This window comes from Theobroma cacao, chromosome 3 (genome assembly GCF_053813885.1).
Source record: "Theobroma cacao isolate CCN51 chromosome 3, ASM5381388v1, whole genome shotgun sequence".
Taxonomy (NCBI): domain Eukaryota; kingdom Viridiplantae; phylum Streptophyta; class Magnoliopsida; order Malvales; family Malvaceae; genus Theobroma; species Theobroma cacao.
This window is the reverse complement of record NC_142641.1, coordinates 35590074-35655105: the sequence shown is the minus strand read 5'-3', so window position 1 is coordinate 35655105 and position 65032 is coordinate 35590074. Positions and strand designations below refer to the sequence as shown.

Sequence of the window (65032 nt, the reverse complement as noted above, 5' to 3'; positions counted from 1 at the left end):
GTTTTTCTTTTGCTGTTTCTTTTTATTTTCTCAACTTATTTATCTTTCAAACCAAATCTCCAATTTTTTTACTATATTTGTTATTTTTGTTTTCACTTTAAACTTTTTTGCATGTAACAAATTTATATGTGTGTGTGTATATATATATATATATATTTAATTTTTCAACTTATTTTGTTTTTAACAAGAGAAATAGCACCATTTGTGAATTTAGATCTATGTTTTCAATACAGTGGCAGCCTTCATGTTAACTCCACAAATAGCCATCAAATTATCTATTGATTTTTAGATGTTTATTTTTACAAATTATAACGTAATTTCATGTTTGTAAATGATACATTGGTTTACTATTTGTGTTTAGACAATTATCTTTATTATTAATGTAAGTTAATTTTATATTTTATTCATACATGAAATGATTGTGCTTGAACGCATAGCACAGGTTACACGCTAGTTTTATTTATTATCAAATTCCAAACTGTGTTATTTATAGGCATTATACTCTTGAAGGCACGCATACTTTTTACTTGTAAAACCATTTCAAGAGATGATAAAATAACTCATATCCTTATTAAATTTGGAAAAGCTGAAGGCCAATAAATAAAAAAGATGGAGAAAATTAAGAGAAATAGTCATTTTGATAAGTCCATTTTAGAAATAGCTTTTAATATAAAATTAATTGTTTTTAACCAATTTTTGTCATAAGATAACAAAAATACCTTTGAAACCATTTTAGACAAATTAAATGCTCCCAATTTTTTCCACCTGCCATTCATCTGCTGTGCTCCCCATTCTGCATGCTTCCCATTTTTCTCTCTCGCCATTCAGTTCTCTTTAATTTTACCATCATCACCATCTCTCTATCTATCTCTTGTCATCTTGTCATCTTGTCATATAGTCATTGATCTACGGACCATAAATCAATCAAAGAACATGATATGGAAAGTAACAACATATTTACATTCACAAAAACCTTTATTGTCGATTTACAGATCAAAAGATATAGCCTGGTGAGTAACAATAGGTTTTTGGGTTTATTGATGTTGAGTTTTTTCGTAATTCAAGTCTGGTAGAACATGTCTTGATGTGTAAAAAAGTGATTCATGCATTAGCGTGTAACATCAGTAAGAAGAAGGAAGTTTTGACATGTAATAGCTGGTGCTAAAGCTTGGCCTTGGTGTGTAATATCTGGTGCTAAAGCTTTGGTTTTATCGTGTAACATCTTTAGTTAAGGTGTGTAACATCTGCTTAGGCTTATAGTGTCATTTTGTTTTTCTTTTTTATTATTAAACATGACGTGTAACTTGCTCCCTTGTATTTCACTACAATATAAACTTTTAAAGTTAAAACGCATAACAACTTTTTTATCAACTACAAAAATATTTTTTTTAACATAACATATAATAACACAACATTTTGAGACATAGTGTGTAAAGCCCGACCTTATAAAATACTATTCATGACATACATGTGATGATAGCATGATTGCATGCTAGGAGAGTTCCGAAAAATTTACAAAAGTCGGTATTGTACCTAGAGGTACAACAAAGTTTATTTAATCCTCGAACTAGATCAAATAGGAATTTTAAGGTGAGATTAAGAGTTTCACAGTTCATGGATGACTTAAAATGGTAATTTGGAGTTTGAGGATCAATTTGGAGTCAAATCGGAATTTTCACTAATTAGGGGCAAAATGGTCATTTACCACCGGGGGACAAAATGGGAATTTTAGAAAAGATTTTTTTGACCCCATTTGACTTATTGGAGTATAATTTGACTTATTGGAGTATGATTTGAGGTTTAGAAGTGAAAAAATTTTAATTTCGGTATAATTTGGAGTATAGGGGTAAAATGGTAATTTTGCCACCTCATGGGCAAAATTGTAATTTTTCACCACCAGGATATTTTTCCAGCACATGGTCTTCCTTTGTCTTCATCTTTGACCCTTGACTAAACATGTGGTGGAGATAAAATGTTTAAATTTTTAAAATTTTAAAAACGGGCCAATGACATGATGCCATGTGTCATGCCTTTATTAATTTATTATTTTCCTTTTTAAAAGGCACAAAATCAGCCCATCTTCCACCCCATGGCCGGCCAAACCAGCAAGAAGAGAGAGAAAACAAAAACAAAACCCTAGAGAGAGAAAATCAAAGAAAAAGTGTGAATTTTCAAGGAAATTAAGTGAAAAAGGTGAGATTTTTTCTATTAAGCTTGAGTTTTCTTATTCCCAAGCATTTCTCTTTATTTTCCATGATTAAATTACATGTTTTCATGATGAATTCAATTCTGGAAAAATGGGTTAGGAGAGAGAAAGTTGTTGGATTTATTTGATTTTAATTTATGTTAGTGTTTTTAGTTAGTTTAGCATATTTAGAAACAAAACAATAAGAAAAGAATTTATTTTCTCCCCCAACCATTAATGGCTGAATTTACCATGTAGTGAGTGAGGATGAGTTTGATTTTATTCTAGGAGAATTGGTTAAGGAATAATGAATTATGAGCCTAGAAAAATAATGAGAATTTTCGGAGCAAAAATATGAATTTTTACCCACTAGGAGTATTTTCGTAATTTGCTATTGAGACTGATAATTTGCACCACACTGAGGGACATTAAGTTAATTTGGGTGCAATTGAGGTATAGAAACTGAAAAGAATTAAATTGGAGTTTAAACGGACCCGTTAGGAATTTAATCAGGTGATAAGATGAATTAGGTCAATACCGGGTTTAGATAGTTACCAGTGCATTTTTTGCATTCCATATCATGCATTGGTAGTCTAAATTAGTTTAATTTTGATTTAGTACCAACTTGGTAAAATTCTCGATTTTGTATTGTGTCAAGGTGGTGAGTCCTCCGATAAAGGCAAGGAAATTGCATCCGAGGACCAGTAGACAGAGTGCTTCGAAAGTCTGCATTCTAGACATTGTGAGTAAACTTACTGTCATTTTAATTATCTAGGGTGGTTTTTAGATGCTTTCATGAATTCTATGGAAAAAGAAATTTAAAAAGATAAATTTTCATGTTTTATGAATAAATGAGTTTCAACGAAATTAAATTATAAATTGTATTGAAATTAATAGTGATTTTGAAAAATAGAGTGCACGGAGACTGTTAATTGTGGCAATTTGATTGTTTAAATTAACTGGCTTATGATAAATCGAGCATGATTGGCTAGTTGGCAATTGTATTGAAATGCGAATTGTTTGGTTACCTTGAAAAACTATGAATTACAAAATTGCCATATCATGTTATTGAGTTTTATTATATGGTGGATTATATATTAATTAATCACTGCAGTAGGGGGTTTCTGTGGACCAGCCTTTTAGAGAGGCACGGTAAACCCCATTATATTCTTACCTCGAACGGAGAGGCGCGTAGGGTATCTCCTGGGGTAAAGTTTAGGGTTCACTTCACGCTAAACCACCACGTGAGGGGGAACTCAGCCAACGCCAAGGAACGGCTATGTTTTCAAAACAAAAACATGAGTTATGTGAAATGTGAATTTTAATAGCCTTGGCGGTCTCGGTAGGATGCCTCGGCCAAGGTGTCCCCGAGAATGGATTTATGGCACAAGCCTAGATTTTTATGAGATTCATAAGTCTTTTTACGTATTTTGAAAGAGATGTGTTCTAATTGTATAACTCAGTTTATGATGATTTACTTTATTATCTCCATGTACTCAACTCTAGATGTTTATGATGATGTCTGTTTACTCATTGAGATTTTATAATCTCACCACCTTCATTTCCACCCATTTCAGGTTCAGTATAGACTGTAGATAGCTGATCTCATCGAGTATTACAGTGGGATCTGCATTTTCCAAATCGTAGGTTCACAGTCCTCTTTACTTTTGTTTATTCGGGGGCACTCTTGTTATTGTAAATTAAATTAAATATTTTGGCTTACTGTATTTAAGTATGTATAAATTTATTTAGCTTTTACGCTATAAAAATTATTCACGTATAACTCTATAAATATTATTTTATAAGAAAATAAGATATTTTACTTAATATTTCTTTTATTTTCTTATTATATTCAAATAACCATAATTTCGTTTTAAATGAAGATTTTAGACTTTTAAACTCATTTTGAATATGAATTATGTGTTTTGTACTTGTATATTACGTTTTAGCCAGTTTCAAAATTTTTGAGAAAAATGACCAAAATACCCTTGTGAGACGAAAAATTAATATTTTATTTGTTTAAAGTTGGAAATAGCTTAAAATCTTTTAGAACACGATATTTGACAATGGTTGTTCACAAGGAAACAGAGAAACTGATAGTAAAGCCTTGCGAAGTTTCGGGTTGACATTTCGGGCAATAAGTGTCTACCGGGACACCGCGGCGGTTGCCACGGGCTCGAGGGGAGTACCGGGTCGTGACATAGTGTGTGATTTGTTCTCTATCTTTGTATTTCACAAAAATAAAAATTTTTAGAGTTAAAAATTTTCACGATAGAGATAAAAATTTAAAATCAAAAAAGAATTTGACAAGAAAGTGAAGATTTATTGAAAAATTATTCAACATCAATGTTATTGCTGAGATGAAATTGATTTGGATGAAAACATATTATCCAAAATCCTCTAATTTGAATAATTAGCTTTTAGGTTATTTTATTTGTTATATGTCCTGTAATCATGATAAGAAATGTATAGCATTTTTTTTTCAACATGACATGTAACAATATTTTTTTTTCAACACGTGAACTTGAATATGAAGAGGTTTCATTAAAAGTAATTTTGTTAAAAAATCTTTTCACTTGACTAAAATAGTTAAAATTAAAAAAAATTATTTTCAAAAACTCGAGTAAAAAAAAATATCGTCCCAAAAAGATATTAATTAAGACTACATTTATTATTGAGGTGAATAAGTCTAATTTGAGTATTTTAAGCTTGAATAAAAAATCAATTCTTGAATTATATCAATTTTTACGCAACTAAATTTTTATTTTTTTATTTTACTTCAACAAGTTTTTATATTTTTATTTATATTCATAAAAATTCTTGATCTTAACAAAAGTATAAAAGTCATTAACTAAAATCAATTGACATTTCTAATCCATGTGACATATAATATAATTGAAGTAATTAAAAATTTACAACTGAAATGATCCAACAAACCAATCATTATCTTTCTTGTTTTGATTAATTTGATGTCAATCAAATTTTGCTTAACTCTATGCATAATAATCTGCGGGCAAAATACTAATTTATTTAGTTTAAAACTACCATTTAGTGGAGGATACGATATGGTTCTCCTTCCAATTCGAAAGCTGGGACTCGACATATATTCAAAGTCTCAAAGCTTTCTCACTTCCTCATAATCTCTAAACACATGAAGAGTAGTTCTTGAATTTCTTCCCACTGGCATGGTTCTAACAGGTTTCAGAGTCATCTATTAATTCATTAACAGTGGCAGTGGGTTACATGTAGCGTTTGACAAGGTGCCTCCACAAAACTATCATCAAACCCAATAACAAGCATTCGTACTTTACTGCTAACACCTATCCTCCACCACATCCCAACCTCTAAAACCTTCCTAGCAGGTAGAATGCTACGGCACACACAAGAAGGGCATGCCCATGATTGCCCTGTCACACGGTGGATACACAAAATATATTTACCTGAAGAAGGAAAAGGAAATGACAAACATGTTTGTCTTGATAGTGGAATGTTTTGGTGATGCATTTGGCTATTCAAAATTGGAGATCGGTCAAAATAGCGTGATGAAATTCTTTAGAAAGGTAATGGATTGAATTCTTCCATACACTATTTCTAATACGAGGCAAAATGCCACATGTTGAATCCCCCAAGCCGTTCCGATTGTTAAATATTATCTCAATGGCGCTGCAGTATTCTGAAATCTCTCGAACAACTTTCTATTCAATCTTAAGGATTAAGCATTATAAAATTAAATAAATTACGCGTTCCTTGGTAAAGTAGGTTTGTGCTTTCTCACACGGATGACCGAAATTTGCTAAAACGCTCGTATCAAAGTATCGTCCGCGGACAACTGACGCCACGAATGCTATCCGTTCATCACTCGAGGAATCCAAAGGTCGTCAAACTTTGATCTTATCGGACGGTTCGAAAGTGAGAGTCAATCCGTGATTCAACCCATCTCCCTTCCTTTTTCTAGCGGCCCCCGCGTTAAGCTTTCCGTTTCCTCGTTAAACCTCATTTTAAAATCCTCTCTTGAAAATTTTCTACCTCGATTCGCTGTAGATCCAACTCTGCACCACCGACTCGAGCCATTCAACTCCTCGCGAGTTGGCGTCTCCGTTTCTTTTTCTCTTTTTTTTTTCCCCTTTACCGGTTTTCTTTCTTAATTTTTCAGTCTTCTATGTAAAAGCCTAGGGTTTTTTGTTTGAATTTCTATATTGGATTTGGAAGATTCTTGAGATTCCATGGCTAGGGTTTTTAGAAACTGGGAGAGACTGGTGCGAGCTACCTTGGACAGAGAGCAGCTCAGAAATGTGGGTCAAGGTCATGAGAGAACACCGAGTGGAATCGCCGGTGCGGTCCCACTCCCACCCTCTCTCGGTCGCGCCACTAACATCGACGCCATCCTTCAGGCTGCCGATGAGATTCAAGTGGAGGACCCTAACATTGCTAGGATACGTAAGTCTTTTCCTTTTTTTCCACCTCATTTTCTTGGCTTTAGTGCATCATTGAGGTTACTTAATCGTGTGTCTGATGGTAGTATAAGTTATATACTTATCGAGTGAAATGGCTTGAATGGGTTTTTGAGAATAAGCTTTTGGTGTTTGATTATGTTAAGTGCGGTAGATGTTTGAGAATGTTTGCTCGAGCTGTTAATTTGTTTGAATAGATAGTTAGGTACTGTACAAATGATCGAAACCTTCTTGACTTTCTTTAGCGGTTGTGTTGTTTCTTGCTTTGTGTGTTTGGTTAACGAAATACTAGTGAGCATAGACTATGTCTGGCCGAGCTAACTTCACGGGAACTTTTTTAATGGATGTTTTGTTGGTTCGAATGTTCTGATTGTACATGATTGCATATTTTGATTTAGAATCAGCAATAGCAGTACACTAGTACTACAGAACAAAAATAGTAGAAGCTTGCTTGTGATGGCAACTTCTGTGTCATAGAAATGGCTATTACAGGGCAATATGGTTCAGATTGAATGATCTTAGGGTCTTAGTAAGTTTTTATATATATTCAACACTGTGATATTTCTCCAGCTTTTTTTTTATAGAGTTTCTTATTTTCTTCCCCCTAAAAATGTTACTTAATAATTTTTCTCTTTATATTGGACTTTGGCTTATTTCATTTTCTAAGTGATAGGGATATTTGTGGCTACTCTGCACATTTGTTTTATTACATTTCTGAATCCAAATTTATTTTTGTATTGATGATATGTTTGTATTCTTTCAATTCCAGTTTGTGAGCAGGCATATGGTATGGCCCAAAATTTGGATCCAAACAGTGAAGGTAGAGGTGTACTTCAGTTCAAGACTGGTTTGATGTCTGTAATTAAGGTACTATTAAATAAGCTTTGGATGTTATGTGTATTTTCACATAGAATGGAGTTTTGTTTATAATTAATACATCTAGTTTACAATGATTTTCCACAATCAGTGGCTCTATCTTAGGCTTCTGAGCAGTGGTATTGTTATATGTTGGTATGAGTTATGTTTATCACTTATCAGTATAAGATCCTTCTTAGATAACATTTTTTTCAATTTGCCAATATGTTGACTTCCTTGGGGTTCTGAACCCCCCTCCTTTTTAACCTGAAGACTTTGCTTCTCATCAAAAGAGTAAAGTATCTTTGCCAAGTTGTTCTGATTCATTGCCATAATTCCATTTCTAATATCTATAGTAAATTGCATCTATCTTCATTTGGGGCAATTACTTGTTTGTCTAGAAATCATGAAAGGTCTAAAGTTGTTGAGATATAAGATTTTAACATTCTATGAAATAGGATCTAGGTGGTAAAACCTTATCATACGATATTCTCTAAAACTCTTCTCTGCTATTTTTACTCCATTTTATGTTTTGCAAATTGCTCTATCGTTGGTTCTTGTACATTAATTATTGTCTATTCTATTTGGGCTCTGATTATATCATATGTGATGTGCAATCATGTCTGAGTGTGAGTATGTCCGATTTGATGTTGATATGCATTTTCTTCATCTACAATTTAACAAATACTTCTAAATTTCTGAACCTTGGGTGTATTTCCAATCAATTTATTTTCAAATTCTTAATTCTGGTTCATATTCATTTTTCCTGCAGCAAAAACTGGCCAAAAGGGATGGTGGCCGAATAGATCGTAATCGTGATATTGAACATTTGTGGGAGTTCTACCAGCTCTATAAGAGACGGCATAGAGTGGATGATATCCAAAGAGAAGAACAAAGATGGCGGGAATCTGGAACCTTCTCCACTAGCGTGGGAGTATATGGGTAACTTATGCCACTCTATTAGTTTCCTTGTTATTTAATTTCCTCATGTCTGCATATATTTTTGGCAATATTTAAGTACTAGAATTGGGTACGGGATTCTCTTTTTTCAAACAACTGGTCATGAATTAGAATATCTTTGGTGTACCTTAATACTATTTTATGATTGTGTATCATATCTAATGATTGATCTCAGGGTTCAGTGTATGGAAACTATTGTCAATTAGTATTTAAACAAGGTCAGAGGGAAGGTTTAAAAACTGTGGAGTTGGTAATTCAACATATGCTATTAAATAGTTACCTCCTTGTTTAAATAGAGTACGGGAGCTCAGCTCCCACATTCTAGTTGGTCTTATGTAGCATCTATCTGTCCATTAAATTTTTGTCATGGCTAGGTTTCTGCTTTTTCTGTTGAAATCTTTTCATTTCATGATTTTTATTATTGTAAATTTTCTGTTGTGAAATCTCTAGCGCTTTAGGAATGAAGAAGGTCTTTGCTACTTTGAGGGCCTTGGTGGAGGTCATGGAGGCACTTAGCAAAGATGCAGAACCTGATGGGGTTGGAAGGCTTATTAAGGAGGAGGTACATGTGATTAACAACCACTGAATGTGGGCTTCTAGTGAGCATCTTGGATATTTTCATTAATTGTCATTATGCCTTGCAACTATATTATGCAATTGCAGTTTATGTTTTCAGGACTCTCTACATGCAGCTTATAACGTGTCAAATGGAACTTCCTAGGCTATTTGGTTTTTATTTATTAGATGTTTGCCAGGAAACTGTTACTAACAACATGGCACTGGTTCTTTGCATTGACCTCACGTTTTAGACAAATTTATTCTTAGAATAAGGCGTGGTCTGTCTTTATTTTGTTGAAAAGTATATTATATTTTCTGTGTTTTTTTCAGCTGCAAAGAATTAGAAATGCTGATGCAACTATGTCCGGTGAACTGATGCCCTACAACATTGTTCCCTTAGAAGCACCCTCATTCACAAATGCTATTGGAATTTTCCCTGAAGTAAGTCTAATCTTTAATCAGTTAAGCTACTTCCTTTTCCCCCAATGTTCATTAGAATTTCCTATTAAATTGGTGATCTAGAAGTTTTATAGTTACAAATTTGTTGTTGCTTTATTTATGGTCTGAACTATATTTACATTCAAATATGTTTCCTGTGCTAATCTGTATTCTTCTGTGTGTATTGTTTGGTTAAATCTACAAATGGATCAATTTCTTTATGCTAATCGTACCAGGTTAGAGGTGCAATATCTGCAATCAGATACACTGAACATTTTCCTAGGCTTCCTTCAAATTTTGAGATTTCTGTACAGCGTGATCCAGACATGTTTGATCTTCTGGAGTATGTGTTTGGTTTTCAGGTTTGTGTCTTTGTATACACAACACACAAAGTATTTCAATGCATATTGAATTGTGGGTGAAAATTGCAATATCTGTAGAATTATTCTTGCTCTTTCTATTATTTGCATTCCCACTGTGGCTCGTTAGCATGTTATGTATTGTTTTTTACTTGTCTTCGTTAGTGTATTTCCCCCTTTCCCCCATTGTGTTTTTAATTGTTCATGAAAATCTTGCATGTATGCAAGTTGTCATGTTATTCTAAAGCTCTCATAAATCAAGAGTTGTAAATTTTTTTTTTTGGGGACATGGCATTCTTTATTTGCTGGGCCTTTGCAACAGTTGTCTGGAAGCTTATTTCTGACTTCTGACTGCTATTGTGGAATTGGCTGGTGGGATGCCCTTTGACATGACCAGTCGTGTCGGCAGTGTTTGGGGCCTTTGGGCCACATATGTCTGAAGTGGAAGTAGAAGGTTAACGTGATTATCTAGCTGATAATGTTATCACTTAATGCGGAGGATTGGCATGGCCACTTGATCTAATAATCTGTGCAGTTTTCACATAGACTCCTATATTTGATCCTTTATACTGTGTATGTTAAATTAACCATTCCAACATATTATGTTCTTTTTTGGGTACAAATTTCAACTTATTTTATTTGTATGATAAATCATGGTGATGAAGTAGATGACCAAATCGGCTTTATGATTTATCATTGGATTGGTAGAATGCAATACAAACTTAGTCTGTCTTTTGTAGAAGGATGTTCATGTTCATTATAACCTGGACTGTTAAGAAATATTGAAGTATTGACTGATATGTATTTATTATGCTATGAATTTTAATGAAGTGTTTGATATTTCATCTATTCCACCATCAGTTGATCACCATCTTTCCAATTCTTCTTTGATGATTAACTTGAATGTTTCATTTTTTTTTCCGCAGAAAGATAATGTACGGAACCAGCGTGAGAATGTTGTTCTTACTATAGCAAATGCACAATCTCGACTTGGCATACCTGTCCAAGCTGATCCGGTAAGTTCTTTAGATAATCTATGTCACTATTTGATTAGGTATTTTTCTGTCCCCTTTTTCTTTCAAAAGAATATAAAAGAGGCTTTTGGTTCTGTGTTTTTCCTTTCTTTGTTGGTCATGTCTCTTGGTCAAATATTGATTCATACAATCAGAATAGCATTGCCTTTATAGCACACAACACTTGCTGTTATTGGATTCTTGAAGGATACTCCTGATGTAGCTGCCTTTGCTCTAAAGCATCAAATTCTATTTGCATGTTATGGGCAATGGGATGCTTAGCTTTTCAATATCCTTGAAAACTGAACCTTAATAGGTTGACTTTCTATGGAAAGCGTTTTAACTCTTACTGCCTAATTATTGGAGATTGTTGAGCTGATTACATGTAAGCATGCTAATTTTTATGCATTGCAAAGGTTCTTTTTTTTTTTAATCTGGATGGCTAGATTTATAGGGGTGTTATTTCACTGTTAATTGATCACTGTTGATTTTTTTTTAATGAAGTTATAGAATTTGTTAAATCCTTTTTTTGTGGATTGAGTGCCTTCGAAGCACTTAAGCTCACCCTAATTTACCAAAAAGCATCTTAAACAAGGGATTGGAAGAATTGGTTTAGATACTCTGTTAGGTTAGGTATTGCTTTACTCAGTTTGGATCTACTAATCTTGTTTGCGTTGTGTTCTTGCTATTGTTTTTAGTTGTGCATTTTAAAGAACCTGGAGTTAGCTGATGAAATCCTTTTTGTTATTAATTATGTTTCAATCTTTCCAGAAAATTGATGAGAAGGCAATTAATGAAGTTTTCTTGAAAGTGCTGGATAACTACATCAAATGGTGCAAATACTTGCGGATACGGCTGGCATGGAATAGGTTGCTGCTGCAACCTTGAAACAGTTCAATTTTTTGTGTACTGATACACTTGAGTACTTTTCATTTATGTTACTAGTTTGAATCTTACTTTGTGTCCTGCAGTTTGGAAGCAATTAATAGGGACAGGAAGCTCTTTCTGGTTTCATTATACTTTCTCATATGGGGTGAAGCTGCAAATGTCCGTTTTCTTCCTGAGTGCATTTGCTATATATTCCACCATGTGAGTTTGTTTTTCTTCCTGAGTGCATTTGCTATATATTCCACCATGTGAGTTTGTTCAGCCTCCATTGATGCTATTTAATTTGTATCTATCATGTGCTTTTTTTTGGCCATAATACAGAAAAAGATTTTATCTCCGCATGATAAACTAGAATTGCCATTTAATTAAGGAAGTTGTAATTTGCTATGCAGCTATTTATATTATTGTTTCTTACTGTACAAAATCACTGTTTCCATTTTTGGATTTGGAGTGGAACATCTCATGCATCAGTTTGTGATTCTGTCTACTTTCCTGAAAATTGAGTGGATTTGAATTCTGTTTACCTTCAGTTTGAAAATTTAGAAGAGTGCTTTGCTCTGTCTCTTTCTCTTGGTTCAAATGATATTAGAGAAAGTGAGGAGAATTTGTCAAAATTTTGAAGTAAATATTAATTTATGTATTCAAATTTTACTTTCTGATTGCTGATGGGGCAATGTTATTATTTTTGGTTTCCAGATGGCAAAAGAGTTGGATGCAATATTGGATCATGGAGAAGCTAATCCTGCTTCGAGCTGCACAGCTGAGGGTGGTTACGTGTCCTTCCTTGAGAAAATCATATGTCCTATATATGATACAATGGCAGCGGTCAGTTCTTTCTGTACTGTCTATCCATCCTCTTATTGTTATCGATCATGTTAATGTTTGCAGTGCATATATGCTAACCTGGTTCTGAAAGTTGTCTTTAGTGCTTCCATTGAGCCTGGCCAATGCTCTTTGCTTTTTACTATTTTCGTTTTCAATCATGTATGTGTGTTCTTTCTCTTTTATCTCTAGAATTAGTGCTGTTCCTGACTATGAATTATTCTGGGATTCTTGCTTGCTTAGAAAAATTCATCATGAGGTTACTCTTAACACTAGACCTGATTACAATCTGATTTTCCTTTTGATATACATGCTCTAAATGTTTTTGTTAGTAATATTTAATATGATTTTATTGTTATTTGTTCAGGAGGCAGTTAGAAACGGTAATGGGAAAGCTGCACATTCATCATGGCGGAATTATGATGATTTCAATGAATACTTTTGGTTTGTTACTGTGTCTCTTTAAGGATATGAATTTCTATGAAGTTTGGCACATTGATATGCAGTTTTTCTAATTTTGTTCTCATTTATATAATATGTGTATATGTATTTATATGTACAGGTCACCTGCTTGCTTTGAATTGAACTGGCCCATGAGAAGGGATTCTCCATTTCTGATGAAGCCTAAAAAGTGGAAAAGGGTAAGTTCTGCTGATGATTTCTGACCGAAACTACTCTCTATATGTTTTGTTCTTTTAAACCTTTTATTTTACTTAAAATCTCTTATAAGTCTACATACTGGAATTTTAAATCTTAATATGGAACAAAATGAATTCATGACAGTTGTAGAGAGTAGGAGATGCATTATATGGAAACTATAGAAATTATAGTTGTATTTCTGGTATATAGGCTTAAGCTACTTACTGATAGTACTCAGAATATGGTTCTAAATGGAGTATAATGGTGAAATATGATTGATGTAGATTACCCCATGCACTAGGAAAAGTTATTGTTGTTGTTTGCTAATCTGATGAGGGATTGAATTTCTGTATTGAATTTACATTTTAAGGGGATGAATCTGTGAAAGCTGTTGTTCTCTGCAAATTGAATTATTAAATTCAACTTGTTTTCTCAATTATGCTTGTAGGTTTAAAAAAATGAGATACTAATCTTTTAGTTGTAAACATTCTGATAATCCTTAGCATGCAGTAACTCTTTCTGCTCCTGCGGCTGCTTCATTGATTTATGTTGGATCTCGTATTGTCATCCTTTACTGTGACTATCCACTTATAATAGCCCTTTGCCTGTCATAGCATTTTGGTGCCGAATCCCCTTTGCTGTGCAAACAGAAGGTGAAGAAAAAACTAAAGAACTGCCAAAAACACTCTTTTTGTTTTCTAATCTTAGGGTTTTTTTTACCCCTACAGACCCATTATATCCGCATTGTGTACTGGATTATTGTCTCATTTGGCATTTTTTTCCCCCTTTACCATTTTATTACAAAATAGGCAATGCATGGGTGTTGGTTATATGATTTGTAAATGCTCTTTAATGGCTTTATAAATCTTTCTTGTTGGATGGTACGTATTTATGTTTTATTATCTTTTTATTTTTTTACATTGTATTTGGTGTGAGTTATGAGACTAAATTTAATTTTATATACATCTATTGTTTGTACTTTTGGTTCATTCTGATATATTGTGAACAATGCATATTTTAGCAATCAGATAGTTAATGTGCCTTTAGTTACCAACAATTATTTGACTAGATATTGATATTGTTGTTTCTTCTATTTTTCTTACTTTGAGTTTGCAGACCGGTAAAAGCACCTTTGTTGAGCATCGAACATTCCTTCACTTGTATCGAAGTTTCCATCGTCTTTGGATCTTTCTGGTTTTGATGTTCCAGGTAGGTTTTCTGCTTGCTTATATAACTTCTTGTTGATGTTGCATGTAGTTTGTTCATCTTGAGTAGAAAATTTTATTGGTTGCTTATTGCTGCAGGCATTGACAATTATAGCATTCAGAAGAGGGCATATTAATTTGGATACCTTTAAGATATTACTTAGTGTTGGACCTACATTTGCTATTATGAACTTCATAGAGAGTAAGTTGTTGGCTCTTATTGACGTGCATCCTGCAATTATTAGAAAATATCGGTGTTTGGTACCTCTTTTTTTTTTGTATAAATTCTCTTTTAATTTGGATTGTTTGCATGACCTGCTTATGTTTGGGCTTAACCATGTGTTCATTTGGTTATTTTTCTGCTTGATTAGGTTGTTTAGATGTCCTGCTCATGTTTGGGGCTTACACCACTGCAAGAGGCATGGCTATTTCCAGGCTGGTTATACGATTTTTTTGGTGTGGCTTGGCCTCTGTGTTTGTAACCTATGTTTATGTGTAAGTCCGTGATATCAATTCTTGATTGAAATGATCTCTCTTGTTGCTAGTATCAGTTATACGTTTGCATCCTACTTATATCTTCTTTTATTTACGTACATGCAGGAAAGTTTTGGAGGAAAGAAATGATCGAAACTCTAATTCATTCTATTTTCGGATATATATACTTGTATTGGGTGTGTACGCAGCCTTGCGTGTGGTTCTTGGCTTGTTACTGAAGTTTCCTGCATGTCATGCCCTCTCTGAAATGTCGGATCAATCATTCTTCCAGTTTTTTAAATGGATTTATCAGGTTTGTTCACTGTTTCTTACCTAGTTGAGATGATCAAATGATTATGGAATGGATGACTTATTTTATTTTATACAATAATTTTCACATTTCAGGAGCGATATTATGTTGGGCGTGGACTTTATGAAAGGATGTCTGACTATTTCAGGTTTATTTTTATGCTTTATTAAAATCAGGAGTTTTTTGCGTAATGTGATCATTTAACATGCTTGCTCTGTTAATTTTATCTATTACATCATCAGTTTGTTTTGTTTTGGGAACAAAAGATTTCATACAGCTCCTTGTCTTGATTTTTTGTGGGAGGTTTTTTACTTTTTGTTTTCTGTGGTGCCTCTAACAATGTAAATTTATCATTACTTTGGCTGAAACTGATGCGATGAATTTGTTTGCCCTGTTCATTTGGAGTTTATACTGATCACTATATGGCTGTGGTTGTCCTTAGTAGATTGCTGGTCAACAAAATTTTCGTCATTTATATATACTTTTTGCAATGTATGATGTTGGCCATGTTTTTTTGTCAATTTTTGATGTTGCTTTGATGACTTAAAGAAGGCCTCTAATAATTGTCTGTGTGAGTGCTTTCCCCCCCTTAATTTTGTTCTTCATTGCTGCAGATATGTCCTATTCTGGTTGGTAATATTTCTTTGTAAATTCACATTTGCTTACTTTCTCCAGGCAAGTAATTTAGTTGCTATCTCACCTTCTTTTGCAATAGAGTTTGTATAGTGTATGGTGGACAGCTTTCAAGTCTGTAGATCTGAATATCTGACACTAGTTATGTTTGATCTTTACTGAATTACAGATTAGGCCACTTGTCTCACCAACAAATACCATTCTCGATCTTCCAGATTTGCCGTACTCTTGGCATGATTTAGTCTCAAAGAGTATGTTCGTCATCCATTTGTTTTTTGGTGGCTTGGTTTTCTAAAGCACCAGCTTTAGATTACTGGAATCTTATTTCGCACTGTTTTTAAAGACTGTTTTGTATTAGGTAAAAGTTTTGCTATTACAGGTTAGGAAGATGAAAATTAAATTATCTCACAAACTTAATTGCCTAATTGTATAAATTAGAGAGTCTCATTAGGTGAATAAGTGGTTAAAATCACTGTAGGGATTGAGAATGTGATCTTTTTTGTCAAGCCTGTATGGAAATGGAAAATTGACTATATGCCTCAAAATTTTAAATCAGACTTGGCCTCTGCTACCGTGAGAAGATAAAATTTACATTTAATGTGTCCTCAAGATGCATATCTCATGCATTCAACCCATATATGTGTGGTCTACAACCAATGATTAGGTCCCATCCATAAATGTTTTATCATTATATATTTGGGTCATATCTTGTCTAGGTTTAGCCACATGGTAACATATATGGTTGTATTTCATGGGCCTCTACGTTCTCTTTGGCTGTTCAGATTCCTGGTTATATATCAATATACGAATAGTTCTTATATGATCTTTTATTTTATTTAAAGTTCTAACTACTTTTCATGTTTCATTGGGGTGTACCTTCTTCAAATTAAAGTTTATATGTGTTATTAATCTGTCTTGTAATATTTTTCTACAGACAATAATAATGCCTTGACTCTTGCTAGCCTGTGGGGTCCTGTTATTGCTGTGAGTACATTTCTGTTTTAAGCTTATGCACCTGCCATTGGAACTTGGCATTGGCTGACTAAATACATTCTATACATATACCTAATTGAACATGGAACATTGTTAAAAACAAGTAGGTCAATGGTTCATGTTAAATGCTCTGTACTTGGGCTTGTGCCTGAGTTTTCTTGCTTGTCCCAGTCTATGGGCTTTCTCCTGTTCACCTGATTATTTTCAAAAAGCCTTATATATTATGAAAAAATTTGGACAAGTGTCATGTATTTAACTTGTCAACCATAAGGCATTCTTTTTTTCTCCACCTTGTCTCCAGATTTATATCATGGACATTCACATATGGTACACTTTATTGTCGGCAATTATTGGTGGTGTGATGGGTGCACGGGCTCGGTTAGGCGAGGTATTAAACTGGCATTTTTCTATTTTCTTTGGAATAATCTAAAAGTCTGATCTCTTTTCTTATTATTCTTACTATTGCTAAATGTTGCTTTTATCACAGATACGCTCAACTGAAATGATGCATAAACGTTTTGAGAGCTTCCCAGAAGAATTTGCCAAGAATCTTGTTTCGCCTCAAGCAAAGAGGTAGTTGTTTACAACTTGGCAATTTTAAATATAAGGCTTTAGGCTCAAATGTAGGAGTACCAGATTTGATGACCCTTTATTGAATCTCATCAGTCATGCCTTTAATTCTCTCTCTCTCTTTTTTCTTTCATTTTTGTTCCTTAAATGTATTTTTGGAGATAAGATATGGATATTTATTAATACTTATGTCCTGTGTCATATATGTTTAGAGATATGAATCTCTATGGATATGTGAATCACTATGGATATAAGATTCAGCTAAGTATGAAGTAAAAGGCATATTGGCTTGTTAAAAAACAGAAGGGGAGTAGACATAATGATATATGAAATATTGTTAGGTCTCTCCTAATTGTTTTGCAGACTATGTTCTGGAGTTAATAAACCAGAATTAAATGCTGAGAAATGAAGGGGCATAAAATAAAGAAGAAAAAAAGGGGCTAACCTCAATTTATTCTCTCTCTCTCTCTCTCTCTTTCCCCTTAACTTGCTGCTCCTTGTTTCTCTTGCTTGTCAACTTGGTGCTCATCTGGAATGGTTGAAAAATCACTAGATGTCATCTCTAGCCCTTCCAGCCTCCAGGCATTTATGCTGCATTCAACTTTCAAATTAACTATCTATAAAAATTGAACACCTTCCCCACCCCCCCCCCCCCCCCCCCCCCCCCAAAAAAAAAAAGAAAGTACTTAGCTTGACAATGAGAGAATATTTTCTGACTATTTTATGATTTCAGATATTTTTGTGTATTATATATGTGTATTCCCTGTAAATCTCTTTTTAAATTTTTTTCCCTTGTTTGTGCTTGTGCAGGATGCCATTTGACAGACAAGCACCTGAGGTGGGTCATGTATCTATATTTCTTCACTTATTCTAATTTTCTAAATTCATTAATGTAATTGTGTCTTCACAAATTTTTACTCTGGGCAGAATCTTGATTGATTAGATTGTCTTTGTGTGCAAATGAATCTTTTAGGGTGAGTTGATGAAGGTTTATCCATGAATGATAACTTAGATCAATTTAACTGGTCGATTGCTAATGTAGGAATAATTAAGTGGTTCCAGCATGATAACTTTGTAAATTTTGGATTTTGAGTCTATGTAAAACTTTCAAAGATCTTTTCCACGTCGTAAGCTTACAATATTGGCATTTGCTTAAACTGATCACTCCATATAAACCTTCATTGGAGCTGGACAAAAACTCACTAATTGAGGCCTCCTTATCTCTGGCCAACAAAAAAAATTCTTGAAGTTGATATTGTGAAGGTCCATCCCTGCACTGAAAATCATGCCGAAATGGGAGAGTGTAACTCCCCACATGAAAAGACACATTAGCTGACTTTCACCAGCCTTTTCTAATTCACTTCCAACCACTAGCACTGTGAGTTTCTACCCTTCTCAGATTTCCAACCAATTTTTTTGTCTTCACATTGAGCAACAATCACAAAAACTTGAAAGATGGTCTTCTTTCACAATAAATCACCCAATATTTGCATATGCTTCCTTGGTCATATGGTCTGGTTGAAAAGTTTTTATAATTCTGACTGCTATACTATTTCTTCCTAGGGTTATGCTGTCTAAAAGTGTTAAGACTTTTTAAAAAATGAACTTTTTTGTGGTAAGAATGTCTTTATTATTGTTGGCTTTGTTCATTTTGTTTGAGCAGGTTTCTCAGGAAACGAACAAGACAGATGCAGCTCTATTTTCTCCGTTTTGGAATGAGATAATCAAAAGCTTACGTGAAGAAGACTATATCAGCAACAGGTAAATTATTAAGTTGGGCTTTATTATTATCATGCTGGTTATGTTCATTTTGAGACTGGTACTAATTGGTCAATCTGCAACTTTTTATATTTTAAGGGAGATGGACTTGCTTTTAGTTCCCAGCAACAGAGGAAGTCTAAAATTAGTTCAGTGGCCTTTGTTTCTTCTAAGCAGTAAGGTGTGACCTGTTAAATATTTACTAAACAAATAACTCCTGAAAGACTTTGGTTCTATACTAATTTCTCTCACGTTCGTGGATAAATTTTCAGATCTTATTGGCTATCGATCTGGCTATTGACTGCAAGGATACACAGGCTGATCTTTGGAATAGAATATGCAAGGATGAATATATGGCATATGCAGTTCAGGAGTGCTATTACAGTATTGAAAAAATTTTACATTCCTTGGTTGATGGTGAAGGGAGACTCTGGTATGTCTTTGCAGCTGCATGCTTCTTTTAATATATTGATGTCTTATCTTATTAGGGATTACATTTAAGAGCTTACCCACAATTACTTAGCGTGCCCTTTACCTGCATCCTTGTTTATGATAGGGTTGAAAGGATATACCGTGAGATCAATAACAGCATCTCGGAAGGTTCACTTGTCATAACCTTGGTTCTGAAGAAGCTTCCTCTGGTTCTGCAAAAATTGACTGCATTGCTTGGGCTGGTAATACTAAAACCTATTTGCATCATTTTGTTATTCCAATCACTGGTGCTAAAATTTATGTTACAATATGTGAGCCATCTCTGTGTCTTTTGCATTTTATTCTTTTACTTCTCGTCCTGTTCCTTTTTCTTTGTCTTTCCCATCATTGAAGTGGTATTTTGGTGTTATTAATGTTTTTTTTTTAATTGTATTAATATATTTGCAATTTATCTGGTATTGCAGTATAATTTGTTTGATTGCTCTTTTAATTTTTATCTATTGGTATACCAGTCACAAGGCAATATTACAATGTCAATGTCCCTTCATAATCAGATATTGTGCATAATTAATTGATTTTCAATATGCCTGTTACTAATATGTAGTGAAGTCTGTAAAGTTGTACATCATGCTCTTTTTCTAGTTTAACATATTCTGATGATAAACCTTTGTTTCATTTAGCTAAGGAATGAAAAACCTGTAGAAAAAGGTGCTGCAAATGCTGTGTATCAACTATATGATTCTGTTACGCATTACCTGCTATCAGATGATTTGAGGTAAATTGTCTGATGCACAATTTTTGATGGTATACATAAAGTAATAGTTAAATAGATTTTCATTTCTGAATCGTTTAGTGTTTAATGTGATACATCAGTGAGCAGCTTGATACATGGAACATTTTGGCAAGAGCAAGAAATGAAGGTCGTCTGTTTTCTAGAATAGAATGGCCCAAGGATCCAGAAATTGTAAGCATCCTTCAAACTTGATAATGGTCTCCCATTTTCGGCTTACTATTGTTGCTTTACTTGTACATTTTTTCTCTTACAGCGGGAGCAGGTGAAGCGACTGTACCTTCTTCTCACCGTAAAGGAGTCGGCAGCTAACATTCCTAAGAATCTGGAAGCAAGGAGAAGATTGGAGTTTTTCAGTAATTCATTATTTATGGACATGCCTTCAGCAAGGCCAGTTTGTGAAATGATACCATTTTGGTGTGTTGATGCTAATTTATCAGAAAAACGACTTAGATTTGTTTCTGGAGGATTATCTGTCTATCGAACTAATTAAATATTTGTTTGTTGCTTGAGGATAGTGTCTTCACCCCATACTACAGTGAGACTGTGCTTTATAGCTCCAAAGATTTGCAGGAGGAAAATGAGGATGGAATATCTACTCTTTTCTACCTTCAGAAAATCTTTCCAGGTATATTTCATTTCATTATTATCTGAAGTGATGTTATCTCTTCCTGTCATAATGTTGTTGTCTGTCAATATTTTAACATGTGAACTAAGTCAGACTCTTTCTACTTCCATCCCCCTTTTATTGCTTCTAGAATGAATCTTCAGCTGGTGTTCCTGTATCGTGCAAGAATATACATCGCTTTTCCAAATGTTCCTGTTGCATATCAGTTGTGTTACTGGAGATGTCTTCTAGACCTTCACATTCCATGTTATGTTACTTTTACGAGTCCTTTGTTGTGTACCAAATTGTTGATTATGTTTCAGTATCTGTATGGTTGACACACTGGGACTTAAGTGGCTATTTGAGAGTAAATTTTGGCAGTGTATGGTACCATGTGATGGTTATCATATTATGAACGTTGAATGCCTACAAATCTAGAGTCTGTTAGCTTTCTTGTTGGGTTCCATCTTAACTGTAGTATGGCTTAAGTCTAGGTGTAAAGGAATAGAAACTCTCTTTTTCCTTATTTGGTTACAATGTCATAAAAGGAGGCAAACAATCATTCTTCCCTTTGCCTCAAAACCCCATCTTTCTTAGTCCCCCAAATGGGGGGAAGCAAAAGGGAAAGGAAAGGGGCTAAAATTTTCGTTGTGAATCAAGATTTATACTCCTATCCATTCTTTCGTTTCCAAATACTTATACATTAGAAGGGCATAGTTGTAAATGTAAAAATCAATGTATCCTTGCCATTTCTTTTCCTCTCCTTATTCACATAATAACATATGATTTTCTTTTCATTCCTTTCCCTTCCCCTTTCACCTTATCAAAACAAGGCTGTCATAAATCTTTTCTTTTTCTTTAAAATCCCTCCATTCTCTTTCTTTTCCTTCACTCATTCCTATATGAGCATGGGGTTGGCTTTTTCTTTTTCTGGTTATATAGGTTGGAAATTATTATAGTGATCAAGGCATTTTGGCAAAACTATGAAGTTACCTATTTCTTTGTTCATTTTGGTCAGTTAGTTGATGGCAGGCTTGAAAGGCTTCATCTCTTAGTTATACAGTGTTTCAAATAAATACTAAGGTCTTTATTTGCATCTGAACAGCATATGTGTTGTTTCCTACTCTTAACTGCTTGATGTTATTCAATATTTCCTTATTTCCCAGTCAAGTTTCTTAGCATGCCATGTTGGATATAAGATTAGAATAAACCATTCAAATGAACTTTAAAGATCACCCATACACATTTACTGTGGTCTGATGAATTTATTTTCTAAGATAGATGATTCTCTGCACTTTGAATTTGGGTTTGGAGATACGTTTCTGGTTTTGAAATTAATTTGACAGCAAATAGTGTGGAAGTTTCTTCAAAATTGGGAAAACAATTGAAAATTGGAATTCCTTGCACTGTTGTGGGAATCATAATTGGATTTTGTGAACCAAATTAGTTCCTGAGTGACAATGCAGGCAGGGGCTGAGTGGGGCAATAAATAGGGGTAGGAAATTATAAACCCTGCCTGTAACATACCCCGTTGCCATCCCTAGCTGTGGTTCTAATTATAGTTGTGGAGTTATCAGGTTTGCTTGCTGAGCGACTTCTGCATGCAGTTGAGGGTTTTTTTAATATATATATATATATATATATATATATATTTGGTGATGTCTTTATCTGATAACTGTCCATCTCCTCCTGATTTTAGATGAATGGGAGAATTATTTAGAGCGGGTTAATGAAGGTAAGTCTACCGGGAATGTAGAAGCTCAAGAAAGTACGAGTGAATTGGAGCTTCGGTTTTGGGCATCTTATCGAGGGCAGACTCTTGCTAGGACTGGTTAGCATTATTTTATTATTAATGCCCTTTATTTCGTTCTTATGGAATGCGTTCTGAATTTTCTTATCTCTCTAGTATTATGTGAGATTGTCAAAAGGCTGTTGTACTTTCAATATGTTACCTCTCTAATAATCCTAAGTGACATTTGAAATGCAGTTCGTGGCATGATGTATTACAGAAGGGCATTAATGCTACAAAGTTACCTAGAGCGGAGATCTTTGGGAGGTATTCTCTTCAAACTTTTTATAATGACCTGTACTATATAAGGGTAAGACATGATATGCTCACACTATTTCATCTTGTTTAATAGTGGATGATTATTCTCAAGCCGACTCACTGACAATTGAAGGATTTGAATTGTCTCCTGAAGCTCGAGCACAAGCAGATATAAAGTTCACTTATGTTGTTTCATGTCAAATTTATGGTCAACAAAAGCAGAACAAAAAAGCTGAGGCTGTTGATATTGCTCTTTTGCTACAGAGGTATAAATTTCTTAAACTAATGGTCTATTTTATCCAATCCGTAGCAACCTTGTCAACTATTTGTTAATTGGAAGCAGAGTAATAGTTCCTAATATAAATTAATATAAGGTTGATTCAAATGGCCCACTGGGCTGTGCAACTAAAATTCAGTTGCCAAGTAGTGAACAATGTTAGGTTCATTCAAAACTTGGGTGCAAAGTATCAGGCTTGCTTGTCTTTCAGTTACTAAAAGAGATTTGTTGCTATTAGTATTGTCATCATGCCATTTCTTAATACCATGTCATCTTCATGCTGCTGTCTGCATGAATTTTAAATTCTATAATGTACTCAGGATCCTTGATTAAGTGTTACATGTCATGGCTTTTGTGACATTGTTGTTTTCTTTTTTTTCATTAGGAATGAAGCCCTTCGAGTTGCTTTCATACATGCAGAGGAGAATGTTGGAGCTGAAGGAAAAAGGGAATTTTATTCGAAGCTCGTCAAAGCTGATATAAATGGGAAAGATCAGGTTTGATGATGACTTCTTTAGTCTTGTCTTTGTTTAAAATCCTTGTTTGGAATGGGTTGACAGTACCACAGTAATGCATCATTCTTCTACATGAATATTTTGAAACCACTATTCTTCTACATGAATGTTTTGAGGCAAGATAGTGGATGACTTGAATTCAACGTGGAACATCTTTGTGTATGGTTTGATGTCCTTTTGCTTAATCTCTAATCATGTGGATTTCTCATTCATTCGTTGCACATTGGCAGAATTTATTTGCAAAAAAATCCTTTTTTTGAATTCTAATTTCAAATGATGGTGGAAATACAGTAAGCATGGTGCTAAACTGAAAATGCAATAATATTCTTTTCATAATGTGTTGAGGCTTTTCAAAATAGCTATTGTTGAGATTGGAGTTTGTGTCTTTCTGTTTGGTTCCAAGATTGCCGCTATCTTTGTCATATTTTGGCCTCAGAAGTCAGTAGGCTATTTTTCTTATCTTCATTTAAATTTGACATTATGCATATGTACAAAATTTGAATCTGTTTCAACTTTTTTGAGCTCGTTACTTCGAAAATGACAGCTTACATACTTGTAATGTTTTAGCATGTGTCTTTCTTTTTCTCTGTGCTCTTCTGTTTTGTGAATGTTTTCACACTTTTTTTTTGAACTGCTTCTGCCATAGAGTTGATTAACATGTTGTGGTATTAATAAATGCGTTCTTAATACAATGTGTTTTATTTTTCCCCCGCTAGCCATGATAGGTTTTTTTTAATGAGGCCTTTATAGTGCCTAGTCTAGGAATTCTTGTTGATATACTTCTTGCATTTAATTACTTCTGCTAGTTTATTGCCATATAGTTGTTTGCTGGTGCTTATAGTTTGTTCTGTTTATTTTTCTATTAATTATACAATTTTTTTACAGTTTTATTTTCTCTCCTAAAATATTATTGATGAGATTTGTTTTTCACTGCTATTTTGCTCATAGCTGTGGTAAAGTGTAATGAAAGAGCTCATCCCCTGTTCTTTTTTTCTTTATTCAGGAAGTGTATTCAATTAAACTTCCTGGAGACCCAAAGCTTGGAGAAGGGAAACCTGAAAACCAGAACCATGCTATAATTTTCACTCGTGGGGAAGCTATCCAAACTATTGACATGAATCAGGTAATTAAATGTTATGCGCATTCTTATGAGTTCTAGTTTTTTTATTTGCAATTAAAAAGATGTAATTTAATCTTCATCTTTGTGAGTTTCTTTGGAAGCTGTTATATATGCTTTTTCTGTCTTCTCCTGTTGGTTTTTAGCATTAGTGTAAAAAACAAAGAGTTTTTCTATAGTTTTGTTGTATCCAGAGAGCACTAGCTCCACTTCTCTATATATTCTTAATGTGATGGAATATGCAAAAAGGATTTGCACATGATGGTGTTGAGGACTTTTGATTGCTGAATTATTAAGGCGTGCTGGCTTGGGTACTTTATTAGCTTGATTGGGATTTTTGGTTAACTGATTAGTATGCATTATTGTGGGATTTGTCACTGGCTGTTGTTGTGGTTTTTATCATGATTATGAGTCCTTGGTGATGGCCAGGAATGTTGGACTTAATATGAAACTGGTGTCTGGCAATTTTAGATTGTGTGAATTACGGTTGGATTTGAGACTCGATCTACTTAAAATTAATCTCGTCAACGTTGCATTTTATTTGAGGTGCTGGTAGATGATTTAATAATTTACAGCCCAAGGAAAAATGAACATCAATACCAATTTTTCTATGAAAGTGGTATTAGTTTGTGCTCAATACAGTAGCTTTGATTTCCATGGCTGCCTGGTAGGATTTGGATCTCGGATTTGTCTGACATCAGGAACATGTTTTATTTTTGTGGATGTTTATATTTCATGGAAGCTATCCAGATAAGGTGCTGGTTATTATTAACGAAGGCTGAAGCTGAATTAAGCCAACATAAGGATTTCTAATTTTGTTGGATGTCCAGCATTTCATATATTTATATCATTTTTTCATTTGTTGTTTCTAGCATGCTTCAGTCCTCCTTCCTGTTAGTTGTTGCATTACTTTTCCGTGGATACCTTGCAGCACTTGGCTTTCATGTTGGTTTTATCCATCTTGTGGCATTGTAGAATGATTTAAGAAGTAATCTGTTTGCTGACCTGCCCTTGTCTTGTTCTGTAGGACAACTACCTGGAGGAGGCAATGAAAATGAGAAATCTTCTTGAGGAATTTCGAGGAAATCATGGTCTTCGACCTCCAACTATTCTTGGTGTTAGAGAGCATGTTTTTACAGGAAGGTTTGTGTTGCTTTTCCATTGAAATAAATTTTATTTTGCTGTTTATTTTCCTAACGCATCGTGATGTGGATGTGTACATGCAGTGTCTCATCTTTAGCCTGGTTCATGTCTAATCAGGAGACTAGCTTTGTTACTTTGGGCCAGCGCGTGTTAGCAAGTCCTCTAAAGTGAGTATATTTACCATAAAAGGCAACTCCTGATTTGCTTATATTTCTACTCTTGAACTTGTCATTTGTGTTTATTGCCCAAAACTGAATGGAAGAATCGAAAAGAATTGTTAGTAGTGGGAGCGTTGACAGTAAAGAGGAATTCAATGTGAACATGTCATGTTGCTAAGGTCCTTATATTCTACAGTCAAGGGGACCCTCTTTGCAAGCAAGGATTTAGTTTAAACGTTTTCAGTTTCCTCCACTATCTTTTTGCAGCTATAGGCTTTACTTTAAAATCTGTTTGGTCATATCAGTTGTAAGTGTATATTATTTTTTATTAAGACAGTAAATGATTCTTGTGCAACACTGGGGAGCTTAGAAGGATGGCTGCAATAGAGAGTGAAATTCGGCACTCATATGTTTGACATGGTGCTCCTATTATCTGGTAGTAGAAGAAGTAAAAATTCACCCATAGAATTTTTGAACATGAAAGATACTTTACCACTTTTTTTCTATTAGTACTGGTTCCATATCTAGTTTTGCTGATTTACTTATTGTTTGTTCCCCTTTTGGTATTTGAAATTGAGGAAATATACTCATTGTCACCTGGATATATGGACCTTTTGCCTGGCCTAGTGTTCAGCTTTGTTTATTTTGTCTTCTTAAATTTGTTACACTTCTAGGAAAAAGTGTCTTAACACATGTTTCATTCTGTCTTTGTATTGTTATTCTTCAAGGAAAAGTGTCTTTACACTTATTTATATTATTGCTTTCATTATTTTAATGTATAATATCTTACTTGAGTGCTGGGCAGTGGCTTTTTGTTTTAATCATAAGAATTTTGTAATTTCCGTTGATTTGCTTGAGCTTTCTTATGAGCCATTATGTTAGGGTTTCTAGCTTGTTTGTCACCCTGCACTTATCTGCTGTCTTAGAAGGAATTTTATAGCACGTTACTTATGTCCATTTTCATGTGGAAAAAAAATGCAGAGTTCGTATGCATTATGGGCATCCTGATGTATTTGATCGAATCTTTCATATAACTCGAGGAGGGATTAGTAAGGCATCACGTGTTATCAATATTAGTGAAGACATATATGCAGGTAAGCTTGGAGGATGGCAACTGTTGGTTTCCATTTTTAAAGTGTACAGTTTTTTCAACCAACTACTTCAGCTAGTTTCTTTTCTTCTGCATTTCTTTTTGCAGTTATGTTTTAAGGCCTAGCAGACCTGGTACAGAAGAAGTATATACAAAATACACACCTAAAACCATCTGAAAAATGCAAATAGGAACTTAGAGAAGATTATGCTATTTAAATGGAAATTAAATATTGGGATTTCATTCTTGGTGGCAAGTGTCTGTGGTACTGAAAAATAAACCCTCCCAATATTTCCTTTCTTCTTTTGTCAGAACTTCCTTTCCGGGTATTTGAGAATCAATCACTGTAACTGGAGTCACCCAAGCCACTCAGACAAAACAAAAACTAATGCCTGTAACAACTAAGTATGAATTAAAATTTCTTAGACCTGCAATGATAATTAACACATATCTGTAGTCTTAATGAGATTGTCAACGTGAAAAATTTACCTAGAGCCAGTACAAACCGAGAAAGGGAGTCTAACATTGTTGCTTAAAGCTTCTTTTTCAGCCAATTTATGATGTTTAAATAAAATTTGTCACAGGGTTCAACTCCACATTGAGGCAGGGTAACATCACCCATCATGAATACATTCAGGTTTGCTTTTCTTTTCATTATCTGTTTTTTGGCAGGGGGCTAGTACATCATATTTTTCTCTTGAACCCATCTTTATCTAGTTTCTTGAGATTCTGCATTTTAATGCAGGTTGGAAAGGGAAGAGATGTTGGATTGAACCAGATTGCTTTATTTGAGGGGAAAGTTGCTGGAGGAAATGGAGAGCAAGTCCTAAGTAGAGATGTATACCGGCTTGGACAACTTTTTGATTTCTTTAGAATGTTATCTTTCTTCTTCACGACTGTTGGTTATTATGTCTGCACAATGGTATGATCGCTCATGATATTATCTCTATGTCATTCTAAATTTGGATTACATTGCCACTCATCAGACTTGTCTGATAATAATTTTCATGAATGCAGATGACTGTCCTTACAGTTTATATATTCTTATATGGAAGAGTTTATCTGGTAATCAAAATTCTTCTTTTCCCTTTCAGCTCTTTTAATATGTTACTTTTCTTTTTAACTTTTTCTTCATAAAGAAGGCAAATTAGTTAATTTGTAATTAAGATGAAACTGTTCATTGAGTTTCTTTTAATTTTTATGTTGTGCAAAATTTTTAAAAATAAAGAAAAAAGCTTCTTCTTTTTTTTTTTGAAAAGCAGAAGTAATTTTATTAATAAATAGCTGAAATACAAACATCAATGAAAATAGGTCCCAACACATAGCCAATATGAACCATCCCAAAAGGACAACTCCAAGTTTGTTACTCAATACCTTACAAAAAATTAACTAATCTAAGTCTAATAAGGCTAAACCGATCAGATAACAAGAAGACAATCCATAACCTCAACTAAAGCACACAGGGCTTCCCAAGAAATTGAAGAGTCATTCTGTCAAACATCCTTAGCCCATAAACGACAACTCATTAAAGCACATACTATTGGAAATTGTCATCCCCCGAAAGCAGCCAACTTCATTCTTCATTATCAGCTTCGTTGCCTCCCAGTTAATGGAACAATAACCTACCTTCAAGGAAACACCATTATAGAGTCAAATCCAGGCTATAAAATTCTCGGTGTGATTCGCTTTGGCCTTAGCAAGCCCATCCCCATTAAAGAATCTTGAAAGCCAATTAATTCCATTCTATAGGATGCATATGAAATATTGAAAATTTGGCTTGGTTCGCAAACAACTATCCCATGGATAGGGCATTCTGTCAAAATTTCTTGAAAATCTTGGTTGTATTGCATCTAGTGGTTGCTCTTGCAGCCGTTAGCTCTGGAGATCTATAGGGCACTGGGTAATCATTTATCCAACGAAAGCCACCATATAGAACAAAAAATCTATCCATCAGGGTGGAAAAGTATGCTTTTCAAATGAAAAGAATGTACTTCAATATGTTTAGGCACACAAATAACTTTTGTTTTTGGTTTTATCTGGTTTTATTTTGCGAGCCAGTGCTTCATACATACTTGTTTGTAACTGTATTTGGTCACATGAGTTGGTCCCTCAACTATAGAATGGGCTTAATTGGCACATGATACTGATGCAGCTGCTCTGTTAAGTACTGATGGTTTTGTCAACTTGTGTCCAATTCAACTAGGCTTTATCTGGACTTGACGAGGCAATCGCTAAGCAAGCAAGAATGTCGGGTAATACAGCATTGGATGCAGCTCTGAATGCTCAATTCTTGGTCCAGATTGGAGTTTTTACTGCAGTCCCTATGATAATGGGTTTTATACTTGAAATGGGATTGCTGAAGGTTTGTTGATCTGATTTTCATATGTATATTGATATTCTCAGTTTAGGAGTGTTGCCTTGCATACTTTATTATTCTGGATTATGCTATTTTAATAAGTTATGCATTAAACTTTTTACATTTTTTATTTTCATTGTCCTTGTTAAGCTGCTCTATCTTTTTTTTTTGGTTCTAATATGTTCAGCACCGTATAGGTTTTGTTATTCTAATTGTCTTTTGGTTGGTTGATATGCAGGCTGTATTAAGTTTTATTACGATGCAACTTCAGTTATGTTCTGTCTTCTTCACATTCTCTTTAGGAACTAGAACTCATTATTTTGGACGTACTATTCTCCATGGTGGTGCAAAAGTATGGGTTTGCTTTTAGTCGTATATTTATCAATTGTATTTCTTGTCTTGCTAATTTAATTGATGTATTTTCATCTTTTGAAATTGCCCCAACAGTATAGAGCAACTGGTAGAGGCTTTGTGGTACGTCATATCAAGTTTGCTGAAAATTACAGGCTTTATTCAAGAAGCCATTTTGTTAAGGCGTAAGTGAATACTTTCTTGTTGAAAATCTGAAAGTATCAATTAATATCATTTGTCACAAGGAAAAGTTGAAGCGGCAGTGGGAACCGAGCCGGGTTGATGTTATTTATATTAAAGATCACATCTGCTTTTATTTTGAAGCTTTCAAACTTAATTTATCTCAGGCTTGAAGTGGCATTGCTTCTCATTGTATACATTGCATATGGTTACACAGAAGGGGGTGCTGTTTCTTTTGTTTTGCTTACTCTTAGCAGCTGGTTCCTTGTCATCTCATGGCTGTTTGCCCCTTACGTATTTAATCCATCCGGTTTCGAATGGCAAAAGTAAGTAGCATAGCACATAGGTTTTGCTGATGTAGCTTTTATCTTCAACCTTTGCAGAATTAATTATAAGATGTCATTGGAGTATAATTACTGCAACTGTACTGTTGCCTTAGGTTTCTATTGTGTGGTTATACTTTTGTGATTTGATGAACAGGACTGTGGAAGATTTTGATGATTGGACCAGCTGGCTTCTGTATAAAGGTGGAGTTGGGGTGAAGGGAGATGATAGCTGGGAGTCTTGGTGGGATGAAGAACAGGTTTGTTGTGATGTCAATTAGTTCTTTAGTTCTCATTTAGTTTCTCAGCATTTGACATTTTTTTTTTTTGCAACACCTTGTGTGGAGTCTTTATTTTTTACTCAAAATTTTTACCTTTATTCACCTAAAGAGGATTTTTTTTTTTGAAAAAAAGTTTAATTAAAATTGTTAGCAAGCTATTCTTGAATCATGTTGTACTTTTCATGCCCTGTTGAAGATGTTTAATTTTCTTTTAACCGTATGAAACAATTATTCTCAGAAGGAGCTTTTCTGTGCTAGATTCTCTTCTGTACCCACAATTATGTAATGAGGGACTTGAAAAGTTGCTTCAATGTTTTCTCTGTTCTAATTTTTACCTTCTCATTTTGAATTCAAAATAATTATTCCATAGCTCTCGCCTTTCATTTGTTGGCCAAGTGCCCTTTTTCCCACCTTTGTCCAATCCATTAGGTATAATATGAATCACTTTATGTGTAGGTTGGCATTGTTTGTCGACTGATAACTGCTGTTCTTCTTATGTTTCTTATTGTGGAAAGCGTTACATTTCTTCTGCAGATTCATATCCAAACACTGAGAGGCCGTATATTGGAGACAATATTAAGCTTAAGGTTCCTTGTGTTTCAGTATGGCATTGTGTACAAACTCCATCTTACAGGATCAAATACATCACTTGCAGTATGCAACTTGCCCTTTTGATTCTCTGGTTCACATATGTTGGCTTTGTTTCACAAATTCTATGAAGCGCGTTATTGAAACTGATTCCCTTTAACTTTCCTCCTACTGGCAATTTATTCCTCCCCTTGTCATTTTATCATTTAACAAACCATTTCAAGTTGGGAATGCTTTTTTGACATGTGTGTATGAACTATAATCGAGGCACATTGAATGAACTAGCGAGATAAAAATGTGGGGAGAATGTGAGTTGAGTTCCAATACTACAGAATGCCTCCATCCCACTTGCGGGGCATGGAGGAAGTGGGCATCTATGTCTTTTCCTCCTTAAATACACATGAATTAGGAATTCAGCCTTATAATCCTTCTATTTTCTTCATCTGTTCTACCAAGCAAAGCATATATAAAATTGAACAATTCCTGAACGCCATTACAAAGAATATTTTCATGCACCTGCAAAATTGGTTATGAAGTGCAGGTTTTCTTGGTACATTCGGATCCAGATATAGATGTTATTCTTCATTGCATTTCTGTTTACCAAAATGAGAACTTTCCAGTGGCAGGCTGAATAACTGTAAAAATCCTTCCATGCATACATATTGCTTGTCGAAGGCTTACCGTGCATCATCTACAATTCTCGATGATGTCCTATTTGCAAACCTAGGTCTTTTACTGGAATAAGAATTTAGATAATTCTTTTTTTATGGTTTCTTACATTTTGTTTTCTTTTCATCGAAGGGTCAAGCATGGCTAGAGCTAGATCCACTTCTCTTGAAATTGTGACTCAAAGAATTATGATGTTTTAAGGTTATTATAGGTTCTTTCTTCATTAGTGCTGTGTGGTCTCCTAGTGTGAATGTTGATGCCACTTTATAAATGTTAGAATCCCTACTTCATTTATTAAGTAAAGGTGTACTTAGATTACACAAAAGGAAAATAGTAAAAGTATTTTAAACACATTCATTAGAATGATGTCAGTAATAACTTTAATGGAGTGCCTAGGCAAGTTGAGTATGTTTAATGAATAGCCTGCATTGTTTCGCATAGTTTCTCTTGTGGAGGTGCCTGTTGGGGCACTGCTGTAATGAAACTAAATGGTTTTCATATTCTCCTTACAGATATTTTGTATATTAGCACAATGAAAGCATGCTTCTGTTGGTGAATATTTAGTGAACCAGTGAATGGATATAATCGATCAATGCTGTTGGAATTTGATCAAATGCTTAATGACGGTACCTAGAAATTAAATATAGTGAGAACAGTTTCATATGTTGATGAACAGTGTGTTTTTGTGTGTGTTTGTGCCCATATGGATATATGGACTTATCCACAAAATTTGGTATGCTGGTGATCTTGATTATATAAATTGCATTGTCACTTTATTGCAGTACAAATTATGTCTTTTAGGATTTAGATAATATATTCTTGGGTTATTACCACTTGATTCTTGATGGTTATTTTTGCTATCCAGATATATGGATTTTCCTGGGTCGTGTTGGTTGGATTTGTCTTCTTGTTCAAGGTTAGTATAGGTTTCATTTAAGGGCATCACCCTTCCCGACCTTCCAAAGATGCCCATCCCTTTTGAAAAAAATTCTTGAATGTATTGGCCTTTTGGTTAAGGTAGCTTAATGATCGATTATCTATTGGCTCGCAGATATTTACCTACAGCCCTAAGAAGTCCACTGACTTCCAACTGGTGATGCGATTTATGCAAGGGGTTATATCCATAGGACTTGTTGCTGCCCTATGCCTTGTTGTTGCCTTCACTGACTTATCAATTGCAGACCTATTTGCAAGCATCCTTGCTTTCATTCCTACTGGATGGACCATATTATGTGTAAGTTATAATTTGCTCTATTGTCTGCATTGGATTTTGTTCTTTGGATTGCTTATTTTTGAATTGATAGGAAAGGAGTTTTTCTGATTATTTTGTTTTGATTTGGACTGTGGAAGCCATGGTCTTGCTAGTCTAATATTCCATGCGCCGTTATTTGTATTTTAAGTGGTGGTCTCCTAGATACGGGAACCTGTTTAACACGACAGTGTGCTTTTATCTGAGTAGAGTAGGAAGCTGGTTTTACATACTGATGCTTCATTTTGGTTTAAGTTCAAACCATTGTCTATGGTTATGTAATTGTTTTGTAACCTTCTCGAATCCATTTTTTGTTTGTGTTGATGTATATAGCTGGCTATAACATGGAAGAAGGTAGTTAGGAGTCTGGGCATGTGGGATTCAGTACGGGAATTTGCCAGATTTTATGATGCTGGAATGGGAGCTATCATATTTGCACCTTTAGCAGTGTTATCGTGGTTCCCATTCATTTCAACCTTCCAGTCTCGCCTTCTCTTTAACCAAGCATTTAGCCGTGGGCTGGAGATCTCCCTCATCCTTGCTGGAAACAAGGCCAATGCAGAGACATGAGCATGTGCTCACTCCGGATATATACACAGCTTTTGTACAGTGTAGATTTATTATTTATTGTTTTGTCTCTCAGCTCCAGCGTGGTTCTTTTATGTACAGATACGATAGATAATTGTAGAAAGTGTAGCTCCTATGAGATAAACATCTTTCCACTATTTTTGGGCATGGATGAGTTCTGATTGTATCCCTTTTTCCGCAGTTTCCATTAAGTGACCCAGAGCTCATGTAAGGAATGTCTCTATTGCATCCGTGAATGAGTGTTTTGGGTTTTTATGTTTCCGGATATATGCCTTGCGTTTGCGGGAACCACCTTTTAAGAATTTTTTTTTTTTTTTAAATATTTGTATGCTTCGAGACGGAGGGGAATGCATGTAAGCAAAGGGACAGACAAACGATTATATGCGTAGGTGATACTTTTTATAAGATGATGGGGGGAGAGGACGATGAACTTTTTGGAGTCGATTCAGCTTCTGAGTAGAGAACAATGACAGCAAATTAATCCCAAGAGGAATATCAGAAGCAGATTATTTAAGAGGTAAGCACAAACTATCTCTGTTGCCTCCATGATATCAGGTGAAGAGAGTATGATCTTAATAGAGTCGGACGGAAAGGAGAGTTTAGCTCTCGATTAGAAATAGGGGAAAAGGGAAGAAAACCCTGCTTGTCTACCAACTAAAACCCTGGTGTGATGGGGTGGTCAAGCAGGAAGAGGAAAATGAGGGAAACGAAGCTATTTGGACCTCATTGCCTTCCTCTGGTTATGGTTCAATAAGAAGCTTGTATACATAAGCAAAAGCCAAAGCCATGAACAGGGAGCAGGAAGTTTGCCAGTAAAAAGTGGGCTCGCCCTCGGGTCAGAAATATTTGAGCGTGGAAAACGTAACGGTGTATACTAAATAAGTAAGTAGTTCAATGCACAAACGAAATTAACAAACATTCCTGAATATCTTCTCCTCTTCTCTTCTCTTTTATTACTTTCTCCATCTCATTCGCTCTCTTTTTGTCCCCTCTCCGTCGGATCCCTCTCATTACAATACCTTTCCATTCATGGCGGTAATTAACATTCCTCATCTTTTTCTTCTTCCTCGCCATATATTCATACATTGACTTTTGCATTAACATTTGCAATTACGTGATCAAATTCATCTCTTTGCGTTTTTTTCCCTGTTGCATTAATAAAAAGAATATCTACGTCCACTTTTGAAAAGGTCATTGCTGTAATGTAGCATGATATAGATATCTGGGTTTCGAAGTTGGGGTCTTAAGTTCGATTGGATTTGTTTAGTTCTTGTTTTACATCATTCCTCATTCATTGTTCAAAGTATGGTTCCAGCAGGAAGCCAATATTGTCTCTCTCTCTCTCTCTTTTTTTTTTTTTTTATAAATCTATAAATGTGATCATAGAGAGATGTAACCAAGTCATTTTGCGGATTTATAAACCTACTTCCAGTTGAAGCGATTTAACATTACAAGAAACTTTACGTTTGCTAATGCCTTTCTCATTTCATTTGACATGCAAAAATACAAAAGGTTGATTTATTAGTGATATTTGTTTGGGATTGGGTTTGAGCAGGAGAGAGGGAGACCGCTGCCTAAATTTGGAGAGTGGGATGTAAATAACCCAGCAACGGCGGAAGGGTTTACGGTGATATTCAACAAGGCTAGACATGAGAAGAAAACCAGAGGCAGTGCTGGCACAATCATGTCCCCGACCACTGCTAAAATTGAAAATGTAACCTCCCCGTCTCCTCGAAAGGTATGCAAGGCATGCTATTACTATATATGCCCTTCTTTTCTTTGGTTTTGTTTGTTTATTCATTATACCCTTCTTTGTGTTTTGTCTTTTTTGGGTTCTCAGACTAAATGGTTTTGCTGTGTTCGAGTATGATAATGCTTTTGGGGGCGATGGAATTGAATGGTTGGTGATGCCAGTTTGCCTATATATATATATATATATATATATATACATATATGTATTATGTATTGGGTGGAAAAAGGCTCCCTTTCCCTTGTATATCTGCCTGGCTTCCTTTCTAGTCCTTGATTAGTTTATTATGGCTCTTCTTTTTCTCTTTCTCCTTTTTCCCTTTTTAAACCCCATTGGCTTGCTTTGCTCTTCTCTTTTGATATTCGTACCTTCGAGTGAAGAGACACAACTTTATTTGGTGGATGTAAAGACACAACTTTAGAGGTGGATCTAAAGACACAACTTTCTTATTGACATCCGTTGAGGAATGCATTGTATGGTATTATCATCATAATTTTATTGATCACTTCTGGGAAAAATGAAATTGTATTACTGTTCAATTAATTACCATATTTGGTTTTAGCAGCATGATAGGATGATTAAATGAGTTGTAGAGGAACAAAATATAGACAAAAGGCAGCGGGGTTTTAAAATCCAAATTCAGAAACTAGTGAAGAAGAGGTTGCCAAAGGGCAAGTTTACAGTATATGCTTGGGACGACATGCCATAGATTTTCTAAGCATATATTTCAGTTGAGGTTCGTACCCTATTTATTCTCAGATGCTTCTAAAATTAGTTGATTAAAATTTTACTTCGACAAGGTATTGTACCTATCTCCAGCACAGCATCGTCGTCACCCATTTGAATATACATATTGCAATTATAGAAGGAAAGATACCATAGCTTGCCTTGTTTATAACTCTTACCACCTTGGGTCACTGTTCAGAAATTTAATTTATTAGGAGTGGAACCACTTTTGGCTTGGGCTTGGCCTGTAAACCCTGTTTGGGTTGAACCCATCCCCTGCTTAAGACAATACAATGAAAGAAGTCAACCGATCCGATCCTGGTAGGGCTTCAAGGGCATGAAAAAGATAATCCCAATTTTCACTGGCATTACTACATGACATGACATGAAACTGAGATAATTTACATATCCTGATTTCGACTTGAGCTTTGTAGCACTAGCAACACAACACATGATAAGTATGTAATATCTATATATATAATGCCATCCCCTAAAAAGCTTGTGGCAATGGAAAAAGGTCAAAAAAAAAAAAAAAGTTAAATAGACTCTTCCAGTTTAAAAAGGAAAACTTAGAATCCTTGCTAATGTCAGATCTAAGAGCTAGGGAGCCTTTGATGAAAATCTTTTTACACAGACTGCTGAACTGCAGTATCAGTACCATTACTTCCAGCAATTCCACTTTCTTCTGTAGCTGCAGAATTGCTGAATGGTAGAGGCTGATCTAGTCCAGACACCACTGAAGGAGCTGCCTGTACTGAATGGTCAAATTTACAGGCTGGCCCAAACTTGCAAATGCCGTAGCGGCTGTAATGTGAGCAGATGCTTTGATCCTGGATTTCGAAAACAGAGGTCTATCACAATGAAAGCATTAAGTGTTAAATGTGATAAGAACTGAGAACTTAATTATTATCACTGAAAACACAAACCATAAACAGGAACCAAACGCTAAAAGAGAGATCTGTATAATATCCAGTGAGGGCTAATCTTGAATGCACAGAGGGTGACAAAGAGATAATGTGCAAGCCTTTCTCCAAAGGCTCTGTTTCTGTAGACATTCATTTGCCGAACAGAACATCTTGTTTCAATCATTACCCAGTTCAACAAATCAAGTACCAACTTCTCAAACATGCAAATTTTATTGATGTTTCACAACAAATTTGTTTTAAATTACTTGAGAAGAAAAGAAGGCCCATTGCACTAGCTAAGGTGACAAAGAGATATGAGGCAGAACAACCATGAGAACATTTAAAAAAGCTTTAAAACATCTACTGAGTTTATATATATTTCATAAGGAGCAGAAAGTAAAGGAACATAAACTTACAGGTCTCAGTGGTAAACCCTTGTCACTGAGAGTGCATGGGGATGGCTTTGCAACTCGATTTTTTGGATGATGATATTTGCAATTAGATTTAAACTTACAGTCCCCAGTTTTCATGAAGTAACTGCACTCGGGCTGGCCAGGCCGAACTGGGAATTCATCAACTAGCATTTGTGGCTGATGATGAGTATAGACAGCGGTTTCGGTTGATGGGTTGTTCATGACATATGCTGGAGTTGGATGCAAATTCCTTTCAGGGGCATATACAGTCGTCTTGACAAAGAACAACAAGATCAAGTCATCATGCATAAACATATCAAATTACAAGTTCCCACAAGGCAAAGCTACTTTCTGACAGTAATTAATATGCAGAGCCAGAATTAAACCTACCAGGAAATTTAAAGCATAATCTTGTTTAAAAATTATTGCAGTAAAACAAATAAAAGGTAAAAAAGCAAATCCAGCAATAAATATGTGGTGGAATGAGGGATGGGGATGAGGGATGATTACACCTTGTCTGATTCTCCATTTTCATGTGCCTAATAACATCTTACACTATAGACTGTCAAGCAATTAGTATATCTAATCCACCAACTAATTTCCAATACTTTTTAATGCAAAAGCTACATAAATAAACCATATAAAAAAAATCCATTGTCCATGTAACTGAACCAACATCAAGGTTCTACTAAGTCTTCTTCGGTGTCTCAACATATTTTACTCTGCCAAAGCATGAATTTTAACAGTGTCTTTCAACTAAATAAGCATAAAAGTCGAACATTTGTCCACCTGTGCCCCCGTACAAGGCCTATACATTATTCTGCCTACATGTGCATGTGTTTAAGACCTTGAGATAACAAAGTAACCTCGCTTCACCCAGGCAAAGGTTGAAAGCCAGCACAATATTCCACAAAAAGTTTTAAAGCAGGCCAAATAGAATATAAGCACCTCTAGAAACTAGTTCTAACCAAACTATTGAAATATTCCATTCATTATCTGAATATGGCTGTCTGTCAATTGTTACCAGTAAGAATTGCATAATACTATGATTATTTCTCAATGCAGGGGATTATAACAACCTAAACCAAATTATCCATTTCATTACATGCAGTCTATATGTTCAAAGTGCAAGCAATTTTACACATTTAAGATATGATATATAGAGATACACACTGTACTACTTCAGGGGTACAAAAACAAGTAACAATCTGGGAAAACCATATACAACATCCGGGGGGGAAGGTAAGGGCCGTGTAATGCTAAGATAAACTCAATAGATGCTATTGATTAAAGTAACAGAACTTAAACAGCATAAGAGCAACGATAGTACCTGATACCCATTCCATTCTGGATTTGGAGGCGGAACACCTTGTGTTGGTGAAAACATCATTGGCATATAGGGAGTCTCATTCAATGTCCTTGGTGATGACCAGGACGCTATATTCACTTGTGATGCAGCTTGTGATGAAACAGGTCCACCATTACCGTATCCCGAAGGTGGGTCACAAGCTCCAGCAGTTGTAGGATCAGGATGATTAAATCTGCAGTTAGCCCCATACTTGCAGGACCCATTACGCATGTAATAGGGGCACTCTTTCTCTCCCTGTGACGATTTAAAACTTTCAAATTTCCAGAATGATTACTCCAATTAATCATGATTAATCACTAAAAATAAATCTCAAAACATTTGGCCAATTGTAGAAGAAATGCAATGGAACATCAGGACTCAAGTGATGGCATCCAGCAAAATTCCATTAAAACAGTGAAAACAGAAGTGATACCGGTCGGATAGGCAGCCCCAGAAAGTTAAGCTCTAAAATTGGAGCCACTGCAGTTTTTGCTCTTGAGTGGTTGTATCTACAGGCCTTCCCAAACTTACATCCACCAGTTCTTAGGTAATACTGCAAAAATTTCGAGCAAAATTTAACACCACAGAATGTTACTATTGACCTATGCACATTTCTTATAGACGTAGCTTAAAATATATAAAGAAGAGTTTCAGAACCATCTGAACAAACACTAATAGATATGTTATAGACCATAGTAAACCATAGCCTACTAATAGATCTGTTACTATCTTTGTCCTTCTACACTATTAGGAGAATGCTAGGCTTTATTGAAATAAAAAAAGAAACATCCACAAGTTCATTGATTAAATTTCCTGAAAAGAAATAGCACACTTTATAAGCTTCATATTCAAACTGTCAGACTTGTCAAATGCTTTCAAATACGCAAACTGAGACCAGAAAAACCTGTTTCCAAAACGAAAAACAGAACATACAGAACCACTGCAAATCAAATTAGCAGCATTCATCATGATGTTGGCAGTTAAGATCATAAAGAGCACATTTTGCAAACAAAAATTAAGAATATTGACCTTGCATTCTGTCTGGCTTGGTTTCTCTGTTGATTCATCCTTTTCCTTGACCTTTTCCTTCACAGCCTTCAAACATCATAATTCGAAACACCCAGAATGAAAAAGTCAGCACAGGATGACTAATGTAGGTTTGTGCCAAAAAAAAAACTGAGAAAACACCCAAAATCACCAGTTGTTATGGGATAGGGGAGGGTACCAATTGCAGCGCGGCCCAATATATACCCAAAAATATAAAATTTTATTTATATCCATTTATGAAGATTCCCAATATTTAATTAGATCTCAATTAATGAATAGCTACTTCAGCCAGAAAAGATGAATTGTATTCCCACAAGCAGACTGAAGCAGAAATGGTTACATTTTCCTCAGGGCATTACGCCAACAATCGTCTCACACGAATTAACAAAAGAAAGACGTGCATTTTTTTCATAAAATTTACCAATCACAGCATAAAAAACAACTTGGAAAAAAATCAATAAAAAAAACCATCTTTAACAAATACCACATTAATATAGCCGCGCGAAATATAGACAACCAAAAACAGCTCCTTTCAGCTAAACGAAGAGCATCTTCAGCACAATTAAAGATGATAAAATAAAAATAAAATAATAAGAACAAGGTGAGAAAAGGACCTGGTTCTTCCTTCGAACAGGGTGATTAAACTTGCAATTAGATCCAAATTTGCAAAGTCCAGTTTTCATATAATAAGCGCAATCCTCTGCTTCCGGTCTTACCGGATAATGCGACCTCCTTCCTTCATTCGTCACGTTTTCATCATCATCCTCGTACTCGTTTTTCTCCTCCACCTCATCCTCGTCGTCTCCGGCAGCGTCCACGTCGGCTTCGTTGTCGCTCTCTCTCTCGCGGTCATCTTTCTTCTCAGCTTCTTCATCCCCCTCCTCCTCTTCCCCTTCCTCCTCCTTCAAATCGAGGTTCTGGAGCTGCTGCTCGAGATTGCTTTGGTCGTGGTCCGTTTCCTGAGCCGAGTGATTGAGATCAGAGGGTGAGGGGTCAGGATTCGGAGAAGGATCCGGATCGAGCGAGTGGAGCCCTAAGTGAAGGGCGGAATCGGTGGGAGTAGAGTCGGAGATCGGAGTTTCTTCAGATTGAGACATTGTTAATCCACATTTCAAAACCCTAAATTTGGCAGAAGAAAAAGGGTGTGGGGGGGGAGAGAGAGAAGGAAGTAAAAAGGTTAGAGCCTTTGTTATTGGGAAATGGAAGTGAAAGTGTGTGAACAAAAAGGCAAAGAAGGGAAGAGAGAAGGAAGGCCAAAAAAAAAGAAAAGAAAAGGATGTTACCACTTGTTGCAGCTGTATATTTCTACTTGGAAAAAATAATAATGGCGCATTCTTTTGTACTTTGTACGTTTCTCTTACTCCATATGTAACGTATACTTTCTTTTTTTTTTTAATTCTTTCTAGACCCTCCCTCCCTCCCTCCCTCCCTCCCTGTAACCCCTTTATTTTCCCCTTTTTCTCGTTGTGTCTCTGGTAGAGCTTGTGTAAAGCAGTTATGTAAATAGAATGTAGGGAATGAGTTCCCTTTTATTACAATAATTTTTAGTTATCTGCCACTATTATTAGTTAATAGACATCTTCTTACCAAAAAGTTTATTAATTTGCATTCTCTTTGTCCTTTAGATTTCATCAAATATATCAACAGAGAAAAAAATAGGAAAACAATTAAAAAAAAAAAAAAAGTAGAGGATAGGTCAAAGAAAACTAATGGATGTCTACAAGATCATAAAAGAAAATTTAGGACAATATCCAAAATTTAAGACGCAAAGACAGACGGTTAAGTTTAAAAACATTATTTACAAAAAAAGAAAAAAAAGAAAATGGGTTTCAAATTAAAGCTCGGCCCAAACTGTACGTTAGCCTCACTTACGAAGAGTTTGGAGGACTCGAAGAAAACAGTGGGCATAATAGGTTGGCCCAGAATTAAGGCTTATGATTTGAATGGATGGAAGGTACGAGGCCAGTATGGTGAATTTTGGACGGAGATAACTTCCAAGGAAAAGTATGGAAGGAAACTTCACCACGTTTCTCACGAGTTTGAAATTTGGTAGGAGGGCATAGAGCCACCAAATGCGGTGCAAATTGCAATGAACGAGCATCTGAACAGGGAGCACGGTAGGCAGGGCTAAGGCAGGAATCTGATTCAATATCCAAGCAATTGCTCTGATTACGGTAAATGAATGGGCACAATGGAAACCCCAGGACAAAACATGATTAACAGTTTCCTGAATGACAACAATGGGGAAATTCTAACCCTTTCGTTGAACCTAGCCTACCCTGCCAATTGAACAACAGGTTCATTAGAAATGTTAAATTACACTTTTCTTCCTTCAAATTATCCCCTACCTTTCTTTGCTGAATGACCAGTCTTTCGTTTGTGACGACTGAAATCTGACACAAAACGAAATGTCTGCCCACAGCCTTCTTCTGCACACACGTAAGGACGAGCACCTGTGTGAACCCTAATGTGTTCTGTTCGGGCCCATGCCCACTTGAATGTCATCTTGCAGCCCTTCCAAGGGCATTTAAGAGGTCGGTCATCCAAATGAACTCGGCGATGCTGCACCAGATACTTGTGTGAGAAGAACTTCTTCCCACACCCCTTGACCGGACAAATGTTTCTTTTGTGCAGGAGCAGCTCTTGTTTCAAGCCAAAACTCATGGTGCATCCTTCCATGTCACACTGGTATTCTGCTTCCTCATCCCTTACTTTTGAAGTATTGTGACCAGCTAGAGTTTTCACATTTGAAGCATTCTTCACTTTCTTCTTACTGGCCTGCTTCTTCTCTTTTGGTTTTGTTTCTGACTCTTTCAGAGGCTTTCGGACTCTTTTCCTAAGGCGTGTGCTGGGTCCACCTTCTAGCTCATCTTCACCATATGAATTGCACTGTCTAGCACTTTGCTCAATTTTGGTGCTCCGATTCCGAGGAGTCTCTTGTTTTATTTGCTGAGAGACTACTTGTTTTGTTGTCCGACGTTTCCCTTGTTTAACATTCCGAGGGGTTTCTTGTTTTATTTGCCGCGGTGTCTGGGCTTTCTTCTTTCTGCTTCTAAGAGTCCTCCTATTTGGTTGGTGATAATTCTCATCCAACGAATCATATGAAACTGCATCTTCCCTCTCAATAAATTTCCCTTGTCTGCTTCTAGGAGTCTTTCTAAGCTGCTGCTGAGAAGTATCATCCAGTGAATCATCTGAAACTGCATCTTCCCTCTCAAGAATCTTGGTTTGCTTACTTCTCGGAATCCTCCTAAGCTGCTGAAGAGAACTATCATCTGGAGAATCAGACGAAACCGCATCTTCCCTCTCAATAAACTTGGTTAGCTGGCTTCTAGAAACCCTCCTACGCTGTTGATGAGAACTACCCTTCAATGAATCAAAGGAAACTACATCTTCTCTATCAGTAAACTTGGCCACTTTGCTTCTAGGAATCCTATGCTGCTGTTGAAGATTATCCTCAAGTGAATCATCTGAAAATGCATCATCTCTTTCCATGCACTTCATTTGCTTGCCTTTAGGAATCCTCCTAAGCTGATGTTGAGAATCATCTTCTGATGCATCATCTGACATTGTATCATCTCTCTCAACAAAGTTTGCTTGCCTGCCTTTAGGCATTCTTCTATACTGCTTAAGAGAATTATCTGCTCGTGAATCATCTGATATAGCATCATTCTTCTCACATGACTTGATTTGCCTGCATCTAGGAATCCTCCTATGCAGCCGATGAGAAATTTCCTCTAGTTCATCCTCTGATACAATATCTTCTCTCTCCCTAAATTTGGCCTGCCAACTTCGAGGAATCCTCCTATACTGCTTAAGAGAACTTTCATCAAGTGAATCACCCGAAACTGCATCATCTTCTTCAATATATTTGCCTTGCTTGCCTCTGAGATTCCTCCAATGCTGCTGATGAGTAAATTCCTCTTCTGCATCTTCTGATTCAGCACCTTCTCTTTCAATAAATTTTGCCAATTTTTTTCTGGAGAGATTCCTTTGCTGCAGAAGAGAATCATCCTCAAGCAAATCATATGAAATTGCCTCTTCTTTCTGAATCAGTCTAGGCTGCTTGCCTCTAAAAAAAATCTGTTGCTGCCTAAGAGAACCACCATCCAATGAATCATCTGAAACTGCACCCTCTGTCTCAATGCATTTCACTTTCTTGCTTGATGCAATCTCAGGCCTCATTTTTCTCTTTCTATTAAACTTTTTAGCCACCTTGGTTGTTTCAGCTTTGTGAACATTTTCTGGTTTTCTCTCAAGATTTTCATCTGAAGTTGCCCAAGCATGAAAGCCTCTTTCTTGTTCTTGTTCCTCAGGATCCCTTTGTGCCAAAAATGGATGAACCTGATTTGACATCCAAACTTTACCACACCATTTTCCTGCCACCACTTTTTTCTGCTTGCCAGACCTCCTCCCATACACATTCAATTTTGTGGGTGAGCTACCAGGAGAGTTACGGCCAAATGCACTGTATATAACATAATTGTATGGCATCTGTTTACTGTACAGGGTAGAGCGGCTGAGATTGGCACTATAAAATAGGTTGACACCCAACTTTACAGCCCAGTCTCCGTTCCCAGGTATAGCATCCTCACTATCAAGAGCTGACTGGATCCTCTCCTCATCCTCCTTAGTAGCATCCCCAAATAAAATGTCATTCCAGGGATAATCAATTCCTAGTTCTTCGGTCACCAACTTTGCTTCTGCTTCTATCTTGGGATACTCTGCATTGTTCAACAGATAATGTTAATGACTGGAGAGAAAAGAACCTAAAATAGTTATTTGGTAGAACTATTAATTAGTTTTTTAGAAGATGCAAAACATGCAAATAATAATAGACGGTCACTGGATACTTTTCCCAGCCAAAAGAAACAAAGAAAAATTGTTGAAATTAGAAGAAACATGTTAATAGACAAGTTGGCTGGTGCATGCTGCCTGTCATCTATTATCTATATTATCTATAATGAGTTTTGAGTTCAAGTGACCTGGTTGGAATTTTGTAATTCTTAAGGGCATTTTTGCCTGTCTATTTGTATGGCATTTTGTGTTTGTCATTTTTTTTCCTATTTTCGTAAGAGAGAGAAAGATGGAGATGGAGCCATAAAGGCTGGAAGAGAGAGGAGAATGAAGAGGCAGACGTGGGCTAGAAGGGAAGGAGCCGACTGAGGCCAGCTAGGGGGTTGATGGCCAGTGGCAGGCCGGAGGATAGAAAGCAAGGGCAAAGAGGAAAATGAAGAGAAAGAAAGGGGTAGAGAGAGATCAGGGTGGAAGAGAGGAAGAGTCAAGGAGGGGCCAGATCTGGTCTCTGCCACCGAACTGGCTCCTTGCCACCAGTGAGGGAGGGAAAGAGAATTAAAAAAAAAGGAAAGGAAATAGGGAAAAAAAAAAGAGAGAAAAAAGGGAAGAAAAGGAGAAACATAGGGAAAAAAAAGTATAAAGAGCCAACATGAGAGAATAACAAAAGTTCAAAGAAAAAAGATTAAAAATTGAATAGAAATATAAATAAAATAAATTAAAAAGTTCAAGGAAATAAATATAAAAAAAAAGGTGTAGTAAAAAACTAAAAGTATTGCAAAATACTATTAAAAGTAACAATCATAATACTGAGTAAAAGTATAAAAGAAAAAAATAGAAAGAATAAAAAATTTAAGAGACAAGGGAAAATAAAACAACTATATAATTGAACTAAAAAACCTATTTACAACAATATAATTAAAGAAAAACTATAACATAGAAAAAATGAAGAGAGAGGAGGATATAGATAAAAGAAAAGAAAAGAAAAGGAAGGAGGATAATAAATAAAAATTTATTGAAAGTATGAATAGTATTGAGCATTAAAAATGATAAATAGCATTGCAGTATAGTGTATAAATAGTATTAATTTGAAAATTCATAATTCAAATATAAATGCAAAAATAAAAATGAAGAGAAAGGACATAGAAAACCACAAAAGGAAAACGAAAAAATGTAGAAAAAGTAAAAACAAAGAAAAGGGAAGAAAGAATAAACTTGAAGTATAAGTGTGGTGGATACAAAATAAAAGTGAAATAAAATGAATGAAAAAAAATAAAAAAGTATACATAGCATAAGATATTATTAAAAGTTAAAAAATAACCATTGATCATTGAGAAAGAAAAGAAAGAGAAAGACAAATCATCTTTGATAATTAAAAATACTTTTTATAACACAAATTATACCAATAATATCTTTAAATTATTTGATAAAAAGTTTTACCCCACAGCAATGCAAGGGTATTAAACTAGCTGATTATAAAAAATAGAGATCAAACCTTACCCTCAGACTTCACCTTTAGGGCATCATTCCCCTTCCATGTATTAATAATCACAAGCACAAAAATGTGGGAAATGGGAAGGTTAAAATACGGGAACCCTCACCTACTCAACTTCTTTACTCACATGCTCACATGCAGTATCATCCAAAAACAAGTTGCATAAGATAACAGAAACATAAGGCAATGCGCATTACTACAGCAAATAATATCTCCTGTTTTTTTTTTCTTTTGTGGAAGGGTTAGGAAAAGGAGTGCCCATTTATGTGTAAATATTCATTTGGGTAAAAACCGAATGCCAAAATGTACCTGGATGACAAAGGAGAAATACATGCACTCCTCCTATTTGACGAAGTTGCTGGTCTACTTCTACAGCATGCTCAAGACAGAAGACATGCATTCGAGAAGAATCTTCATCAGACCTCGGAGCAAATGGAATATCCGCATTCTCCATTGGTACCATGGTCTTGCTAAACCTCATTTTCTCTGCGCCATGAGTGGCCGGTGAGTAACTTGGATTAGCATGTGATGTTGTGATTGGATCTCTAAATTTATCCTCCAAACCGATTGATCTTCTTGAAGCAAGATTATCAGTTTCAAACTCAACAGTGTGGTCAAATGCTTGAGGGCTCGTAGACTTGATGTCAACATGCACAGGAGCTTCTTCCTCAGATTCAAGCCTTAATAATGAGGGATTATTACTCCCATTTGCATCACCAGGAGAGAAACCAGAACCATTATACTGAAATTTCCTTTCTAATGAACGGTTTGCTGAATTTGTCTCATCACCAGAGACAGTAACATTTGGTTCAACATGATCTTCTTCAGAATCAGATGAATTTCCATATGTGGAAGCTAATAGACCAAGAGCAGAAGTATCTCCCCCTTTTTCAGTATCTTCCACCACTTGGTTACTTTGATCTGCCATATGAAACTTGTCCTCAACAGACTGAACAGGGACATCATATAAAGCATTTGGAGCTCTTTTGTTCATCCACCCTGTATCAAAAAAAAAACAAAAGAAAAGCTCATTAAGTGTTCAGAATAACGAAAAGAATATGAAGAGAAAATCTTCAGAAAAAGAACAGAACACTATTTAGATAAAATATTAATTACAGAAACTTGCATAAGCATGCTGATCCATAGACTAGCATATTATCAAGACATCATGCAGCATAAATAGTTTAACGCAAACATGACACCTATTGCATCCTATTTAGGTGTAAGTATGTGAGAAACCAATTGTTTCGCTGGCCCAAACAAAAGCCAATTGCATGACACTAACATAAAACTCCTTATTTGAGTTATCCTATCTCTATTACATTTTGGAAATGACATTTCATTGGAGCTCAAAGACATCCAGCCAAATTCCAGACTAGTTTACTTAAGATCACATACATGACTGCTTCTATTTTAGTTGACTGACCTTTACAAAAACTACATGTATCATAAGGAAATTGCTACTGCCCCACAAGCACAAGGAATGCATTAAACAGAATGAAAGAAAGAAAATGTTTAGTTTGACTAACACGTAAATCACACAAAGAAGATCAGCTAATGAAAGAAAATTTCCATATGTAACCTACTTGTACAGGAATTTTGCTCAGAAGTAATTACATCCCCATGAGTAGTGGTGAACCCATCACGAGTTACTCCAGAACCAACAGTCCAATCATTAAAAAAGCTACAATCAGCTGACATGAGGTATCTAGCCGCTTGTTCAGTTGGTTGAAGAACAGCAATGCAAGAAAAGCACAATATTCCACATGTGACGCATGAAAACAGTCCCTGATCTGACAATGCATCACCTTGAACAGCATTTTCTCCTTCTGCGCTCATGTTCAAGGTCTGCAACGGCAGTCTACACAAATGATCAGTTCCATTAAAAGCAGAATCCCGGTTACCCTCATACATTGAAGCAAATTTTCCTTTCACTGAATAGAAACCTTTTACTCCCTTGATTTCTTCATTCCCACCTACCATGATCTCATCAGAAGCTAAGTCTTTGGATAATTTCACAACATCTTTGTAGTTGCATAAGCCACGTGACATCCTAGGGTTTATTCTTAATTGGGATGCAACACGTAAATCTGAACAAGGAGAAATATCAGAAGAACTTTTGGGGAGTAGTACCACTGAAGATCCTTTTCCAAGAATATGAAGTAGTTCATTGTTCTGCATAAGGTTCTGCACAAATAATTCTTTAACCAAGGTTTCTCCTTCACTTTTTTTCTTATCCTTTAGTCGAGAACTCTTTGGTTTAGCATTGATGCTCATAGGTACCCTGCAAGGAGAAACCTAACAAAAATGAGGAAAAGATAAATAATATAAGTTATCGCTCTTTTTATTTTTGTACTTTCAGCTTCCTACAAACAACTTTTGGTATAAATTTTGAGCATGTGAATAAAAATTTACAGATTTCTGTCCTTTAGATTGTTGGGACATCAACTTTGTAATAACAAGAAGCAAAACTAAAGGGAGATGTACTTAGACTCTTCAGTAATCTAATGAGCCAATGTTGGGCACATATAGGACATTTCAAAAGTAAACATGGCATGCAATATGGCCCTCTATACTTTACTAGGAAAAACTTGCAAAAGTGAAACATACTCGTCTCCAGCATTTGAACCCAAGTCAGAGCAACAAGGAAGCAGGACAGCATGAAATGAGCAAGTGTAAAACGTTTTTCTAAGCCAAAAAACCTATCCCCAGAAATTTCACAAGCAGTGTGGAACTGTGCGATTAAATTTCATATGCATATTTAAATGAATTGCAATAATTTTAAGAGCAGCAAACTATAACAAAAATTGCAATGACTCAGAGTTTTCAGCTATATTAGGTTGAGAAGGCAGAATGCAGCAAGAAATTAAAAATCCAAAGCATTAGATGGAATCATATTGCTTCCATAGTAGACATGAGTCATACCTTGAACATAACTCAAGTGCAAGATCATAGAGTAACTGGAAATGAGAGACCATCGGAGGGTAATTAATTGAAGCTCTTCGAATAGCAGCATCTCTGGCCACTCTCAACCATTCTGGTGTTGCAATATTAGCTGCCTCTCCAAAATTAAATCCTAATAGCAAAAACATACGGATGAAATTAGCTCCTTCCTATGATAGTAACTAATAGAAATTCCAAAGTATCTCACCATGACTGAACCCTGAATGATAGGCTCTTGGAAAAGTGACAACAAACTCCCCAGCATTTTGCACTAACCTGATTTCAGAATAATGATAACGTAAGAAAGAGACAGATAATCATCCCTCACCAAGACACTTAAATCATTTTATACGACACTAAGAAAATAAGTTTCCAGTATAAAAGTATTTCAAGGAAACTTCTTAGAATATCATCTTTGCTGAGATAAGGAGAAAAGGATGGACCCTAAATTTGATTAAAAGAACAACAATAGAGTTTAAACACTTTCTTATTGAATGAGAGAAAAATGAAATGCAAGCCAAAAACAAGAACAATGCAGAGATCATAAGTAGTAATTTACGATTTGATTTGAACCTAATAAACTTTGCATAACGCCAAAGAACACTCCAGGGTGCAAAAGATTAGAGAGGTAAAGTTACCTGCAGCATGGAATCCCAGCATGAACAAATACTTCAGGAGACATCACTGTGGTCTTCTCACCAAGGGTGGAAAAGGTAACTGATAGATGACAAATTAAAATAAATTTGCTCAATTAGCATTTTTGTATAGATATAATATCAGCACCATCACTCAAATATAAGAGATTCAATTGCTTTTCTAGTTAAACCAAAATAACATCAATGCATAGTAACTTCATTGGATTAAAATTAACCTGATCCAAAATGGCAAGTCAAAAACCATGGATACACTAGATAGTCAATAAGTTCTATTTTGATCATGAGCCACACACCAAGTCTTTAATCTAATTGCTTTGCAGGCACTACAGCTTCAAAGGGATACAAATCACATACACAAGGGGACAAGAAAAAATAAGCACAAGACTCGCACAAGCACAATGATATGAAGATACATATAAATCTATAAAATGCCATAACCTCTGTTCTTCACTACTCAACCAAAATACATTTTAAGAAAAATTTTCACGGCAGATATCGATGAGACAAGCATCCACAAGATCAAATAACACTAGTCTTTCTCATAACTACTCAATACCCCGTAGAAAGGACATAGAAAACACAGCTTTTTTATTAGATGAAAAAGGAGGAATCTCTGATATAATACTCCAGCTCCTAGAAACTCAAAATCTAAAATCCTTCAAACCCAACGTCTAAATCAACAGAGAATTGAAGAGCAAATGATAAGTACTTCACATAGAGATAAAACTTGCGATTAAACTTATCATCATAGAATTAACGTTATCCTGCAGCCATGTCCAACATAATTCAACCTAACAAAAAAGTATAGGCGAGAAACAGAGTAGGCTCACTTACTACAATGCCAACAGATAACTAACACCTATTAAAAACCTCAATCTTCACCATTCAAAAAAGGTAAAATTCAACCACCAAGTCTATGAAGTTTATTCTTCCTCAAACTAGTCAATCTCACCCATGTTATCCTATATAGGCTACTGCTCGCATACACAGAGTAAACAGAAAGTATTTAACATGTAGGTAACTAAGAAACAGAGGAGACACAATTGATAGTTCAGTAAACTCACCAAGAGGATTGAACTCTCCTCCATAGCCATCAAGCCTGACCACCTCCTCGAAAGCAACCGCGGCATCCCTTGGAACACCGTACCATGTCTTCCCTGCTCCCATATGCAAATAATTCAAGCTATGCAAGTCGTGATCCTCTACATGCCAAGCGAACCAACTGAACAACATTGCAATGTACACCATAGGGGAAGTAACACCCGGAATCTCGTCCTTCATGAACCTTAACAATGACCCTTTTGCCCTCGAGACTGCCCTCATATTCCACGGTGTCTCCCCAACCGTAACTCCTTCCCCTGCTTCTCTCCCTCCACCACTGCTCTTCTTTGAGCTCAGAGGCACAAAAGCTGAACCAGGCATGTCGTTAGCGTACTCAACGGAAAAGGGTTTGTCAACCGTCGCTTTCCAAAAAAGGGTTTCGACTTCCAAAGCTGAAAGGGAACCCTTTCTGCTGTATCTTTTCAAGTAACCCCTTTCGAAATTCTTCGCTTTTGCTTCGAATTCTTGGAAAGTGTAGTACTCCCCACTCTGCCAGACGGGTTTCTGAACGGGCCGTGGTTTTCTGGGGCAAAACCCGATCTGCTGTTGGCGGGTAGTGAATGTGGGTGCCGGCTTCGAATCGGAGCTAGTATTAGCTGCGGCACGAGCCAAAAGGGAGCGATTGAGGTTCCCAATTGCTGTCTTTTTAGGAGCAGGCGGCACTGGAGGTATGATTTTGCAGATTCCATACTGGGAAGCCTCTTTTTCGATCTTGAAAATGTAGGCAATTGGATCTTGAAACTCTGCCAAAGTAGGCCGGTACTCTGGAGCTAAAGGCAGAGATTTCAGCCAGGAAAACACTTCTTGACTTGGCTCTGGTGAAAGGCTTGAAGCAGCCATGAAAGAAAGAATAAATTTTTCTGGGTAAGAATCGGGGTAATCATTGAGAGTTCATTTTATGAAAGAAAAACAAAAACAGAGAAGAAAGTTTTCAGATTCTTCTGAGCTTCCATTTTCTTTGTTTTTATATTCTAAGAAAGGGATTTCTTTTTTTTTTGTGTTTTTCCTCTGTTTTTTTTGTGTAGTTACAGAGGAAATGGGGGAAACGGTGAAATTTTATGAGGGCAGAGGAAGGGGCAGCAGGCAAAAACTATGGGAAGAGTAGTAGGCATGTGACTAGTGGGGTTTTATTCTGGGTTTGGAGGTAGCTTATGAAAATGACGACCACTTTTGTGCTATTTACTTTTTTTGCCATTGTCTCTTCTTTTCCGGTTATCTAATTTCTGGATAATGGACAATAAATTTTTGGGGGCTTGTGTCCTCCTACAATTTCTGGTTAAATAGTAACTAGTTTTTCTTACCATTCTCTTTTCCATAAAAGGACAGTGCTCCGATGACTGATGTCATCTTTTAATTTTATTACCATTTAATTTTCACTTAAAATGCAGTAAAAATTACTATTATTAGTTATCGAACGAACGAATCAACCAAATGGCTTCGTAATTGAAGGCAGCGCGTTTTACTTTGATTTTGACTTGACAGTCGTCAAAAGGGTGTCCGTAAGAAAACCAACCACATGAGATTTTTTGATCTGACTCTCTCAAACCCCATAGATTTGCGTGTCATAAAATGATTGGTTGCCTTGCTTGATTACTGTACGTCCATTCTAGCAAAGTTTTGTTTTTCTTTTTACTTATTTCTTTTTTATTCTTAATTTTATTCGTTTTACCTTTTTTTAGATGACTGGTTGGCGGCAATATTGGCTCGTATACACATATTAATATAATACCATTTGATCAAAGAGAAGGCATCTCAACATGAGATTCCATTGTACACGCACGCACCCACATAAATAAATACTAGCATTAAACTTTAATAACAAATGCCATCGGACCTTTTTCTTTCCTTCCCTCCTTCATTTATTTATTCTATTTTGTGTCATGAATTAATGATTTGTTTGAGAATGAATTAAACTTGCATATAATAATATGAAGAATAAAATAATGAGTTGTGATATGACGTATAGCTTTCTTATAATATTAAAAAAAATAAGTAGCACTTTCTTTATTTTATAATTAACATTTTGTCCACAAAATAATAAAAACATAATATTTAAAAAATGTTAAAAAATAAAATAAACATTTATTCTTTAATTAAGTCTTTAAATTTTTATTTTAAATTAAATAAACTTTTATTCTTAATGGTTGATTAACTATTATTAATTCAAATATCACTATATCATTTTATACCACATAACATTAACATGTCATATTTGATGATAATGTGACGTAATAATAGTCTTGTAATAAGTATCATGTGAGTATAAAAAGACATATAGCATTTTGATTAATGGTAAGTAATTAATCATCCTATTTGATCCAAAATAAAATGTAAAGACTTGATTAAATAGAATAAAAATTTATTTACATTCTTTTTAAATAATTCAACAATTTTTTCAAGCATTATCGTTCATACAAACTGTTTAAAGTTAATCTAAAAAATAAAAACGAGATGATATTTGAACAGAAATCTTAAATTCGAGGGGTGATATTGAATATCATCAAAATCAACTTAGAATCAATGGATAATACACGGAGATGGTTTTACTGGTTTAAAAAATAAGATTATTATATAACCGGAGTTTAGGCTATATACGGTGGATTCCCTTTAATGGTCCTCGGCGTACTTATTGTGGGGGGAGGGCAATCAGAAAATGATTGAGAGGAAAAAGAAGTAGTAGCGGTCCTTTTTAGTGTGTTAGCAAATGAAAAATTTTGATTGATTGACAGTTGGCTAAGCATTAAACAGGTCAGTGTGTGGTTGAAACTGCTGAAAACCATGACATTTTCCTATCAATATCATTGTGCATGATCTCAAATCCGTATGCTTTTTCGTTTTTGCTTTGATTTGTAATGTGCCGAAACAAATACAATAAGCAGGGTATTTATTTATTTATATAATTTACACCTTCATATTTAATAAAAAAATAATAATTTATATATTCAAAATATCAGTGACAATTACAAGTCAAAAGTTGTTAATTTAAGTGAAAACGATTGATTTAGAAAGATATTCGTCACTATTGAAATTCTAAATTGCAAATAAAAAGATAGATCGAATTAATAATATCATCATTCTATCCTTTTTTTTTTTTTATTTTATCTTAGTTATTAATTGATGTAAAAGTAAGATATTTTTGGTTTGCTTGAGTAACAAATTAAATTGGAGATAATATATGATTTAGTGCTAGCGTATAAGATTTACAAACTAAGGAAGCATTTGGCTTGAGCCATACCTTGTACTGGGAAAACTCCAAAGATGAGAAATCGTAGCTAACACGAACACATGTTAAGTAGTAGTAAGTAGCCAAAAGAAGAAAAGATATTCGTCACCAAAAAAGGCTTGAAAACACCATGAGCGTATTAGTTAACTTATCATTCAACCCACATGCTCCAGGTGAGGCAGTCAACAAAAGTAAGAAACAACAAGGTTTACCCTAATAAGCATCAAGATGGATCAATTTGACAGTGAAAGCTCGGGTTTGACTTTCTGGATGGTCAGCACGGAGCAAGAGGGTTACGAAAGAAACAACTGCTGTATTCCTAGAGAGTGTAAAAAGAGAGCATCGGAATCCTTTTACGGAAGACAATTTTCCAATAGCAAAAGGACTTTGATTTTGAACGTATCTTGTATTTTGGGTATTACCTTGGGGAGTTTTGTAAATGCATGCAGATTATGAAATGGAGGAGCACGTGTCAAACTTCGTGTCAAAAAGGTTATGTGCGGACCACCACCTTCGTTTGTTCCGTTTGGCAGAGCTATAATTAATGTGCCTGCGATCGTAGTAGTAGGATCATTGCTCATATGAACATTTTGCTAACAAAATTTTCTTCTGTTTTTTTCTTTATTTTTTTGGTGGGTATAGGGCTATTTGCTATCCTAGAGTATTTTAATTAATATATATATATATTTATCTAGTGCATTGTTCTCAAAATTGAGGAGAGATTCAGTATATAATAATATAGTCCTACTGAATAGTAATTAATGGTCCAAAATTGTTATAATTTGACATTTAAAAAGAAAAAAAAAAAAGAGGGAACTGGTTAGCTGCAACTCCATCAATCCAGTCAAAGTAAAGTTGAGTTGGTAATGCTTCAACTGATGGAGCAGCAGAGGAGAAACAAGGAGCTAGGCGGTGGTAAAAATGAATCTTTAAATGACCAGAAACTACTTAAAAAGGGATTCAAATTGAAAACAGGTACTGTTAAATATGACAATTAATACCATTACATCATCACCATGTCAATTGGCTGCTTTGCACTCCTCTGAAAGGTGCAGGGAAACCGGGCAATGGTCACTTCCATAAAAACCTGCAAAATTTCATGATCCATGCATTAAAATATGAAATTTAATGTTTCACAAAGTTACAAGAATTCTTTTTTCTATTAGTGCCTCCAAAATTTAAATGCGTCCATTTGTCTTTATATTACTTACATATTGCATACTAGTGGGTTTGATAAACAAGACCAATGGATCTAAGTATGAATGCATGATGATGGTGCTGCGGGATTGATAGTTCACAGTAACCTAGCAAAACATACTGAGCAAATGCGGGCATGTGGACTCACTTACAGTGTAAATTTTAAAGATTGCTTTGAGGATTCTAGCACCATCATCAATTATAAAAGATTTCAACAGCACCTTTTGTATTGCCTTTCAAAGACAGCAAGAAGAAAACTCAGGGAAGAAACCAACAGGATCACTGAGTATAGCAACTAACAACGTTCCACATTTTAAGTTGACAATCCTATATTGCATTCCCTAGGTTGGTATTTTGTCTGTGGTTCACATCTAAATCTGAACTCATGGAGTTATCCTTAAAAAAGATATGAAATAGCACAAACTTTGAGCAGCAGAGCCCTGCTCATTCCCCACACGAGCAGTCAAGCACCCCTCCCCCAAGAAGAAGAAGGAGTAAAGTCGTATAAATGGTTATAATAATCAAATTGGTTTGCTCTTCTCTCATGGTTTATCTATAAGATGACTAAATAGAGAAACGACTACAACTAGCTTCAGCCTTCAAGTTTTATCATGGAAAAAAAGGTAAGTACTATAAAAAATCCCAAAAAATTGCACCTTCTAATTCAATTCCTTGCCCATGCATTTCACATGCAGCAATCCGATCCTTGAGCTTATCTGAAACTATGAAATAGTCTATTCTCATTCTTTTTCCTCGATACCTGCAATAAAATCACCCAGCAGTACATCCCAACCTAAATTTAGTCAACTATTTCTTTTGTAAAGTTTGATAGGGAAACAAATTAAATCAAGTTCATAATCTTTGTCACAAAAAAACTTAACGGTCACTCTGCCTTTGAATAATGTCAATAACAAGAAGAAAAATAATATAATCCACGACAATTATGTAGGCACAATAACTACTTACTTCCCAATAGGATGTCCAGACCATGAAAACCCACGCTCCATGTCCTTCTCCTTGTGCAGGTATCTATATGCATCTACTAGCCTTCCCCTAAGCATAATCCACAAGATTCTTTGATGTATATGGAAATGAAAATAAGAAAAGACTAAATCTTATTATATGCAGATAAGTGAAAGATGTTAGCTCAAGCTTTCCATAATCATAAGTTTCAACTTATGTTCAACACATATGAACGGCTGATTAAAACCAAAGAAGTAAGGAGTGTCTGAAGAAATGACACACTCTTTTAAAATCGCCCCAAAGCGTTTCCTCTCAGCTAAGGTAAATCCAGGCTGCCCCCAGTCCTGCACATCATTGTGAGCTATCTTGTCAGTTATTCTCTAAATATGCAGAACTACACTACAGGAATTAGTCCATCTCTGGATGTTAAGGGAACTATAACAGTTTAGTGGATTTAAAGTTCAACACATACATTCATTATCATGAGTAAGGTCTCCATCGCTAAATTGAAGTGATATTTCTACCAGCAGTTTTCACTTCTAAAATGATCCCAAGCCATCAAATCTTGAGCTAGATCAAATATCGCTAGTGGACCACCTAAGATGATCAATTTGCACCTTCCAATGTGATCCAACTAACTCCACTGATTTTTTTGCAATTTGTCTTCTGGTTTTGATATCCATCACAATTTTGGTGTTGGAGGTGAAGTTTATAATGAATATATAAGCAACAAAATTGATGTGAAACTTAAACACATCATGCTTACATCAAGAAAGGGTTCAAATCAAAGTTAACCCTCAGTTAAATGGAAAAGGCAGATGGCATGATAACCTCTTTATTTGGTGGAACATAACCATTCATCTTTGCTGCACTGAAGAATTCTGGATGAGTCACATCAATATCCTCATGGCTGTATAAGCAAAGGATATTCATAAGAACACTGCTCATTCCAGAAAGGGATAGTGTATTGTATAAACTGAACAAGATTTGTAAGTCCATCCACCCTTTCAACACCCCAAGAACTCACCTAACATTCAGATCTCCACACCAAATAAGAGGTTTATCTGATGATTGCACAACAAAATCTAGAAGCCTTTTATCCCATTTTCTTCTCCGTTGAAACGAATTTTCCTCCTCTTTCCAACCATTGTTTGGTGCATATGTATTCAGTATACGAACTGTCTCAAATTCAGCTAAAATAACCCGGCCATCTGGTTCATGCTTTGAAACTAACAAAAAAGAGTAGGCATATAAATTAACTAGCTTTGCATTGGCATTCAAAGAAACACTGAAGAACATAACACAATAAATGTCTCTCGTTGGAAATGAGATTGTTCCAATGTACATTGAAATATGTTTTATGAAGTTCAGAAAAGCATAGAAGTGCAGGCTGTTTTCCATTTAGGCCCCATCCCAATATGAAAGGTGCATTGTTTCAAATTGCATTGAAGAATGAATGTTTGTGAACAAAAATACCTGTTTTATCAAGAGAAAAAGAAACCTTCACCGGTTGAAGACACTTCTTTACTAACAATGCAGTGCCTGCATATTTCGAATCTGCCAGAGACCACCATACATGATAATTTTCAAATGGTGGACTGGAAAGAGCACGCAACAATATCTGCAGGGTTTGAACAATTATGAGTAGATAGTAGAAATTCAACAAACCACATGCATTACACTGATATAAAACTATTCTTCAAATGGGCTGTTTAGGCCCTTTGTCTTTTTTCTCTTTTGAAAAAAACCGTTCTTCAATGTAGCGTATAAAAAATTGATAGAATAGTTTAGTTGGGAAAAAGTGATGGTAACATACCATTATGTGATACACTCTTCATTCATGCACACATGTACGTAAAACACAAAGACCATATATTTTACAATACCCATGCAACCGCAAAGAATCCTTACAGATTGTACAGGATTTTTAACAGACTGTAATTTGTAACTTTTGCAATTAAAAACAGACACTGTTGCATGTTTAAAACAAAGTCTAAATTGCATGTATAAAAATAATAGACCTATGCTACAATGAAAATGATGATAAAGAATTTCCAAACTCTCTTGCGGAGAAAAATGTAATTCTGCCCATCAAAGTACAACCAGAGATTTTAATCCAGTCAATTTAGTGCGAAATATCCAAATGTCTTTGCATAAGATTGTCATGGAGGAGATAAAAAAGTGCTAAGGTAATAAACAAAGATAAGTGATGAGACTGAACAGAACAAAAGAGTAAACTCATTTTTACTACAATGCCCAAGGTGAACTCTACTGCAAACTACAACAAACAATAACAGTGCCCATGATTTTAGGAAACTCAGGTTTATGCAAAAATATATATGGGTGTTGGATGGTAGCAAGAGAAATAGTTACCTGCTTTTCTTCTCTGGAAGAGCTTGTATCATCTTTTAACTCTCTTGGGTTTTTAGGTGCACCCTTTGGACCAGCAGCTGGCATCCTTACTTCCTACCATTAACATACTATTAGATAGTTTCTTGACATGCACCAATATATAATCAATTCGACGCAATGCAATTAAAAGAAAAATCCAAGGAATTAACCAAATAAAGGGAGCATATAAAGAACTTCAAGATAATCAGGTAAATTATCTTGCACAAATAAATGAACCCTTGAGAAAACTGCATTATTATTAACATCTTCAAATAAAACTAAACAGGAAAATGCCTTCCACCAAAGAATTTAACCGGACAAAAGATTTTGTTCAAATTTTGCAACAAGACAAACGTGCTGCTGGGCCAGAAGTATAAGCTCATTTTCAGCCAATAGGCAGTTCATAATCAGTAATCGCATTACCATTAAACTGCATTTAACTCCATTGTCAAATATTCATAGTGGATCCATCCACTTGCAAAACAACCGCTTCGCCATCTCACAAACATTTTAAATTACAGAAAATGGAGACAGCTACAATAAACGATAAGAAGGAAAGAGTGATCAGAAGTAAAAATAACCCTCTTAATAGCTTCAAATACAGCAACAACATCTGCTTCAATCAAAGAATTAAAGACCCAAACCGAAAAATAAAAAATACCCAGCTCTTGTCACACTCATTGATAAAAGAAAAGAATCATCAAATTCCCACATTTAAAATAAAAAGAAATTTTATGAGAGAGGGAAGAAGTGAAAGAAAATTCACCTGTATAGCAATGATATCAGGGTCAAGATTGAAAATGAAATCGGAGAACTGGGGCCAATTGTTCTTGACTCGAAGAAGCAAACTGTTAGCGTTCCATGTCACGAACTTGAATGGCTCTTTCTTGATGTCCTCCTCGCCTTTCTCACCACCTTGCTTCGAAGGAGAAAGTGAGGGCTTCTTGGCCGAGCCTTCCTTCTCTATTGGCTTGAAGAATCGCTTCATTGTCTTGCTCACAGTTCAGAGTTCGTACATTCTGAGGAGTCCAAAGTTTCTTTTGACGTTGTTTTCCAAGGAAGGGCCAATTGTCCGGCGGAGCTGCTTCCGCTAAAAATCTAGGAATTAAAATAAAAAAAAGGAACATTTAAAAATTTGGGCTCTTCGGCCCAAAGACATTTGAGCTTAAATTCTGTGGTATTAGCTCGTGACTGGGCCTATTTCTAATTAGGAGAAGAATATAAGCAATTATTTTTTAATGGTGTCCATATTTTATCGGTACGGTCCAGATTCTAAATAGGATCCAACCCGGTTCCGTGGTGACCAATCGGCATTTGTGGCGGATAAGTGGGAACAGGCGACCGTTAAAAGGGCACCAATCACAACCAACGGAATCAATCTTCTCGTGTTGAGAGAAGAAGAAAAGGACAGCCTAAGAAGCTAGCCGAACGAAAAATGGGTTCAAGCACCATCTCCCTTTCCTTACCAACATTTTCTTCTTCTTCAACTAATTCCTTCACTCAAACCAAGCCTTCTATTTGCAGCCATCATCAACTTAGTAGAAAGAGCTTACCGTCTTCACTCTTTACTTCAACAACATTCCTTTACAACAAAACGTCAGCAAGAACGAAACAAGTCTGCACCTCCTTCAAAATCAAATGCTCGGCTGCTTCCTCTTCTTCCTCTTCTACTCTTCCAGCAGCTCTTCTTTTTGACTGTGATGGTGTCCTTGTCGATACTGAGAAGGATGGCCACAGGATTTCCTTCAATGACACTTTCAAAGAAGTAACTCAAAACTTCCTACCTTCTTCTTCTTCTTCTTCTTCTTTTCCCTCTCCTGTAAATTATTGGAATATTAGATATTTTGATGAATGGTTGGATTAAAGATAATCAACTTGAATTGATGGAACAGAAAGAATTGGGTGTTACATGGGATGTGGATTTATATGGGGAATTGCTCAAAATTGGAGGTGGAAAAGAAAGGTAATCTCTTTTCATACCTTTTCTTTTTGCACTTCAAATTACTAATAAATTGAAGTAGTTTTCAGTTAATTCTGTGTTTGTAGGATGACAGCTTACTTTAACAAGACAGGCTGGCCAGATAAAGCTCCAAAGAGTGAAGAAGAAAGAAAGGAATTCATTGCTTCACTTCACAAGCGAAAGACTGAGTTGTTCATGGCCCTCATTGAAAATAGATTGCTACCTCTTCGTCCCGGTGTTGCAAAGTTAGTCACTTTCTCTTACTTCTTCTAATCTATGCAGTCCTTTTTACTCTATTTTTGTGTTTAGCATCACTTTTTTCCGGAGGGTTCAAAGTTAATCATAAATGGGATTCTTTGTATGTTTCTAAAGAATAGCAAGAAAAATGAAGAATTCAATCACATATGTGACTAAAACGTGTTTCCAGAGTTGGCTATGAGATACTTCTGCACTGGAATTCCTTTACCTATGATTGTCCTTTAATACTAGTTTTGTTTTCAGATATTACATTTCCAGATTCTGGTCTGCTAAGTTATCATATCATGTTAAACAGGTTGGTTGATCAAGCCTTGGAGAAAGGAGTGAAAGTTGCTGTCTGCAGCACATCCAATGAGAAGGCGGTATGCTAATCAGGTTCTACAACTGTGATTGACTGTATGATCGGGTAGTGACTTAATTTGCTAATGATGATTTGCAGCAAATCTAAAATTGCATTTATGCTATTCAAAAAGTTAAGCAAGACAGAATAATAGACCAAGTTCCAGTATGTCACATTTTTTAAGATCTCTAATAAACCTGACGTTTTAAACGGAGGGTTCATATTGAATTCTCATGTGATCTATTCTTCTTTAGTCAAATCCTCCACAGATTGAAGTTTGTAAATATTGTACCTTAGGATTGGGATAAAGAGTTTGTAATCATCTTAGTTACTATTGAATTATATGATAGCAAGCGTTGAAACCTTTTTTCGAATTTGATAGCTGAAATAGGAATGCTACTTTCAGGTCTCTGCAGTAGTTTCATGTTTGCTGGGACCAGAGCGAGCAGAAAAGATCAAGATATTTGCTGGAGATGTGGTTCCTCGTAAAAAACCTGATCCAGTAAGTATTGCATCCATCTTAAAGTTAATTATAGAATGGAAATGAAACCACATGGATATAATATCATTTATTTTTTCTCTCAGAACCTTCAAAAATGGAAATCTAACTTCACTGATTGCCAGGGCCTTCTGTCCTTATGTATGTAAAGTAAGAAAATGAACTACTTTGACTGTTAGGAACAGAAGAGGCTCCCTCTAAATCCCATGCTTAAACTACGCATGCTTTATTTTATGTGGTTCGCAAGTGGCCCCTTATAGTTCTTAGTTAAAGTTCATTCATATCCTTGTACAGATGGAAGATGTATTATCTACTACTAAAATGTGAATATTCTATCTGGCAGGCCATCTACACATTAGCAGCAAACACTCTAGGTGTTGATCCTTCAAGGTATGGCATCATAATAGACCCTTACTGATGTTTGATGTAATCATTAACAAATTAATCACATGTACAATGTGCTTGGTCAATAGTGCAAAATCAGTTAAATATCCTAGAATATTCCAACTGTTTTCAACTTACTGACTCCTCGACCTGCTGGCAGTTGGTTCCATGCAAATTCCTATTGGAATGCTTATATTTTCTATTATTAACTTCCATTTGTTTTATAAAAAAGTTTATATTTGTTTAAGATTTGGATCTGGTTTTTTCCAATTTGTTCCTCAGTTGTGTTGTGGTAGAAGACAGTGCCATAGGACTAGCAGCTGCCAAAGCTGCAGGAATGACATGCGTAGTCACAAAGAGCAGGTAACTATTTTTACCGTATAAATGAAAATTCTTTACTAACTAGTCCATTTAAGTGAAAATTCTTTCCTGACTACTTTATTCTGTTTTTGTATCTTTGTGGGAACTTTTAGTTATCATATTCCAGTTTGTGGAAGTGAACAATTGTGAGGATGTTAATTAGTTGGGCAGGTGCTTTGAACAGTACTTTTCCAGACTGGAGGATGCTAAAAACTTTTGATTGCCGATGATTGTAACGCTCATTTGCTCAATCAGATTAATTGTATGTTTCTCACAAAAGATAAAACCTGTACGTTGGATTTGTTGATTAATATGGGTGGGAAAGCCTCTGATAAATGATTAACTTGCATTAAACGAATCGTGGCTGACCTCTGCAATCTCTGGCACTGCTACGTTCTCTCACTTAGAGGTCAGCTGGGTGTGAAATTTACCGGTTAGACTTGCTGATACGGGGATTTGTCAAGCAACTAGCTTAAGGAGTGTCCCAACTTTATGATGCTTTCAGATGGGACAAACTAGAAGCAAATCTTAAATTGTGGATTTGGTACTTGAAACTGAAGAAGATCCATTGAAACATTTCTGTTTTTTACAGACAATTCTAAGTTTTCTCATTCTCTGGAATTTGCATAGGCTTCTCTCTAGCTTCTTAAGTACTGTGCTTGTTGCCCAAACATGAAAAGTTCTCTTCCCATTCCCTACCCCTCCCCCCTCTCTTCCTTTTCCTTTGCATGAAAGCAATTTCTAGGTCTTCATCATCCTGTAAGAGAGCAAGACTATGAAAAGTGTCCTGGATATTTATGCCAATCTGGCTACTTTGAAAGTTTCCTTTCATACCATCCATTAGCAATTCATGTTGACATTGACTTACCTATGGCTGCAGTTACACGGCCGATGAAGACTTCTTAAATGCTGATGCAGTCTTTGACTGCATTGGAGATCCACCAGAAGAGCGGTTCGACTTGGCGTTCTGTGGAAGCCTTCTTGAGAAGCAGTATGTTGGTTAAAGTCATTTTGTTTCTTAATTGATTGTTGAGATCCGGACTTAGATGCCTACACTTTTAAGGCCAATTATTTTCAATGATGATTTATGAATAATTTCTGTATCGGCTGCTGTTACAGCCTGTAATGGCATGTACCGACTTTACCTTACAAGGGACTGCATTTCTGAAATATGTCTCTCGTGATAGTATACATGTTGACTGACTCCTTGGATGCCCTACTCTTATTAGTTCTCCTTGTGAAAAGCTAGCTGATGTAACAGTTTAACACGAGATCCTTCAAGCTTAGTTGATGTTATGACGAGGCCTTATCTATCACCTCTCTCAATGATAGATGACAACAGCCCACGATACTACTCCAGGGGGAAAATGAATATCATTAGTACTTTAATCTCTCTTTTTACTTTTTTTTACAGAATCTTTAATACATTAATTAATGAAAGTTGCATAACGTAATGCAAAACTGGCGAGGGGTCACTCACCCCGATCAGAGTCTTTTACTTGGCGGGTGTTTAATTTGGTACAGAGGGAGGAGACAAAAAACGTAGGTATAACTGTATAAGCCATTTCTATTTTCTGCACCTACCAAATCCTTTCATTGTGTGATTGTTTTAGCCATGAAAAACAGAAAAACTAGTGAGTACCCAGTTCAGAACTCACCTCATCCATTCCGTTTGAAGCTTCAAGTTGGGCTTCTTACACCCCGATTGGCATCGAGGTGGGCGGTGGGAAAGGGCTTTTGGGCTAAAAGCTGCCCTTCAATCTCACCTCAATGCCAAGCACTGACAAATGTTTATCAACTAGGCTGTATTCAGGTGGAGAGAAACTATTTGGGGGACCAAGTGAGAACCAGAAATTGTTAGGTCCATGTGGTAGCACACTGCCATGGATACGTGCTGCCGCTAAATATGCTCAAACTTGTACATTCTATTCATAGATTTTTTTTTTTTTGGGTGTGAATTACATTCATTCGTAGACAGAATCCCAATGTCTCCTTCGAGATATAAGGAAAATGTAGTGCCAATCTAACCGTTTACATGGTGATCTCTGCGAAATACTCTTTGTTTGCTTAGCTATAAACAACAGTAGGACCGAAAAAGAAAGTTAAAGTTCTCTTTTACTTGAAGATGGGCATTTACCTAAGCCATCCTCTGACCATTAAAGCATTAGCCTCGCGTCTCACATGACATGTCTTCGCATTGTGTTACTTCCCACGGCATTGGAGAAGACCCGTTAAGAAGAAAATAAAATGAAAAGGACAATTCGGGCAGTTGACAGCAAACGAAGGATATCTTTGGGTTTGAGGAGATAAGCCATTAGCCATTTAAAATCTTTGTGGTCCTCGACAAAAGATAACATGATAGAATATGCCCATGTGGTGCACATCATGGTTTTAAAACTCGAGGATG

The 65032-nt window shown here is 35.6% G+C and overlaps 5 protein-coding genes across 9 annotated transcripts; 2 read left to right on the top strand and 3 right to left on the bottom strand.

Moving 5' to 3' along the window:
• Window positions 1-6071: 6071 nt before the first annotated feature.
• GSL8 (glucan synthase-like 8) lies at window positions 6072-34139 on the top strand. Of its 2 annotated transcripts, XM_007037799.3 has the most exons (51): window positions 6080-6622; window positions 7406-7503; window positions 8264-8433; window positions 8902-9013; window positions 9340-9450; window positions 9684-9809; window positions 10733-10822; window positions 11591-11688; window positions 11791-11908; window positions 12404-12532; window positions 12897-12973; window positions 13092-13170; window positions 14285-14377; window positions 14473-14575; window positions 14745-14868; window positions 14974-15160; window positions 15253-15305; window positions 15772-15832; window positions 15960-16041; window positions 16725-16774; window positions 17085-17171; window positions 17271-17356; window positions 18164-18191; window positions 19017-19114; window positions 19211-19292; window positions 19384-19544; window positions 19668-19785; window positions 20224-20318; window positions 20417-20507; window positions 20590-20750; window positions 20852-20961; window positions 22640-22771; window positions 22928-22996; window positions 23082-23253; window positions 23650-23761; window positions 24783-24902; window positions 25924-26039; window positions 26123-26206; window positions 27179-27291; window positions 27872-27924; window positions 28033-28209; window positions 28305-28352; window positions 29491-29649; window positions 29882-29995; window positions 30091-30179; window positions 30342-30500; window positions 30655-30757; window positions 31313-31432; window positions 32901-32951; window positions 33087-33269; window positions 33618-34139. In XM_007037799.3, the coding sequence occupies exons 1-51, from the start codon at window positions 6409-6411 to the stop codon at window positions 33852-33854; spliced, it is 5703 nt and encodes a 1900-aa protein (XP_007037861.3). In that variant the 5' UTR covers window positions 6080-6408; the 3' UTR covers window positions 33855-34139. The 2 variants fall into 2 exon arrangements, with proteins under 2 accessions (XP_007037863.3, XP_007037861.3); XM_007037801.3 differs by lacking the exon at window positions 31313-31432 and having other exon boundaries at window positions 6072-6622.
• Window positions 34140-36686: 2547 nt separating this feature from the next.
• Window positions 36687-41329, bottom strand: LOC18605028 (Zinc finger C-x8-C-x5-C-x3-H type family protein). Its single transcript, XM_018117341.2, has 6 exons — window positions 40676-41329; window positions 40044-40109; window positions 39448-39567; window positions 38997-39269; window positions 37670-37939; window positions 36687-37178 (listed from the first exon to the last, which is right to left on the bottom strand). Exons 1-6 carry the CDS (start codon window positions 41156-41158, stop codon window positions 36975-36977), a joined length of 1416 nt encoding a protein of 471 aa, XP_017972830.1. The 5' UTR covers window positions 41159-41329; the 3' UTR covers window positions 36687-36974.
• An 873-nt stretch (window positions 41330-42202) lies between these two features.
• On the bottom strand, window positions 42203-52194 carry REF6 (relative of early flowering 6). The gene is made up of 7 exons (XM_007037793.3): window positions 51014-52194; window positions 49932-50010; window positions 49502-49569; window positions 49276-49426; window positions 47937-48634; window positions 46660-47349; window positions 42203-44785 (listed from the first exon to the last, which is right to left on the bottom strand). The coding sequence occupies exons 1-7, from the start codon at window positions 51888-51890 to the stop codon at window positions 42399-42401; spliced, it is 4950 nt and encodes a 1649-aa protein (XP_007037855.3). The 5' UTR covers window positions 51891-52194; the 3' UTR covers window positions 42203-42398.
• A 2808-nt stretch (window positions 52195-55002) lies between these two features.
• LOC18605026 (DNAse I-like superfamily protein) lies at window positions 55003-59985 on the bottom strand. Of its 3 annotated transcripts, none has more exons than XM_088804730.1 (9): window positions 59591-59985; window positions 58807-58895; window positions 57910-58054; window positions 57461-57662; window positions 57265-57343; window positions 56716-56777; window positions 56437-56544; window positions 56127-56230; window positions 55003-55360 (listed from the first exon to the last, which is right to left on the bottom strand). In XM_088804730.1, exons 2-9 carry the CDS (start codon window positions 58888-58890, stop codon window positions 55293-55295), a joined length of 852 nt encoding a protein of 283 aa, XP_088660856.1. In that variant the 5' UTR covers window positions 58891-58895; window positions 59591-59985; the 3' UTR covers window positions 55003-55292. The 3 variants fall into 3 exon arrangements, with proteins under 3 accessions (XP_088660856.1, XP_088660855.1, XP_017973114.2); XM_088804729.1 differs by having other exon boundaries at window positions 58807-58899; window positions 59591-59984; XM_018117625.2 differs by having other exon boundaries at window positions 56437-56523; window positions 58807-58899; window positions 59591-59978.
• A 174-nt stretch (window positions 59986-60159) lies between these two features.
• Window positions 60160-63795, top strand: LOC18605025 (Haloacid dehalogenase-like hydrolase (HAD) superfamily protein). 2 transcript variants are annotated; one of them, XM_007037788.3, is made up of 8 exons: window positions 60167-60589; window positions 60717-60787; window positions 60871-61029; window positions 61338-61404; window positions 61789-61884; window positions 62225-62271; window positions 62548-62628; window positions 63506-63795. In XM_007037788.3, exons 1-8 carry the CDS (start codon window positions 60260-60262, stop codon window positions 63627-63629), a joined length of 975 nt encoding a protein of 324 aa, XP_007037850.3. In that variant the 5' UTR covers window positions 60167-60259; the 3' UTR covers window positions 63630-63795. The 2 variants fall into 2 exon arrangements, with proteins under 2 accessions (XP_088660857.1, XP_007037850.3); XM_088804731.1 differs by lacking the exons at window positions 62225-62271; window positions 62548-62628; window positions 63506-63795 and adding an exon at window positions 61968-62165 and having other exon boundaries at window positions 60160-60589.
• Window positions 63796-65032: the final 1237 nt, after the last annotated feature.

What these genes read in the sequence shown, in the direction of transcription:
- GSL8 (XM_007037799.3), top strand. Translation starts at nt 6,409, where the DNA reads ATGGCTAGGGTTTTTAGAAACTGGGAGAGACTGGTGCGAGCTACCTTG. An exon ending in GCATGATTTAGTCTCAAAGA is followed by an intron (nt 16,042 to 16,724) that starts GTATGTTCGTCA and finishes ATTTTTCTACAG; the next exon opens with ACAATAATAATGCCTTGACT. An exon ending in GAGCATGTTTTTACAGGAAG is followed by an intron (nt 26,040 to 26,122) that starts GTTTGTGTTGCT and finishes GTGTACATGCAG; the next exon opens with TGTCTCATCTTTAGCCTGGT.
- LOC18605028 (XM_018117341.2), bottom strand. Translation starts at nt 41,158, where the DNA reads ATGTCTCAATCTGAAGAAACTCCGATCTCCGACTCTACTCCCACCGAT. An exon ending in CAGAATGGAATGGGTATCAG is followed by an intron (nt 37,940 to 38,996) that starts GTACTATCGTTG and finishes TTCTTTGTCAAG; the next exon opens with ACGACTGTATATGCCCCTGA. An exon ending in AGGGTTTACCACTGAGACCT is followed by an intron (nt 37,179 to 37,669) that starts GTAAGTTTATGT and finishes TTCGAAATCCAG; the next exon opens with GATCAAAGCATCTGCTCACA.
- REF6 (XM_007037793.3), bottom strand. Translation starts at nt 51,890, where the DNA reads ATGGCTGCTTCAAGCCTTTCACCAGAGCCAAGTCAAGAAGTGTTTTCC. An exon ending in TCATTCAGGGTTCAGTCATG is followed by an intron (nt 49,427 to 49,501) that starts GTGAGATACTTT and finishes TTTTGCTATTAG; the next exon opens with GATTTAATTTTGGAGAGGCA. An exon ending in TGAGCAAAATTCCTGTACAA is followed by an intron (nt 47,350 to 47,936) that starts GTAGGTTACATA and finishes TTTTTGATACAG; the next exon opens with GGTGGATGAACAAAAGAGCT.
- LOC18605026 (XM_088804729.1), bottom strand. Translation starts at nt 59,812, where the DNA reads ATGAAGCGATTCTTCAAGCCAATAGAGAAGGAAGGCTCGGCCAAGAAG. An exon ending in CTGATATCATTGCTATACAG is followed by an intron (nt 58,900 to 59,590) that starts GTGAATTTTCTT and finishes TGTTAATGGTAG; the next exon opens with GAAGTAAGGATGCCAGCTGC. An exon ending in CTTCCAGAGAAGAAAAGCAG is followed by an intron (nt 58,055 to 58,806) that starts GTAACTATTTCT and finishes CAAACCCTGCAG; the next exon opens with ATATTGTTGCGTGCTCTTTC.
- LOC18605025 (XM_007037788.3), top strand. Translation starts at nt 60,260, where the DNA reads ATGGGTTCAAGCACCATCTCCCTTTCCTTACCAACATTTTCTTCTTCT. An exon ending in TCAATGACACTTTCAAAGAA is followed by an intron (nt 60,590 to 60,716) that starts GTAACTCAAAAC and finishes TTGATGGAACAG; the next exon opens with AAAGAATTGGGTGTTACATG. An exon ending in GCACATCCAATGAGAAGGCG is followed by an intron (nt 61,405 to 61,788) that starts GTATGCTAATCA and finishes TGCTACTTTCAG; the next exon opens with GTCTCTGCAGTAGTTTCATG.